A 54,524-nucleotide genomic window follows, 5' to 3' on the forward strand; every position below is an offset into this window, starting at 1 on the left:
CCTATCTCTACATTCTCTGCAAGGATCAGCTTTATAGAAGAGTGGTTGCAAATGAGGAGATTGATGGGATCCTTACACAGTGTCATGGATCATCTTATGGAGGCCACTTTGCCACCTTCAAGACAGTTGCGAAAGTATTACAAGCTGGATTCTGGTGGCCACATATGTTCAAGGATACACAAGACTTTGTCTCAAAGTGTGATTCTTGCCAAAGAAGAGGAAACATCACAAAGAGGAATGAGATGCCTCAGAATCCAATCCTTGAAGTTGAAGTGTTTGATGTGTGGGGTATTGACTTCATGGGACCATTTCCATCATCTTTTGGAAACAAATACATCCTTGTGGCTGTCGATTATGTCTCCAAATGGGTGGAAGCTATTGCAAGCCCCACCAATGATGCTAGAGTTGTAACCAAGATGTTCAAGAGCAACATCTTTCCAAGGTTTGGAGTCCCAAGAGTTGTGATCAGTGACGGAGGTTCCCACTTCATTAACAAACTGCTTGAGGGACTTCTCAAGAAGAATGGTGTGAAGCACAAGGTGGCAACCCCTTATCACCCCCAAACAAGTGGCCAAGTTGAGATTTCTAACAGGGAGATCAAGTCTATCTTGGAGAAGATTGTGGGGATCACAAGGAAGGATTGGTCCAATAAGCTCGATGATGCACTTTGGGCTTATAGGACAGCGTACAAGACACCACTGGGCACCACACCTTTCAACCTAGTGTATGGGAAAGCTTGCCATCTGCCAGTGGAGCTTGAGTACAAGGCACTATGGGCAATAAAGTTGCTGAACTTTGACATCAAGAGTGCCAAGGAGAAAAGGATTTTTCAGCTACATGAGCTTGATGAGATAAGAATGGATGCTTTTGAGAACTCAAGGATCTACAAGGAGAAGACTAAAGCTTTCCATGACAAGAATATCCTGAAGAGAGAGTTTAAAGAAGGAGATCAAGTTCTTCTCTACAACTCTAGGCTGAAGCTATTTCCAGGAAAGCTTAAGTCAAGGTGGTCAGGTCCTTTCAAAGTCAAAGAGGTTAGGCCATATGGAGCAATAGTTTTGTGGAGTACTGATGGAAGAGACTTCACAGTCAATGGGCAAAGGGTTAAGCTCTACATGGCTACTGCACCAGAGGAAGATGGGGTTTCAACTCCACTGTCTGACCCTACCCCGGCCTAATCCAAAAAGAGGCAAAGTCAAGCTAGAGACTTAAAACAAGCTCACTTGGGAGGAAGTCCCATGCGTATCCTTGTATATATTGCATTGGTATTTTCATTTTCATCTTATTGAAAAAAAAAAAAAAAAAAGAGAGAGAGAAGTCGTGTGTAGGTGCTTGATCGATGCAGGTTCGAGCAAAAATCGTGCGTGGGAGCGACCTCTCACAGCGACACTTCGAAGTCGCTCCAGCTGGGAGCGACACCTCGAGGTCGCTCGGCTTAAAGACGTTTTGTGCTCCAAAAACGCTCTCGGAGCAACCTCTCAGAGCAAGCACATGAAGTCGCTCCAGCTGGGAGCGACATTACGGGAGCGACACCTCGAAGTCGCTCGCGTTTTCGTCGTCACGGAGCTCAAAAACTGGCCCGGAGCGACGTCCTAGAGCGACACCTCGAAGTCGCTCTAGCTCCAGAGCGAGGTTTCGAGAGCGACACTCCAGAGTCGCTCGCATTTTCGTCGAATCACGACGCAAGAGAAGGACTCGGGAGCAACCTCTCGCAGCGACAACCTCACGTCGCTCCCGAAACGGTCCAGGTAAGTTTTCTGACTCTAAACCCCGGTTCACTTCAAGTAAACCGACCCTAACCACCCTAGACCGAACCGGACGACCCTAAACCTACCCCCAGCCCCCGCGAATCCATCTCTATCACTCTCCCCTCCTCTCACAAACTCTCAAACTCTCTCAAACTCACCCACACCAAAAATCCCAAAACTTTCTCAATTCTCACCCAAATCGACTAGTTCTTGTTTCTAAATCCAAGCTTTCGCCCCTGTAGCCTATTCCTCACCACCCATTCACCATTTCTTTTCATCCAAAGCAAGGTATTGAGTTTTAAAATTCAAATTCGTAGGTCCATGAACCCTAGGATTTAAAAATCGAAATTTGGTCATTTTCTTGCTAGATTGTGGTGAAATAGACTAGGGAAAGCTTATCTATCAAGTTGGGTTGTCGAATAAACGGTGAAATTGAGTTTAATTTGCACTTTGGCAAAGTTAGGGTTCATGGATTTGGGGGTTTTCGAATTTGACCTTAATTGGGTGTGTCTGTGAGTGAACTAGATGCGTTAAGGTGTTACAAGAGTGAGAATCGTTGCATTGTGTTGAACTTGAGTTTAAATTGATAATTCATTTGTTAAGTTCACTTTTGCAATTTTCACTTGCAAAGTCTTGCCCTTCTTTACTTCCATCTACTTATCCCTTTTCAAGTTTTTAATTTTTCAGGTGAAAATGGTTAAGAAGACAAAGGGAAAGTTGGAAGCTGAGAGGCAAGAAGCTGAAAGACAAGAGTTTGCACTAAGAGGAAAAGCTTTGCCCTGCGAGCCAACTGGCTCAGGGACGCAGAAGACTGTTCGACAGCAGACTTTGGCTGCAAGGAAATCGAAAGAACAGGAGAAGAGGGCAGGGAAAAGTGTAGCAGTTCCCATCCATGAGGAAAGTGAAACTGAGAGTGCTGATGAGCAGGCACCTACGAAGAAAGCCAAGATGTCCAAAGGCAAAGGGGTTGCGGTTGATCGAGATAGGGCGAAAACTCCATCTGTGGAGGAGCTGTATGATCACTTGAAGAATGAGGTCACTTGGACTCCAACCAGGTTCGCCGACCTTGATCTGCTGAAGGAGTTGGGTCTTGAATCTGACATTGAAGAGATGCTAGGACATTTGAAGATGCCAAAACTCCTCACCATGGCATATCCTTTCTACAAGGATGTCACTTGTCAGTTCTTATCTTCTCTTGCGGTCACTTACCACGACACCGCGCATGTGAGGCAAGGATGGGGCAAAATCAGTTTCAAGGTCAATGGACGAGAATACAACATGAACTTCAAGGACATTGGGAGAGTCATGGGGTTCCAAGACCTAGAAGACCACTCCCTACCCAAGTGTGAGAACCTTCCCACGGAGCTTTGGAAGTTGATCACTGGAAACAAACACACTACCGGGGCTGACAAGAATTCACACATCCGACACCCGTCCGTACGTTACCTCCACAGGATGCTAGTCCATGCATTCTACCCACGGAAGCAAGCTGGTACGGTTACTGAGGAAGACATGCGACTGCTCTGTCCGGCTATCCGTCCCTACGCCCAACCTGGAGTTTTACCCCTTCCCAGCACCGACATCTATGCTACCTTCGGGATGGTCAGTTTCTTTGTGGGTCGTCTCCAGCACTACAGAGACTGGGCGTGGTACACCACTGATTCGCGCCCAAAGATGGGGATAGGTGGAATGATCACACCACTGCTCCAATTTCTGAATGTTCCCTTGGGAAAGGACGCAGTGGGACCGAAGTTCATTGATGGCACCTACTTGAGGATTGCTACCTATTTTAGTGGGATGTATGGGAAGGACTACGTCTACCACTACTATTTGCAGGGCAAGCCAGTCGAAGTGGTTCTTCCAAACCGGAACCTGACGAGTTTAGAGATACCTGGAGCTATTAGCTTCAACATACCCCAGGAGTACTTTCTTGGAGAACACGGGCCTCTCGATCCAGTTAATGCTGCTCCATCAAGGAGAAGAAGTGTTCCTACGCGACATGACTCGCCTGTTGCAGACCCTTCTGAGCATATCTATGGACCTCCGCGCTACTACTTCAAGCCACATGACGGAGTTCTTCCCCCTGGAGCTCTTCGTGATGCTCATGACCACATTAGTCGCCTTCAGAGGTGGAACAAGGCTCAGGACAGAACGATAGAAAAGCTGAAGGATAAGTGCAAGGCGCTAAGCAAGACGGTAAAAAAGCACGCAAAGACCTCAGCCAAATTCATGAAGAAAGTAGTTGATGTCTTAACCAGGGGGGGGAATATCTGGATGTAGCTCAGCAGACTTCGCTTTCGTGAACACCTCGAACCCCCAGCCTCCACCTCCGCCTGATGCTCTTGGCTTCCCCCTCACTGCTGCGCAGCTTCAGCGTAAGTGGAGGAACCCACCCACTCAACCTTCCACTTCCGGTAACAAGTCCCCATCCCTCGCTTCTTCTGATAGTGAGGACGAGATTGACGAGGTTGAGAACCAGCCATGGTATGGAGGCTCCGGTTCAGCATCCGGTGGTTAGTATACCATCTTCCCACCTGACGACGACGATGCTGGGGCATCAGCCCCCACCTACTATCCATAGGAGGTACTTCTTTCTCTCCCTTGTATATACCATTTCCTTTTTGCATATTAGTTTTCATTTCGGTATCTCTCTCTTTACTTGACAACACAGAGACTGTGTAACTCAAGTTTGGGGGAGGTACCAAGCATTTGATCATGTTTGCTTTGATGTTGTTTCATGAGTCATGCATTGCATACCTATTTGCATATAAAAAAAAAACAAATTCATTTAGTTTGCATCATTTTGCATTTCTAGGAGAGTCTAGGGCATATAGGTTGCATTCACTTGCACTGGGAGCAATGATTTTAAATGCCTTATAAAGAACACTACGTTTCACCTGAAAAGCTATGCACCTCTCGAAAAGACTTGTATGTTTCGTGCCTTGAAAACTCTTCTTGAAACTTGTTGATTGCTGAAACCTACTCTTTGAAGCCAACTACAACCCTATTTGAACTAAACGAACTTAATGCTTCTTGCTTAGGGTCCCTTGTGTACTGAGTCATGGCTATACACACTTGAGTTGTCACATCTTTTATGCCAATCTTTTTTGACAAACTCTAGTGGTAGACCACTCCCAAAAACCTTTCCCTCCTTTTAAGCTTTCATTGTTTGATGAGTGAGGCCTTCTTAGGAAAGTCTTACATGTGCATAATGTTGAGAGTATCGGGAACGACAATGCTTGATCTTCATTCTTGCTAGATTAGGCACATCATTGTCTAGCCATAGATGGGGGTGAGTGTTGTAAAGTTTGATTTGGGAGTTTGAGAAAATGGAAGGAAAAGAGTGAACTCTTGTGCTTAATTGGCTAGTCTTTATGGGATAAGTAGAGAAACTTCTAGCTCAGTTTATGAAAAGTCTTGGCCCCCGAAAAAAAAAAAAAAAAAAAAAAAAAAAAAAAAAAAAGAAAGAAATGGGGCAAGCAAAACTGTTTAGAGCTAAGTTTTGTTTTGAAGTTGAGAAAAATCCTTATGAGATTTCAAAGAAAAGAGTTTTGTTGTGCAAGGTGTTCTTGAGATCTTTTGGTGAGAGATGTGAGTTGGGCTTGACATTTGGGAAAAATTGTGTAATTGTATGTTTGAGAAAAGGGTAGAACAATGGAGATTGAGCATTGTATGCATGAGTTGGTCCCTTTCTTAGATATATTATGTGCAATGTCAAGGCTACTTGTTTCGAGAGTAAACCACCGTAAAGATTTTATGTTTCGAACCTTTTGAATCACTTGAATAAAAGCCTTCCCTTACCCAAATGACTTGGACCGACTGACCATTTGCAAGAATTCACTAGATGTTTTGTGCTTAATGAATGTGAGAGTTGGTTGATTTGAATGTGTGGATGCTTGATGATGAGTGTAGGGACAAAAGGAGTTGAGATAGGCCTAGAGAAGCTAGAGTGTAATAAGAGAGTGTGCTAATCGTGTTTGCTAGTTGTGTTTCTTTTGGCTATGAGCTCCCACCTTCAAACCTCTCTCCCTATGAGTTCTAGAAAGTTTACTTGTGGACAAGTAAAGAACAAGTTTGGGGGAGTTGATATCTTGCATATTTCTAATGTTTTATCCATTCACCCATGTGCATTTTGATCATATAGATTAGGATTTAGCCATGTTTAGGTTGCATTTTGCATACATGAGTCCTTATCAGGTATTGGAGTACCACATGGAGTTCTTGGAGACATTTGGGTGCAATTGGAGTCCAAAAGAAGTGTTTAAAGTGATCATTGGGCGAGCACCTTACCGGAGCGACCAGTCCAGAGCGACACCGTCAAGTCGCTCTGATCTCCCTATCAGAGCGACCTTACCAGAGCGACAGGGAAGAGTCTCTCGCGTTTTGATCACTCGGAAACGCGAGAACGAGTCCGGAGCGACCTCTCGCAGCGACACAGCGAGGTCGCTCCCGAAGCATGGAGCGACTACTCGGAGCGACGAGCGGAGGTCGCTCGCGTTTTGATCACTCGGAAACGCGAGAACGAGTCCGGAGAGACCTCTCGCAGCGACACAGCGAGGTCGCTCCCGAAGCATGGAGCGACTACTCGGAGCGACGAGCGGAGGTCGCTCGGCGTCTTATTTCTGCTCGAACTTATGATTTCTCAAGGGCCTTTTGGTCATTTCATGATGCACGTTTTTATTTTCTAAACCTATGTTTTAATACTCTGTAAGCCACCAGGAGGCGGATCATCTTTGTTCTTAAGAAAAACCACCAAAAACCTTTGGAAAGTCATCTCTTGAATCAATTGATCAGTTTTGTTATTGAAATTATGTGTTCTTATATCTATTTTTTTGTGTTTCTCTACATGATTAATCTGAAATCCAACATGGATTTAAGAGGAATCATGGAGATTAGTGAGTAATCCCCCTTTGAATTCATGGGTTAGGGAGATTAAGGGTGATTAGGTTAGAGCTAGGATGTTTTAGTGTAGATCATTCATATTTCCTTGCTAGCAGAGTGAACCTAATGCATCTTCTGAGTTGGCCACTCAGTTGTTGATCCTTAGGCATTTCTCACCCGAAAGGTGTTCGAGGAAATGCCCGAGACAACTCTTCCTAGCTTTTAGCATACTTTGCCAAAGACATTTGTTGTTAGAGGTGCTAAGATAGCCATTGGACTTGCTAGTTATGATTACTTTCATATTATTCAACCAAAGACATTTGATGCTTGGATTGTGTTAGTAAATGAACATTCATCTAGACATAGAGTTTGTTTAGGATTGTGTCTAAGCTTAAGGTTGATAGTTTGATTGATCGTTTGCCATCATTAGTTCGAAACTTGATCACCCGAGGTGTAATCCCTATATCCATGAGTTCTCTTTTCCCATAGTTAAGAAAATATCATTTAGTTATTCCTTTTAGTTAGTTATAGTTTAAAAACCCTTTTAAAAACCATTGGTTGCACTTAGATTAAGTGATTACTTGCATTCTCGGTGCTTTCATATCTCTCAGAACTGGTTCGACAATCATTTATACTACAACATTTGTCTTAGGAGCCTTGAAAACTCCTAACACCAAGGAGCAAACCATTCATCAGTTTTTTCCAAACTTGACTCGAGTATAAGCAAGAATAGAACAAATGATTTCTTGTCTCCATTTCTTGTTTGCACAGCACACATACATGATCAATGGCTGGATTCCATTTCAAAATTCTGTCACACGTTGACAATCTATCTTGTATTGCTGTCCAAACATGAAACGAGTATTTTGGTGTTGCATGTTTGAACCAGACACCTTTGCTCCATTCATGTATTATGTACTCCTTTCTAATCATTTGCCAAGTGTTTTCTGATGAAAAGGAAGGCTTATAACTCTCTGCATTAATCTTCCATAAAGCAATATCTTCAACTTGCAGATTCTCAGACTTTATTTTTTTCCATTTCCTCCTCCACTCTATTCAAGATCACTATGCGATGATTTCTTCTATTATGAATCTGAATAGCTTCTGCGATTGTTAAGTTTTCTGGTATGCACATATCAACATATCCCAATAGATCCTTTAAGCGTCCTATGCTGCTCCAATGATCATACCAGAATGAAGTAGAAGCACCACTCTTAACTCCTATCCGATGATAACTTTCTTGCAGCCTCTCTTGTCCTAAGAATTTTCCTCCACATCCATGATCCTGCTGTAGAACTCTCTTTATAGACCAAAATGAACCTTTTATGATTAAGTAAACCTGGATCCATTTCACCCATAGAGAAAGGATTCTCCAAATTAAATTAAGACAAGATACTTCATTGACTTCCTTTAAAGGTCTTATTTCCAAACCTCCTTCTTCTTTTTTTGTACAAACTTCCTTCCATTCAACTTTTGACTTCTTTAAATTTAGGTTGGGACCTGACCATAAAAAGACTGCACTTAGCTTTCCTATCTTTTATTAAGCATTGTTTAGGCAAACTAAATGCTGAGAGCCAGAAGTTTGTCAAACTCATAATGACTGATTTGATTAACTGAAGTGTTTCTGCGTAAGAGATAAACATTCCATTCCAATTACACATCTTAGTCCTGACCTTCTCCATCAATGGTGTATAATCTGCTACTGTCATCTTCTTTGTGAGCAGAGGTAAGCCCAAATATCGAACTGGAAGCTGGCCTGCTGCCAGTGCCAGTCCGGACTTACCTGGTGCCTAAAGCGTACTTAAAAAATATGACTCTTCAATATATTAATTTTTGCTTTATTTTTGTTCTTTAATAAAATAGCATTAATTCATATTAAAATTTATTTATTTTTAAAAGAAAAATATGAAAAGCTTATTTTATGAAGTTTTGTTTTATTTTCTCAAAAATTATTTGTCAGCATCGAATGTTAAAATTTCACAATAATTTTTTGTTTATTAAAATTTCATTTTTAAGCAATATATAGAAACCAACAAAAAGAAAAAGAAAAATGAAAATTTACATGACATATGCAGCTATTCCGATGGATATCAATTAAAACAAACTTGGAATATGAAGAATAGATCATTTGAGTTGATTGTTATAACTTCTTCAGCTATTATAGCAAAGATCAACGCAAGAAATACACAAAAGAAGTCAAGAAAATAAATTTTTGTTAGTTGTTACTAATACATAGGTTTGTTATTTGCCAAAAAAAGATTTTGTTTAATTAAATCTATTTATCTAATGTCACTCAATTTAATATAAGATGTATAAATAAAGAAACTAGTTGTTAGATTAAGTATTTTTTTTGTCGGCAGATTAAGTAACTAACCGTCTCTATTTGTATCCATGAATAAATCATATTAAATTATTAGTATTATCAAAAAGGACAATATTATCAAAAAAGGAAGAAAAGAAAGTACGGGTGGAACTCGTATCTTGTTGCCCAAGAGGATAAGGTTAAATGCACTAAACTAAGGTGAACTTTAAGAAATTTGGTGCCCATGAAATATTTATTATATTTGGTGCCTAAAGCCCTCGCTTTATGGGCTTTAGCCCAGGGCCGGCCCTGCTGCAAATGAGAAATTTTCAAGAATAGCAGTCTGATTTTCAAGAGTAATCCCAACCATGTATAATGTTGATTTCTCCACATTGATTTTCAACCCTGAAAGCTTTGCAAATTCATCAAACACCAGAAGTATTTCTTCCACTGATCTCTTCTGTCCATCTGTAAACACCATTATGTCATCAGCAAAGCATAAGTGCGTCAATGAAGCATTCTTGCATATTGGGAGGTATCCAACCAATCTATCAGTAGCTGCCTTATCCAAAATTTTTGAGAGGACATTCATGCATATTACAAACAGCGAAGATGATAACGCACATCCTTGTCTTAACCCTCTGTTGCTGTTGAAATATCCTGCAAGTTCCCCATTTACTTGAACCAAAAATGATGATGTTGTAACACACAATCGGATCCAGTGAATATACTCATTTGGGAATCCAAGAGCTTCCAATGTTGCTAGAAGAAAAGGTCATTGTACTGAATCAAAAGCTTTGAAAATATCTATCTTCACTGTACACCTTGGTGATATCTCTGTCTTGTGATAGTCTTTGACTAATTACGTGGCTAATAAGAGGTTCTCCATTAACAACCTATCCTTGACAAAAGCCGACTGATTCCAAGTGATGAACTTAGGCATTATTCCTTTAAGCCTATTAGCTAAAATCTTAGATATCACCTTATAGATCACATTACAACACGATATTGGCCTATAATCCTTCATCTCCTTTGCTTTTTTTTTTGAATTAAAGCAAGTATTGTAGAATTGATACCTTTAGGTAAGAAAACTTTTATGAAGAACGATTGTACAGCCACAACCACATCATTCCCAATTATTGGTCAGGCTGCTTTGAAGAATTCGGTAGTCTATCCAGTGATTTATTTGATGACATCTTGAATATTACAGCTTTAACTTTCTCCGATGTAACTTTCTTTATCAAGCTCACTTTATCTTCTTCACTATATCTGAATTGAAGCAAACTTTCCAGACTTTCAACACTAGGTGCTTCATAATCTGGTGGCTTACGAGTGAGGAACTCAGTAAAGAACCTCTCTGCTTCCTTTTTTATTGCTTTACTAGATTTGGTCATGTGCGTTGCAACGGACTTTATTTGATATTTTAATTTAATAAAAAATATTAAAAAATTATTTTATTATTTTTTAAAAATTGTTTTTGCATATTTGTTAAACATTAAAAATTGTTTCAGTTAATATTTGTTAGGGTTAGAAAAAACATCCAAAAGTAAAAATTTAAGCCGGATCCAACACAAAATAATAATTATAATGAAACAAAAAGAAATTTAGAAGTTAAATAAGGTCAAGAAGAAATGACAACATTATACACTTTCTTATGTACTAATTTAATATTTTATTAAGCTTATCTAATGTTAAATAATTTTCTTGATTCATTATATATTAATGATATATTTTCATAATAAAATTTTAATTAAAATGAATTATAAACTACTACATATCAAACATGTGTTTGATTTTCGTATAACCAAACACATAAATACCAATCACGACAACATCCTAAGTTTTGATTTTTGATAATTTAATAGCTTTACCATCATACTTGTCATCAAATATTTTTTTTTAAATACTATCAAGTAGGTATGTTTACTTTTGTTAGGATTTACAATTAAAAAAAAGAAAAACTATCAAATATTTTTTTATATTTTTGTTTAGGATTATAGAAAAAGAAAAGTATTATCATATAAACTTTTACAATTATCTTCTGTTTAGAATTTCAAAAAAATCTTATTCCTATCAAATAATTATTTCTAGTTACTATTAAATAATTTTAAATTATGATTTTTACGGTTCATATCAATACTATTTTTTACACTTCATTTTTAATTAAATAATTTTTAGTATCATGTTGATCATCAAATTTTCTATACTATCAAATAACTTCTTACAATTCTTTTTATACAAATCACTTATTTTATAGTTAGTTTTTCTATTCGATTTTTATTAAATAATTTCTTGTACTTGTAGGATTTTATAATTCGTTTTTTATTTAAACCTTTTTAAAAAAAAAGATAATATGTTCTCTTATAATATCTTTCTTTAGTATCTTTAAAGATGAAAAATATACAAAATATTTTTAAAAGAAAAAAAATACTTTCAAATAGCTTTTTACAATTATTCTTTGTTTATAGAATTTTCAAAAATTAAATTTAATATCAAATATTTTAAAAATATTATAAAAAGAGCCATACAAATATAACTGTAAAAGGCTACGTAATAGTAATTTTCCTTTTCTTAACTACTAAGAAGAATAATTAACTATATTTTTCTAATAATTTTCCTTTTCTAGTGTCCAAAATAATGTAATAAATTTTTTTTTCTAAATCTTTTTAAATCCTAATAAAAGAGAATTGTAACATATTTTTGACACATGTCACAATCTTAATAAATTAACTCACACATATCGCGATCATGTTATTTAACAACTTTGAAGAACTAAACTTTATATAATAATAATGTTATTTAGCAACTTTGAAGAACTAGACTTTATATAATAATAATTTTCCTTTTTTAGTGTCCAAAATAATGTAATAAATTTTTTTTTTCTAAATCTTTTTAAATCTTAATAAAAGAGAATTGTAACATATTTTTGACACATGTCACAATCTTAATAAATTAACTGACACATATCGCGATTATGCTATTTAGCAATTTTGAAGAACTAAACTTTATATAATAAGATATGTTCCATGTGAGTGTTTTCGTATCTACACTTCACCTTAGTTTTGAACTCTTGATATCGGCTTATTGGGCCTAATCGAGACGGCCCATTATCTAGAGCCGGCTATTCGGTTTCCCCTTCCCGGCGCTGAAAATCTACATCCCCACCGTTGTAGCCAGCCGCTGCCTTCTCTCTCTCGTCGAAAGAAGCAATGGCCTCTTACGCTACGTTACTGGAGAAAACTCGAGTCCCTCAACCTTCAATACAGAGACTAGCTGTGATCTCCGTCTTCTCCAAGTTCCGATCTGCTCCAGAGTCCGAATCCGAAACCGGGAGAGAAGCTATCTCCTTCTGCTTAACCTCCGAATCTATCACCGTCGTCGATCAATCCGTTCGTGAGCTATGCCGATTAGTATCAGACTCCGTTCTGGACCTCTCCCGCGGTTTGCTCGAGCTTCAATCCGCACTCGAAGGATGCGACTCGAAACTGGTTCCTCTCTTTGTGAAAGGCTTAGGGTTCTTGATTCGAATAGGTTACGAACAGAAACATGGGAATTGGAAGTTAAATTCTACTGAGAATCATCCCTTTGTGAGGGTATGTGATATATAGTGAATAATTGAGTCGAAATTAGCAAGCCTTTGATGCTTTCTCCTTGTTGTTGGTTTGTTGCAGATACTTTCTTGCAGAGTGGAGACACAGACGGAGCTTCTTCACCAAGTATCACTCTTTGTGATGCGTAATCGGCGATTGGGGATGGTGGGAGTATGTGAATTTCTGGAGCCGTTCTTGAATTTTGTAATATTACGTGTCCCATTTACAGATTCATCCCCGTCTTTGTTTGTGAGGGAGTTAATCTCGTCAATGGCTTCCCTTTGTTGCTCATGCCGTCACGAAGCACTGCCAGTGTTCAGATTGGTTATGCGGTGTCTTAAGTATATCCCAGGGAAGAACTCGGAAGTAAGTATTTATTATTTGACAGTCATTTTGATGAATGCTTATAGGACCAAGTATTAAATTTCTGAGACTATTCAGGATAATAGAAATTTCAGCTGCATTGTCAAGACTCTAGTGGATGCTTACACTGTGGTTGCGAGAGACTTGGTTGGAACTAGATTGGTATGTGCCGATTGCGTCATAACTTCATCTTGATCTTTGCGCTCTTTTCGGACATGTTTTCATTTATTTAGTGCTAGCAGGAAGTAATAGAAGTTCATGTGCTTGGTGTTCAACTGGTAGATACCGTGCTTTTGCTTTGTGCCTCTCCTCATGTCCAGAACACTGAGCAAGAGGCTGTGATCGAATCGTTGAGGCACTTGTTAGCTGTTCAGAAAGACCTTGGATTACCATATTCACGTGATTTATCTTTGGTGGTTCTCTCGTTACTTTTCATGCTTGCCAAGTCCAGTGTCGAGCATGAGCAACTCTCTATTTTGAAGTTGCTGCTTTTCCTGCTTAAATGGAAAAGTGAAAATGGTATATCTGTGCTCAATCTTTCTTGTTATTACACTCTTAAACTTTTCATTGTCTAATATCGTAGTAGCTTATTTACTCCAATCAACTTGGTCTGTCCTGCTGTTGTTGACTCCATGTTTCCTTCTTATTTTGGCAAAATAGTTTGATGTATGCATTTTCTGTTGACTGAGAATTGCTTCTTTTCAATTCTTTTGTAGAAAACTTCTCGGTTAGAGATGCAGCTTGTTCAAGTGTGGAACCTCTATTATTGTTCCCTATCATCGCGCTGATGTCTTCTCCTTCTAAATCAGTCAAAGGAGCAGCAAGTAAGGTTCTTTCCATCGTAGAAAATGTCTTGGTAACAATGTCAAATGCACCAAAGAGTGAGGTCCACACAAGTGAGGGAGATTCACCACTCAGCAGAGTGGGCTCTGTCGTATTTAGGATCATGCAGCAACTCTGGCATCAGGTTTAATTCCTGTTGGGTAACCTGCTATTTTATTTGGAAATCTGTGTATATTGATAAGTTAGATAGATCCCTTCGAGGGTTGTTGAGAGAAAAGCATGTTTATTTTGATTTATGTCCATATCAAAGTGTTTCTCAGTTCTCAAAAGAGTCAAGTTGCTCTCTGAGTCTTTGAATGTTCTTTTTTTTCAGAATGACTATGCACCTTCCACATCCTCCTTCCTCAGAATGACTTACATCAATGGAGGTGAATCACAGGAAACTTATCCTGGATCAGTGACTTGGAATTCACTACTTAGGGAACATGCTAAACGGTTATGTGATAGAAAGAAGTTATCTGCATCGTTTTATCTTTCGCAAGAGATACCTATTTTACTTGGTGCAGTTACGGGTGTCTTAGTGATGCATCCATCCCTAGGACCTGATGCTATTGACTCTTTGACTGCCGTTGGTGGCATTGATCCTAAGATGAGTGTCCCACTGTTGCTAGTTGTTCTATATTACAGCAACTTGTTATCTCGAACTAACCTCCCGTGTCAGAGTCTATTGGTGAGTCTACTCTCATTCATTTTCTGCTAATTTCCAAGTACTTGTATCATATATTTTATATTTTTTTTAGTCTAGTCCCGATTGTATTTATTTGACTTGCAGTCGAAACTTCTGGGGTTGCTCCCATCACTTGCTGCGCAACAGGTGATGATTCCACTTGTAGTTCAGACGATTACACCAATGCTACACAAGGATGCGAAAGGGTCAGTGCATCTTTTACGGATGATTTTTCAGTGTATTTTTTCTATCCTGTTAATGATATAGTTGATTCTGGGTTGAAACCGTTACTTGGTGCTTGTAAAACTCAATTTCACATTTGCTCTTTGGTAAACGGGTAGCCTTCGTAAACAGTTATCGGTTGTTTCTTTAGTTTTTCAGATTCTAGGATTATGATAGATTATAAAAGTTAGATTTGGAAGCCAAAAGATTATGTGATCTTTAATGCATTAGCTTGCATTTACCAATCTTGTTGAGTTGGGTTACTGTACTTGACTTTTTTTTTGTTCCGATAATGCCATGCAAGGTAGTTTACATGTGTGACTCTGATGATGGTTTATTTTAGTCTGTTGTATGCTACAGCCATCAGATTACTTTGCCAAACCTGGGTAGTCAATGACCGTGCCTTTTCGAGTCTGCAAGTAAGCTATTCTATACCACCATTCACTTTTGCTTAACATTGACAAAGTCGTTTTGCGCATGCTTGTACTCTTTGTTTTTGATGTATTTGTATGGTTTTTATTATTTAAATACTTAGGAGGTATTACGTCCGAAAGGATTTAAAGACTTCATTTCCGAGAGACATATCTGCATAAGTATGGCTGCTTCCATTGAGGACGTATGCAAGAGACACCCTGATAGGGGTGTAGACTTAATCTTGTCCGTTCAGGTATATTCTCTCAAGTGATGTTTGCTAGTACTGCTTTGGCTTATATTGAAACTTTGGAGTGCATTCAAAAATCTCTACTGGAATCATACTTTGATAGGCCTGTATAGAAAGCCAAGACTTTTCAGTTCGAGCATTTGGTTTTCAGAGTCTTTCCCATCTGTGTGAAGCCGATGTCATTGGTACTCCCTTGATGCTTGCTTGCGGTAGTTAATTCCTTTGTATTTCCTTCAAAACTTCTACTTTTTCCATCCAGATTTCTATACAGCATGGGGTGTCATTGAGAAACATGCTCAAAACATCAAACTAGATCCTCTTCTGGCTTGCAGGTTAGCAGCGCTCATATCCCAAACCATATACATGCACGATTGAGTGGTGAATGGATCTTGTATAAATTGTTATTTGAGGTGTCTGAAAAAGATTTGATAATATGTTGCAGTGCATGCCTTCTCCTAAAGTGGGGTGCAATGGATGCCGAAGTATACCCTGAAGATGCAGAAAAGGTTCTCAACATTTTGTGGGAAATTGGGAGCTCTATGCAGATACCTAAGGATTCTCAATGGACAAAGGCAAGAGTCTCTGCCTTAATGGCCCTTGGTCAATACGAGGTATGTATGGAATTTATGTGCCTTTTATGTCTTCTTTTAGGTGTATTCCCGGCCATCTATGGTTTCCGTTGGTTCTAATTCCTAATGTCTACATTTTTATCCAATTCCGATCCATGTTTTTCAGGTATCATTTCTGGAAAAGCAAATTTCTGACTTCAACAAGAAATGTGCATATTTGCTCTTCTCGGAGACAGATGTAAGAATTCTGAATGCTATAGAAGACCTTTCAGTCAAGATCATGATTCACGAGCACAGGTATAGAACTTGTAACTTACTGACTTTTACTTGCTTAAATCCTCATTAGCAGCATATTAATACTGCTTCTTTTTTTGACCTTTCAGCGTCCGGCGTAGATATGTGAGAGAGAAGAAAGTTTCTGGTAGTAAGATTGAGAAGCTGCTGGATGTGATACCTCAGGTCATTTTCCCTCCAGGTATAGTTAATTATTGATATTCTGTTGGAATAGGTAATTAACATTTTGAGATGGGAGGGGTGCCTAGAAATTTTTACTGGTGCATATTTTGCATAATAACTAACTTTCTTTGTAATTATCCTTCTCGCTAAATATTTGTAATAATCAGTTTTGTAAATTACTTGGTACTCCGCTTGAACTAAGTACACATGACCATTTGACCCACAGGGAAAAGAATCAAGACTGGAGAACTACCTGGTGCGGCATTATTATGTCTATCTTTTAGTCCCAAAGATGTGAAGCTTGGGTCATCTAAAGTAAGAATATTTAATGTTCCGCAAGTAGAATTTCCAAATACTTCAGCGTACTGCCGTACTGAGTTGCATGCTTCTGATCGCAGAGCTTTCATGATATACATGGTCAATTCGAGGAGGCATTTAAAGTCGTTGCCAAATCTCTTCAGCTCTCAAGAAACATTTCCCTTGCGCTTATCTCATTGCAATCGCTGAAAGCTTTTATGTCGCGTTGGATGAGAGCTAATATATTGTCCATTGGTGCAATGGCTACAGAATCATCATCTGATAAAACTTTTAAAGCTGCAAACAACATCATGAAGGTTTGTGATGATGTCTTTCTGTAACTGCTTGGTTCAAATTTTCCGTTTTTAAGTGTTCGAACTTATATTGAGATGCTGTTGTGTTGTTTCATGTAGAGTTTGGTATACATGGCTGAAGAAACTCTTCCTAGGTCTGCAGAAAACATAGCACTGGCGCTGGGTGCACTATGTGCAGTAAGATTTTAAATAAACGTGCTTCCATATGTAGTGGCGAGTTTCAATATATAATTTTTAATCTCTTTGTTGTGTCAGGTTTTGCCAGCTGCTGCTCATAATATTAAAGCATCTGCTTCAAAATTTCTGCTGGGTTGGCTATTGGAGCATGAGCATGAACACCGTCAGTGGACTGCTGGTATATCTCTTGGATTGATTTCGTCGTCTCTACATGTGACTGACCACAAGCAGAAATTTCAAAATATATCTGGACTTCTTGAGGTACTTTCTATACCTGAGAGTTATTGCATTTAGATGAAAATTCCTATAGAGCTAAGTCTTTTATGAAGCGCATACTGAGTACTATATCTGAAGACTATGCATGCGAAATCAATCTTGGGTCTTTCCCACTCCTTACATGATAGTTTTAAATTTTGTAGTCAACATGCAGCTAGAATACTTCCTATTATGTTTCTAATTGACTTGAAAATCGCTTTCAGGTTTTGTGTAGCAGTAAAAGCACTCTTGTAAAAGGAGCCTGTGGGGTTGGATTAGGATTTTCATGCCAAGATCTGCTTACACGGACTGAAGCCTCTGTGAGCTCTGATGTAGACAGTGAGTCCTACAAGAAACAAGAAGAAGGGCTCTTAGGAAGGATAGTGAGGTTGCTCTCTTCAGTATTACATCATTTCCTACGCACTCCGTGTGATACCCTAGAAAGCTTGTCTGCACTATTCCCACTTGGAAAGGAAGACAACATTACACGCCTAACTCACCTGCTGGACGAAAATTCTGATGATTTTGATGATGATATATGGGGTATTGCTGGACTCATCATAGGTTTGGGGATGTCAGTTTGTGCAATATACAGAGCTGGGAAGAAAGATGCTGTTGTAAAAATTAAAAACCTTATCGTATCATGGATTCCATATGCAGATTCTCCTCAGCAAACTTCAGGTTCTAATAGTAACGTAACAGTGAGAATTTTTTCAGCTGGTTCCTGCCTTGCACTCCCACTGGTGATCACTTTCTGTCAAAAAGTGGAACTGTTTGAAGCACACGAGGTGGATAATCTGATCAGTTGTTACAAGGACCTTATTTCTGAGTTGCTAATTGTTAAAACGTATGGTGCTTTTCATAAGAGTTTGTTGATGGCTTCCTGTATTGGGGCTGGAGACCTCCTGGGTTCTGTTCTGAATGAAGGTATCCACCCTGTGGAGATTGAGCCTTTAAAAGGCTTATTAGAACTGTTCAAGACATGTTACTCTGGGCTTTACCCACCGGTTGTTCACTTTGGTGGCATGCTCGGAGTTGTTAACGTATTAGGAGCAGGTGCTGGTGATTTGGTGTTTTCCCATCCTGTACCCCGTGCTCCTTCAAGTTCTGAGGAAAACGTAAGTTCTCTGATCTATCTTTCTGAAGATCCTTACTCGTTTATTCGCTAAATGCGAATGGGCTCCTAACATCCGTTTATATTGCTACAGAAAATCTCTTATTTATCAGGTCCCGTGCTTTCAAATTCATATTTAACTCAGCAGTTGACACCATTTGTGCAAGAAATATTCCTTATCGCACAAGATACGAAGGATCGCCAGCAGCAACATTATGCTGCATGGGCCATCTCATTTCTTAGGAATTACTTGCGGTCCAGGGATGCGTCAAGTGTAGGCAATGAAATCCAATCTAGCGATTCTCACCGAAATCCCATTTCTCACAATGTTCCTGAGCATGCCATGGTCATGAAACTTGCGCAAGGCCTGACGAATCCAAATTTGCCTTTGGTACGTCTGCTTAAAAGACTTTTGATAGTTCTAACCTTCTATATTCCTTGAAGATGATTTAGTTCAGAATAGAGATCTCAATCTATTCTCCTACTTATTTTAATCTTTGTTGCAATTTAGACGGGTAGCTCTCTGAATATTGGCGCACTGTCAAGTGCTTTGCGGTGTTTGTCTCATGCTCCGAGATTGCCAAACTTGGATTGGGGGGCAACAATAAGGCGATTAATGAGACAAGAGAACCAGCTTGATGTACCGCAATCAGGATTTATTCCCAAGGACACAAGTCTCAGGGAAGAGTGCTTGAAATTTTCATTAGCCCACGCAAGCGAATTTGATGAACTTCTAACTTTTCTGGACGAATTGTCTGAACTATCAAGATTCAAGGCACTAGAGCAGAGTCTCCAGTCATGCCTTCTCTGTCATCTGGGGGATTTAATGAGAATGTTCTCTGGTTCAAGAGTGGATAAATTGTTTGACGACATCTCTTGCTTCGTAATCTCACTCTCTTCAGACCAAGTATATAACTGCGATCAGAAAAGCTCACTGAGGGTCTCTTGTTGGAAGGGTCTGAGTCAGTGTCTCGAAGGAACTTCATTTGAATCTTCAGAATACATCACAAAGATTGAAAAATGCATAGAGCTGCTTTTTTCAGTCTTACCAGTAGCATCACAATCTCCGAAAGTAGATCAGATGGGTTCGGTGAAAGAGTGGTCAGAGGCAGTTAGATGTTTGCAGCAGTCGCATCGGGATTGGTTACACAAGTTTCTACAGGTAATATATCAATATCTGCTTCAAACGTCGGCCTATAAAGTATGTATTATCATCGTTTAACTGAGATTTTTTCTCGCATGCAGGTTTCAAGTCTTGAGACTGACTTCCAAGGTAATCTAAAGAAGATCCAAGCAAAAGCCAAGCTAGCAAGACTTGGCGCAATTCCATTTTCCGAGTTAGGAAAATTGAAGGCTATTATATTAAATTGTGAAGAGTCAGGTTAGTTAATATCGTCAATGCTATATGCCAGCTAGATATAATCTAAGATTATGAGAATCAAACTTTTCATCTTTGTTTTAGATATCTGGGACGTACACGCTGAGATAGTAGCGGCTCTGCATCACGCCGAAGGAGGAATCAAAAGACAGTGGCTCATTGATGCTGTTGAGATCAGCTGCGTTTCTAGCTATCCTTCCAATGTAAGACCACTTCAGTGCTTAGATCTCCTCCATCGAAAAAGATGATCTTCTTATTTTATGTTGAAAATTGGTTATCATCCTTTCTACAGGCTATATTCTTTGTTGGCCTCCTCTCTAGTATCTGCTGCAAATACATGCCCTTTCTCACTTTAGACCGATCCACAGTTTTGAGAGACATGTCTGTTACAGTATCTTCACTCCTGTCTGATCCCAACTGGGAAGTTGTCGCAGAGCCTTTCATCTCGTTTCTATGGACATCATTGGAACGTGTTTACAGTTTTGCAACCGACTCCGACGCCAATGCAAAGCTAAGTTCACAGCAAATTGAGCAAATCGAAAGGGATCATGCACCAATGCTTGTGAAGGTGATGCATCACATTTGTGTAGTCTTCAGAGACCATTTGCCTCTTGAGAAACAGCTCAGACTTGCCGCTATGATGGTCGTCCCTTGATTCCTTTTAAAATATTTTGCTTTTATCTACTTAGGAGTATCATGAGTTTCATGCCGCTGTTGTATTTGTAAGATAAATATTATCTATAATCATCATAGTGAATATTTATGGGTTTTATAATACATCTTTTATTTCGGTCTAAAGCTGCATAGTTGTTTTTAATTTGGGTAATGATTGTTGTTGAGAAGATGCTTCTTAGCTCTAAGGAAAGCCTCGTTGGCGAATTCCCAATCATCAGTATCAATCTTTCGGAATCCCTGAACACATTCAAACAACTCAAAGAGAGAACATGGAAGATAAGTGCACATAACAATATGTTTGCTCTGTTTTATATATAATCACAAGATAAGTAGACAGTGTATAATAAGCAAACGACAATTATAGCTGATATTCTCAACAAGTTACAAGCTTATTATTTCACATTACCAGTAAACCTAACTTAAAACGCAAGCCAAATTCATATTTTACAGAATTACAAATATGAAGGATCATCCATCAGCTTTAGCAGACAAATAAATTATTACTAACATGATTTAGGGGGAGTTTTTGACGAAGATTCACGGATGTTCTCCGGTTGAGAAAGATAATAAATAGAAAGATTTTAGAAAAAGAATGTTGAAACGAAGAAGAATTTTTTTTGATTTTAGAAAAAGAGAGTGTTGAAACGAAAAAGATTTCTTTTTAGTTTTTATGTTGAAAAATTATGATAGGTTAAGTTTGTTGGGAATCCGTCATAATTTTTTTTTTGATTTGGCGCTTTAAGAAAATTTAGGCTTTTTTCTTGGGCAAAATTCAATTTCGTTTCTAAAAACATTATTTAAGGAGCAAGTAGACAATTCCGATATATGATTACCTATTCATCAGAAATTCGTCAAAAATTTCTAATGAATTTCCGAGGAAAATATATATTCTCTGATTTGTAATTGACTAGAAAAAAATACACTCGTAAGAAATTTATTAGAAATTTCTAAAAAATTTCCGACAAGGTGTGGATTGGGATTTCAAATATAGGAAAAATAAATCCACAATATCCACTGATAATATATTGATGATTTTAGAGGTTTATAATCTCCAAAAGGTTTGAAAACACACAAATTCAAGATTGTAAGATTAATCACCGTAAAGTATTTGCCTAAGTATATAAGTGTCAATCAGATAGGTTATGTATCCATCGATTCATCCATCACTTAATATATGTCATGGTGATATTGTAGGTATCCAATTTAACATTTATTTTGAATATTTCATATCTGAAACCCAAATTCGTAGAAAATTTCTCCCGAAACATAAACCCTACCACCTATTTCCCAAATCGTTTAACATTCCTTGGTAATCGTTGGTATTTCATCGATTATTTCCGACAAAAACTTGTTCTCGGAATTTCCTTGGATATTTCTTGGAAATTCCTTAGATATTTCTCGGAATTTCCTTGGAAATTCGTCAAAAATTCGTCAAAAATTCATGAAAATTTCCTTAGAAATTTATGATGAATATATTTATGTCGGAAATTCCGTCAGAAATTAACATGTTTTCTTGTAGTGGTTGCCTTAGCCAAATCTTCTTTGAGTTGGTGGCACTTTGATTCGGTTGCTGAAGAGTGTTATTGTTATCTACACAAATCGCTATAAGTTAATCAAAATTAATTCCTTGAAAAAATTAACAACGTTAAGCCAAATCAAGATTAGCCTAAAGCCATAAAACCTCGAATAAAGAATTACAAAATGATGAAGCTCTAAAGATACCTGATAGGTCTAGGTTTATGGCAGTGTCATAATACATGCTTCTCTTCAACTTCCTTTTATAGGAACAAACTACGATAACTGCTGTTCCGAGAATCATTCCGGCTATCAGAATAGCAAAAAAGAATTTCTGTTTGGATTGGATCCTACCAATTACCCAAGTGGCAGTCCCGATTAGTACATAAACATGTTACCTGTACGAAAACATACATCAACTAGTACAAAATTTAATTTTCATACGCGAACTTTCAAAATTTGGTTTTATCATACATTGACCTAATTTCCGTTAGTCAAACGTTGAGTTGTCGTTAACCAGTAATAGAAAATCGGCTAATTCCTACATCAACAGGGACCAATGGTCCATATCAATACATAAACACTTCACGTGTGCAAAAACATACATCAACTAATACAAAATTTAAATTCAACACATGAACTTTCAAAATCTGGTTTTAACATACACTAAAGCTTGACATGCGCGTCCGCGCGGATATTTGTTGTTAATTTTTTTATAAATTGTTTAATGACATTCCTAAATATATAAAATTTTGTTCATTATGTTCCTACACATAAAAACCAAACCCACCCGGATCTGGAAAGACCCTATTTGAATCCCACCAGAAAATTTATAATACCCGAACAAAGCATAATTTCAAAACCAAAAAAAAAACTCGATATCCGAAAGAACCAATCCATACCCAACCGTATACCTGATATCCACATTTTAATGAAGTAGTTAAGAAGTATAAAAAAATGTAAAAGATATAATAAAACACTTAAATATAGGTAAGTTCTGTTTTATATTTCTATAAGACATGTTGTCAAATTATTTGGAAAAAATGCAATTAATAAAGTAGTTAAGTTGAGTGAAAATAAGGAAAGAAAAGATGTAATAAATCTGTTGAAAATAATGTTAGATTTATTTTGTACTTAAATTTAATAAAATAGATTTACCTAATTTTTACTAGTTAAATCATACCGAAAATAAATTGTCTGTCACGTGTTGATTAATTAAAGTTTTATTCTATTATGTGATAATTAAACCATAGTACGTAGTAATTGACAGAGAAAAATGAGAATGTTTAGCTTATCGAAGACATTCTATTTTCTCTTTGTTCAATTTTGTCTTCTTTTGTTTTCTCGGTGTTAGTGTTTTCTGTTGTCGGAAAAGTTGAAGAAAAAAATTAAAGAGAAAAACTAACAAATGAATTACACGAGAACGAAATCGTTTGACCTACATGATTTATTTTCCTCATTCAATTACTACGTAATACAGTTTAATTATCACATAGTACAATAAAAATCTTACTTAATCAATACGTGACAGATAATTTATCTTCGATATTATTTGACTAGTGGAAATTAGGTAAATGTCAAGCTTTAGCGTATGTTAAAACCAGATTTTAAAAGTTCATGTATTGAATTTAAATTTTGTATTAGTTAATGTATGTTTTTCCACAAGTGAAGTGTTTATGTATTGATCCGTACCATTGGTCCCTGTTGATGTAGGAATTAGCCAATTTTCTATTACCGGTTAACGATTACTCAACGTTTGACTAACGAAAATTAGGTAAATGTATGATAAAACCAAATTTTGAAAGTTCATGTATGAAAATTAAATTTCATACTAGTTGGTATATGTTTTCGCACATGTAACATGTTTATGTACTGATCGGGACCGTTGACCCTTGTTGATGTAGGAATTGGCCGATTTCCCTCTCTATAACCACCGAATTGAAACCGAATTGGTACACAAATTTCTATAATATAATATATTTAAATATTTTGTATATAGAATTATATATATATATATATATATATTAACTATATCTAGTTTTACAAAAATCAAATAATTATACAATTAATGAACAAAAATACCCAAAAGCCCCAAATTACCAGAATAATTTATATCTGAAATAATTGAGCTATTGTTAATTCACATCATATTTATCACTTAATATATGTCATGGTGATCTTGTACGTATCCTGTTTAACATTTATTTTAAATATTTCATATCTGAAACTTAAATTCGTCGGAACAAAATATTTCATATTTGAAACCGAAATTCGTCGTAACATATCTGAAACCCAAATTTGTCAGAATTTCGTCAGACATGCCTCGAGAATCATCGGTATTTCATCGATTATTTCCGACCAAAACTTGTTTGTCAGAATGTTTTTGGATATTTATGAAGAAATACCGACAAATGGTAGAAATTCACATTCCTTGGAAATTCTTCAGAATTATGTCAAAATTTTTATTGAAATTTCCGACGAATATTGGAAATTCATTCAGTCGGAAATTAACATGTTTTCTTGTAGTGTTTTTTTCTTGTAGTGTTGTCCAATGCTTTTTGCAAGGCACACAGTTTTCTTTTTCTGGCAAGATTAACCGGAGAAGTAAAATTTTTAGTTTAAAAATCCATGACTTAGAACCACTATGGCCAGGTTGTATAAGGCGATTCAAACCCCTTGTCTAATGACATTTCTCTCTTTCTTTCCTTTGAAAATGAAGAATTAGTTGCAATCAACAACGATCAATGGAGGAACACTAAGGGACTCATATGATTCTTCAGTCGATATGTATTTAATCAATCTCAACGAAAAGTAGAATTTACAAAAAAAAAATTGAGTACGTAACTCTCAGAGATTGGGACTTAAAACCTTCATGGTTGGGTGATTGGCCAAAGATAGAAAATGTTAGCCGGATAGAAGAATATCAATTTTGGTTTTCAGTCCGTGTCGGTTGCATGGTGGAGAAGACATTAGAATCTTTTTTCTTATACTGGAAATCTAGATGGGATTTGAGATCGAAGATAGCAGCGGAGAATAATAAAAAATGAAATATATCAGTGTAGTGTAGACGATGATTATCAGTATATGTTCTCATCCATGTCAATGAGAAAAACATATTTATATTATGGATAATAAATACAACAAATGATGTTATCTTCTGGTGCGAAAGTGTTTGGCACGAATTGCTTATAAAAGATGGGTCGAATCAAATGATTTTATAGTTAAAAAGTTTTTGATCACAATAGATGAAATAAAAAAAGCATATAAAACCGAGAACGAAAATGGATAAAGTTAGCGAATCAGTTTGATTTAATTGGCTCTCATACACATAATTGGACTCTTAATTAGCTTTCTATACACGATTTGATAATATTTTCGTTCCGAATTTAACCCTGCTGCCAGCCCAACTTGAATATAATTGTGTCAGTGTTGGCAGTATAGGTTCTAGGTTCTAGATCTCTCTTCATATCATAGATTCTATCTCTCTCCCTTTTATCTTCTTCTCTCTTCTCTTATTCATTTTATGGCTTTTTTATTTTCTCTTCTTCTCTCTTTTCTCTTATCTTATTAATTTTTAAACTGGTTTGTGAGAGGAAGATTCGAAGAAGACAAGTGATTGTTTCAGTCATAAGAAAAAATCTCATGATTATCGGGTGAAAACTAATCAATTTTCAATTTTTTTTTATTTTGTTTGTTTGGTTGCTTTGAATGAGTCTATACAAGATTCAATTTTTTCCTTTGGGTTTCTAGTTTTTTTGGCTTGACATGAGTGTTAATGTCTCTGAAAATTCCAAATATGTTTGTGATTTAGTAGTCTCGATTCTAAGTATTAAGCCAAAGAAAAAAAAATATTTTGTTGTTATGGTTTTCATGAAGGATAAATTAGGAGTTCACCATTTCAGACAATTAAGAGTTACCTCTTACACAAATTTATCCAGACGGCAAAAAGATGAGATAGGTAAAATGTGTAAAAATATTTATTATTAATTGATACATAATTTATTACCTGATAATATTTTTATAAAAGTTTTTCAATTTATACATTTGTTTCACATATGGCTTGTTTGGTGATAAATTAAGTGATACATGGTTTTGACTTAATACATTTTTCTCGATAAATGATTTTTTACATGATAAATGATTTGATACATAGTTTGTGAGGTAATATGTTAATTGATAAATAGTTTATTATCCGCTAAATGATTTGTTACATGATAAATGATTTGATACATATTTTGTGAATTAATATGTTAATTGATAAATAGTTTATTGTCTGCTAAATAATTTATTACATGGTACAAGTGTTGTTAGTTGATAGAGAGTTTAGTATTAAAGAATAGATAAATTGTTGTGCGATATTATAAAAGACATGTTGTTAATTGATACATTGTTTATAAAACTCATTAATGATTTCATAAATTGTTTGTCAGCTTATTTAATGATTAAATGGTTTGGCTTGATACGTTTTTCTCGAGAAATGATTTGTTATATGATAAATGATTTGATACAAGGTTTGTGAGTTAATATGTTAATTGATAAATAGTTTGTTATCTGCTAAATGATTTGTTACCTGACACATGGATTTTTAGCTGATAGAGACTTTCATATCAAAGTGTTGATAAATTGTTGTATGTTGTTACAAAATATTCGTTGTTAATTGTTTATAAAACTCATTAATGAATTAATACAAAATAACTTTTGTAAAATAAAAGTTTCTGGGAATTATTTACTCAAAAATACTTTTTTATTGTCCATCTTTTTCTCTCAAAAACTGGAGTAAAAATCATACAGCTGGCAACTTACATTCTGACACGCTTTTTGCTCTCTGCAGCGAGAGAGTACCGACAGAGTACGTATATGGAGGTTTCATCATGACGCGAGGGTAAAATCATCAATTCATGGCATAATGGGTATGGCTCGTCCTCTTAACATCACACCATGTGTAGGTTACTAATATGGACTTCATTTATGTATATTTAGCTAATTGTTTCAAATTAGCATTGTGTAATTACTTTTTCAATTCAAATTCTTCTTAAAAATTATTTGTTGCTAGTAATGTTTCATGTAATATATTAAACTGTGTTTGATATTAATAAAAATTTTAATTATTTGCCGAAAAAGTAATTTTGTATTAATCAAAATATTAACGTTGTTCTTATCATCGCAATCGCAAGCATTGGGAATGAGAGAAATCGCTGTGTTGGAGCACTATCCACTCTTGGCATAAGATTTTCCACTGCTACGTGGCATAACCATAGCCTCTAGCAATCTCCTTCACAATGTGAATCTTACTCTGTGGAAATCTAAAACCAACCAATCAGAACTCGCTGACGTAGTGACGTGTCCATTAGCCAAGCTCCCTCAAGCTGAACACCTTCTCGGATCTCTATTATAAAATCAACAAGAACACCAACAACAGCGTCTCATCTCATCTCATCTTTGCTTCATTTGTGTTTCTGTTTGGAGTTAAGATAAGAATGGCTACGTCAGCAATCCAGCACTCCTCTTTCGCCGGCCAAACGGCCCTGAAGCCCTCCAACGATCTCCTCCGCAAAGTAGGAGCTTCCAACGGCGGTGGCCGCGTCGTCATGCGTCGTACCGTCAAGTCTACTCCTCAGAGCATCTGGTTCTTACTCCAATCTTTTTGCTTCCTCAGTTTTGAGTTTATTAATCATACCAAAAACATATAATATTTCAACACTGCAAACTTAATGTGACAGGTATGGACCAGACCGTCCCAAGTACTTAGGACCATTCTCGGAGAACACACCATCATACCTAACTGGTGAATACCCCGGAGACTACGGTTGGGACACAGCTGGTCTCTCCGCTGACCCAGAAACATTCGCAAAGAACCGTGAGCTCGAAGTAATCCACAGCAGATGGGCAATGCTAGGAGCATTAGGCTGCACCTTCCCAGAGATTCTCTCCAAAAACGGAGTCAAGTTCGGTGAAGCCGTGTGGTTCAAGGCAGGTTCTCAGATCTTCTCAGAAGGAGGGCTTGATTACCTCGGAAACCCTAACTTGATCCACGCGCAAAGCATTTTAGCTATCTGGGCTTCTCAAGTTGTGTTGATGGGTTTGATTGAAGGGTACAGAATCGGAGGTGGACCTCTTGGTGAAGGTCTTGACCCGCTTTACCCGGGTGGGGCGTTTGACCCGTTGAACTTAGCCGAGGACCCGGAAGCGTTTTCTGAATTGAAGGTGAAGGAGCTCAAGAACGGTCGTCTTGCAATGTTCTCCATGTTTGGATTCTTTGTCCAAGCTATTGTAACTGGTAAAGGTCCGATCGAGAATCTGTTCGATCATGTTGCGGACCCTGTGGCTAACAATGCCTGGGCTTACGCCACCAACTTCGCTCCCGTAAAATAGAACTGTATCAGACAAATTTGTGTTTTTATCTTTAAAATTTAGTGCATGGGCATATTTGGTCTGTTGGTTTACTGTTCTTGGATTGGTGAAAGAAATTCTCAAGCCTTCTTTTGTGTCATTAATCTAGAAATGTGTTAACTGCTCAGACATCAGAGTCGTGTTACTATCCAAATTCATCGAGTTTCAGTCTCATTGTTCTACAAATTGGTCTTTGATAAACGCTAAAACTAGAACAAATAATATAGCTCCAAGATTCCGATCCTAGCAAACAATAATGATATAAATCTAGTTAACAAAACATCGCTTAAATTTCCAAGATGCTTGCCGTTTGTAGATTCCACACTATTTTTCGTCTCAACTAAAGCAGTCTCCAAGTACACAAAATATGTGTATATACAACAGAAGTCGAACTTGTTATAGAAACTAAGAACTGAAAACCAAAGACCAAACCACTGCTCTTGGAAGGCCAAATGTAACAATACACTTGTTTCTTGTCTTCTCTTTTTCTTTTTTTCTTTTTCACATTCTACTATAAAAAAAAGGCGAAAATCTTAGATATAATTTTGCTACCAACAAATATTAACGTCTCACGAATTGGCTAAAAAGCCTAAAACGGAGAAAAGATCACTAATGCCAGATTCAACAAATAAAGATTATGTTTCTCACAAAAGATTACCTCACTGACTTGAATCTTCTTCCCCAACTTAACCATTTATCTGTTCTTCATCAGTTTCAGACACTGCAACCGCTTCAGAAGCTCCTTCGATGGACTCGCTGTTACTTTTACTGTTGCCATTATCGCTTTCCTTGGTCTCTCGTTCATCCAACGTCTTGTCGTCTCCAGAGACATTTGTGTTCTCTGGTTCTTCTGTAGACGAGGCTCTGACTTCATCTTTTGGTTTTGGGTCATTAGAGACAGAAGCAGTGCACTTGTTTTTCTTGCTAAGGTGGTCACCAGTAACAGAGAGATTATTGTTGTTGTTGCTATCATTATTCTCTCTGTTGCTTTGACGTGTTACCCACTTGAACTGCAAGGTGTGTTCTTTCCAGCATTTTGCGTTAGCAAACGCTTTCTCGGCTGCGCTGCGCTTCACAAATGTGACACAAGCTGCACGGTTTTCTTTATCTGTTTCATCCTGATCCTTGCCACTATCAATCGATGCATTGTCTTCGAGTTCCACTTTTGAGATTTCGCCATAAAATGAAAAATGTTCCTTTAAGACAGCAACCTGGAAGTAAAACAATAGTTCAAATAATCGGTAAGTGAGTCCGCGACCTAATAATCACCGTAAAATCTAATTTGGAAAATGAGAAAGTTTTGCACATTCATAAAGTAGAACAGAGAAAGGGAACATACATCGGCTAACCCGGTTGGCAAAGGAGGAACAACTTTGATGGTAGTCGGGCGGTTGTCCAACTTATACCTATTTACCATAGGAGAGTTCAAATTTGTATTGAACTGATACGGTCTTTGCTTGAAATGTTTTGGATCCGGAGATGGCGTTTCTGTGCTTAATTTAGCAGAAGAAAGCGGCTTCTGGATAGGCACTTTCTTCTTATCTGTGGATGACTCTGTTTTTGGTGATGAGATTGCTTCACCGGAGTTAGAGGCTGTATCTACTTTGAGGCGCTTAGCATCTGGCTCATCTGCTTCTTCACCCTTCACAACCGTACCCTGAGTAGATTAAGAGCATGATGATATGAATGTTGTCCAGGTAAATAATTTCAACTCCATTCTACGTGGTGTTAAGTAAGACAGGGTCAAAAAATATGTTTAGTGTATCAATTCATTAGCTGAAACATCCTAGAGCAGAAATAATATATATATGACACAACGCGTATGTCCACATATCTCTGTGTGAAACAAACTCAATTTTAGGCTATAATGAGAACTCAGGTCCGCATTTGTCTAGCAATTTACACTTCTTCAAATTCCCAAAGACGCCCTTAGGATTCAAATCCTCTACTTACGCTTAACTTCCTAGTGACTGCTAAATTGTAATTTCTTTCAAAAGGTATTAAGGGGATTAAAAACAAAACGGAAAGGGATTTAGTTACTTGTACGTACTTGTTTTTCAAGCATCGCCAACTTTTTGCGGAACTCTTCACGCTTCTGCTCCAGCATTTCCTGCTTTTTTCGAAGTGTCTCCTTCAACCGCTCAAGATCGTCTGCTTTTTTCTGCTGAACCGGCGTAACCTTGGGGACACTTGCGAAACCCACAGGCTTAGGCTGTTCAGCTGATGATGGAGCGCCACAGCCGTGGAAGGCAGGACCCTTTGCGGTGGAAGTTACATGGTTGCTTTTCGATGCTGCAACAATAGGAAGTTGGTTCTGCCCTCCGGAAGCAGTCATAACACGACCCTTCACAGAAGCACCATTGCCAGTGGAGAGGACATTATCAGGTATACTATCTCTATTTGCCCACCAAAGCTTGATAAAGCGGTTACCCATCACAGCATCAGGTGCCTTCAGAGCAGATTCAGCCTCTTCGCGTTTAGAGAATTGAACAAATGCTCGTTCACTACTTATTGGGATGTGAATGTCAATAACTTTCCCAAATTTCTGAAAATGGGCAAGAATGAGGTCCTTTCTGTTGATTTCGTGGGGAACACCGTTGACAAATAGAGTCCGCATTGCCTTTTGCATTGCTTTTCTTGTATTGTTCATCGCATCACTTGAAGTATTTGATGAACCAACAACTTTTGAGACACTTTCACCAACGTGGTTTTGTTTGCCGTGGCGAGATGAATTGATTGGAACCTCCTTCAGTTGATCTTCAAAACCAGCTGATGAATTTAATCTTGCATCAGCTTTTGCATGACGCGTTCTTCCCCAAACTGGTTGACTTTTGCTTCTGGAGTCTCCAATACCACCCGCATTTTCAGGGCCATCTTGGTTATTTTCATCCAGTGGAGCTACATTCTCATCAATCCCATGAGAACTTAGTGCAAGCAATGCCCCTGACGTTTCACCAGCACTGTTATTCCACAAAGGTTGATCAGGATCGTAAAAATCAGTTCCACCTCCACTAGGATATGCATCACCATAACCCATACCATCAACAGCCATTCCACCCTCATTAGTCTTCCCATGAGCTCCTTTAGTATTCATGAAATTAGCACTCCCAAACTGTGCAGGCACTGGTTTAGAAGAAGCTGCCATATGAGGTGCACCCGGGCCAGAAACGGGAAGGTTGAACTGTGATAGACTCTGCACAAATGGGAAATGAAGGAAAATCACTCAGATAAGTATACACAAGAGTTTCCCAGATAAATCCAATGACCAGAAAGTTGTAATTCAAGAAAACAAACCTGAACATCGTCGACAACAATGCGATTCATTCCATGCTCCATGGGACACATATCCCCTCTGAGGCAGAACCCACGCTCCTCAAAGTCTCTGCATCGCTGCCGAGGAATACCCATGTTGAGTGACGCATTCAAGGGCGGTCTTAGAGAGCCTTGCATGTGATGGAAAGCATCCAAACCACCATTTGGAACTCCATTAAGCATTCCAAAAGGAGGCCACGGCGCGCTCTGAGCAGCTGAAACACCAGCTAGTCCCCTCGCTCCAAACATGCCGGGAACCATATGAGACGAGAGATCAACAGGATTAAACCTGGAATCACGCTGAGCCCAAGAACCGTAGTTGCCTCTACCTCTACCATGACCAGCGTCCCTTGAAAACATTGGATTCGATCTTGCTCTTTGACTATCAAACTGCACACGCTGAGGCCGCTTTTCGTGTTCACCAAAGGTATTCCCATTCTCAAAATGTCTGTAGTTTTTCCTGTGCGGCCTTGAGAAAGCCTGATCTGAAGAGCCTTGTTCCAAAGACTGAGACCTCGTCTCTTCTTCTTTCCTGCGGTGCTTATGGTTGCGATCGTCATCCTCCTCCTCGCTGATCTCATGCTCCTCCTCAGGGTCGCTCATACAATCAGACGAAGATAGCACGCGTTCCTTCGGAGAAGAAAGCTCCATCGATCCGCTTAGATAACGCAGAGCTTCTCGTCTCTCATACAACACTCTGATACATACAGTTTGATGTTCAAAATCGAAACCCTAACGATCAGTGCTCAATAACAAGTGAAACTCCTAAGCAATTGAGCTAGCTACCAGTTTAGTAACAGCAAGCAGCGTAAACTTAGGGTTTAAACGAACCTAGAGAGAGCTAATTCTGAGATTAAGATTGAAAAAAAAAGAAATCTTCGAAAGGGAAAACAAATCTTACAGATTCTCTCGGGATGACTATGCGAATGACTCTATCGCTCTTCTTCACAGACGGAGCTGGATTCAGGTCCGATGAGCTAAATCAAAAACAATGGATGGACATACTGCGAAGAAATTGGAGGAGGGATTGTCAACGAAGACTAAATCCGCCGCGGAGAGATTATGTTCCGACGAAGGATTACAAGGAGAAACCTCGGAATCGCGTCTCAGATAGCGACTGCTCTCGTCGTTAGGGTTTGAAGAGCTGCTGAGAGAGAGAGAGAGAGAGAGAGAGGGTTTTTTTTTTTGGTTATCAAAATAAAAATTGCAAAGTAAACAACATACAAGGCAAGGCGAGGAAGACAGAAGCTAGGCCGGGAATTTGGATTTGCTACCCATCAAAGAGTTCCTCAAATTTACAGAACGGCCCAATATTCCTGTTTATTTCTGTTTGCCTACCCTAATTTTCTAAAATGAAAAACAAAACACATCATATTATTTGTTAATTACAATAAAAATAGTAGCAGTTTTATTTTTTTAATCAATATAGTAGCAGTTATATTTTTGTTTTCTTAAGCCCCAAAATATTACATCAAATTTTGGAAGCTGTAAAAAAAGACACTAGGTGTTCTTTATAGCATTAAAAATATATTTTTTTTATCTTTTCTGTTTTGTTCATGTTTCTAGTTATGTCTTTGGCTTCGTAAACAGTTGATGCAAGTGCATAATAGAACGCTTGTTTTGGTTTTTTTATCTCTTCTTATGTTTACTAATGGTTCATAAACATTCCTTTATAATTGTACCATGATTATATATCAAACATGGATCCAACAGTATATGGAGTCTGAATAAGAAATGAAAAAGAAATAGATCAATAAATAAAGATGTATCCATGGACGTTGTTCAAAAAAAAAAAAAGATGTATCCATGGACAAAACGATTTTATAATAACTATGGTGATTATATATTTGATCTGTTATGAGGTTTTTAGACATTATGTTCACATTCTGATATTTTTCATTGTTGAAACCCTTTTAAATGAAATTGAGAGTCGAGAGGAAAAACTGTTGAATATGAAATCACTTCAGGATGTGAATTGGTGTTTGATTCTGACGAATAATGCATAGAGGGCATAAGAAGGAAGATGCAGGAGTGCTACCAACAGATACCTGTAGATCATCCACAAATGTCAGTCTAGCGAATGAAGCATTTTGAGATATACCATAATGTTTTTTTTTTTATTTTCTCTTCTATATAGAACCAACAGATGCAGACTGATCTAGTATATAATGTTGTTGAAGGCTTACCACACTGGAGCCATGGGAATTGAAAGGTCGAGAAATGGATATGGCCACCTAAATCAATCGAGGAATAGAAACGTATATTAAGAATGTAATCATGTATATAAGATGATATGACATGAAAAAAAGGCAAAGAAGAGTTTTTACCCTACGGAGATAAACACATGGAGAAGCCATTGGAAAATAACAAAACTTCCTGTCCACAAGATGAAGTAAGAGAACCTGAACAAGGGAAATCACTGCAGAGTAACACCCAAACAAACAAAATTTAGGTTGATGGTTAACGCTTGGTAACATCTTAAATGCAAAAAGAAAAAGAAGACTTATTACCAGACGGTTAAGAATTGTGGAGGTTGCTCGTATGCAAATTCACAGTCATCTGAAAACATAGTTAGCAGTAGGAAAGTTAAACTTGAGTGTCCAAGAGAGTCAAATATATTTAAAGTTAGAGCAAGTATAAAAGTAAACAGCTTATGCAACATAGCAAGTGATGTATGTGCACACCAAGCTTTATTTATTACTATATGGTAAGGAAAATTCTTGATGAAAATGGCTAGAAACTTACGAAACTCATCTCATAGTCCTGTAAAGACAGAAATGGGAAAATGACGGTCCAATATATACTGTCGGTAAGCACAGCTGCTCCGGCACTCGTCTGTTTTTTCAACAAAGCCAACATCATAGATAATCTAACACAAAGGTACACTCAGAAATCTAAATAATACAAAATGATTCATATACCTGAAATATAATATGGAAGAGCTTGACACAGGACGCTAGTGTCTTTGAATCAGAAGGTCTTATATATCTTCTCAATGAAAAGCATGTTCTCCCCATTTAAAAGAGGCAAAAGCAATCGAATCTCTGCATCATTTGCTACTTGATCAATAGGTATTCTCCTGCTCAACTGCTTCTTATGTTGAAAACACCCATAAACTGAAAACAATGATCCCATCTACAGAACGCATTCATCGATCATCACTTATTAGACCCTCCCACGTCGGAAGTTGGAATGGATATTAACTAGTACTCTTTCCGTTTCAATATACTTTCTCTTTATCAAAATTTGTATAACCAATTGCATTTTTACTAATTTCATTTAGCATTAAAAGAATTATATTTAAATTAACTTTTAATATTATTTTATGAAAGAAAACACATTTTAATATATGTAACCTCATCTAATATGAAACATAGGAGTATATAAAATGGATGGATCAATTCACTTATAGCCGATTGATTTTAGATTAGAATCTCATCTAAGTTAACATCACTATCTGATTATAAAACATAAGATAGAAGATCCAACACATACCCGAAAGTAGATTGTTATCAACGTGAACGTCCACCTGTCAAAAACAACCAAAGCATCAAAAGAGAGTAACTTTCACACGGTCTTTGCAGGAGCTTACTTACTGAGTGTAATAGTAGTAAATGCGGAAACCACGAAAAGCGAGCCTGACAATGTTGCTCGTTAGAAGAAAGCAGAAGGCTAGGACCCGGAAACCCAGTAACCAACCCGGGTGGATTTGTTTCAGACTAGGCCTCCAAATATCTTCACTGTGTTCACTATAACTACCCTTAGGTCGCTGAGTTTCAACTGAACTGTCTTTTTCGAACTTCCATATGACGAACAAAGCAATGATCATCGGAGTCAACACCCAAACCGCGCATAGAAACACTCTCCAGTTCAACCAGTAATCCAAGCTGGATGTGTCCGGGACATTCTGGATCATCATTCTTCAGTTGATCCGTCTGAATATTCGGATCCGAAAAACCCAAATGGATCCAAATCAGAGGGATTCAAGTAGCTTAAAGCTCCGAATTGATCGATATGACCTGAAGAGAATTACAATTTGAATAGTTTAAAGATCCGATTCCGAAGAACACGAGAGTTGTGATGATGTATGCTTAATAGTTACGTAATGTAAGGAAGAAATGTACAAGTTTCGTAGTCTTTTTCTTCTTCAACAGTATTCGTGAGTTGTGTGATGGGGAAGTCAAACTTTGAAGCTAAGGCATGTCGATGTCGGTCGGCCACGAGAAGTTTGATAACTGAACAGAGTGGACCGAGAGAGGGACAGGTGGTGGGGACTTCCTCTATTTTGTTCATCACTTGATTTCGAAACGTCGTCGTTTCGCCTCGTGTGTTCCTTAAGCATACCTTAATCGTAAACCTTTCAAACTGGAAAAATGTACGTAGCAAATCTACAAGGCCCGCATGTATTTGTTTTCTATTTATAGTTAAAGCCTATAAAAAGTTTAGTGGGGGCATGGCAACCCAAAAGGAATAGTTCACGGGAGCCGGATGCAGTGGCAAGCTAGCCACATTTTTCAATGTGGTCGATTTAGTTTCGACCAACTATATATCATAGGGATCACACAAACTAATTTTGTGATATATTATCAGATTAGTTTATAAATTTCAACACAATTTTTTTTCGTTAAAAATTTTAGGGGTCAAATGACCCTCTTTCAATTTGCCATTTGTTTGGCCCAAGATTTACTTTAAACTAAATAATTATATCTAAATGAGTATTTCAAATATCATCGAAATATCTCTTTTATAGAAATAAAATCATATAAATTTTCATTTGTAATTTTTAAGTTGGGTCATCTTATACATGCAATATTTTATACATTTATTAAATGGTTATGTTAACAATACTGCAAAATCAATTTTTATTTAAAAAAAGAACAGTCGAAGCCTATGGCCAGAGAATCGAACACCGAACTTAAAACAAATAGAAACTTTAACTAACTAATAATATCTAGAGAAATTCACTATGATAATCCTTGACCAAAATGTTTCATTTGAAAGGTAGAATTTTGGATTTTTTAAAATAAATAAATACTAAAAATTTAAATAAAATATTTTAAAATATTTTCAAAAATAAATTTTGAATTTCAATTTTTTTTTTTTAAATATGAAAACTTTTGAATTCAAAAAAGTAATCTTCAAAAATAATAATAAAATTTATAAAACTGATTAAATTAATAAAACAGATCAAATAGTTTCACCTCGCTAAAATTTATAAAAACGATTAAATCTATAAAACAGATCAAAAAATTTCATGTACGCCAAAATGGAAAACATCTTTAATTTTAATTGTCATAAATATATTTTAATTTTCTAACAAAATAGAAAAACACATAAAATAAATTAAAAGTGTATTTCATCTTTAAAAGGTGTTAAAATTTAGTAAACTATATATATACATATATATATATACACACTTCTTTAGTTAAATAAAATTATCAACATATTTTAAATCATTCCAAAAAACAATAATAATTTTTTTTGGGTCAAAAAATAATAAATTTTTTAAAAATATATATATATATATATATGTTTTACTGAATTATAATTTTATATAAAAATAATAACGCACTTTAGAAGCACAGTCCAAAGCTAGTACTTTTAAATTATTTTGATATAATCTATATGAGTATTTTAACGTTTTAAATACTCATTTATTTTGTGACAAAAAAGAAATACTCATTTATTTAATACAATTGTTATTTTTTATTTTAAAGAGATTTGAAATTGGAAATCAATAAATGAGATTCTCTAATAATTCAGCGTCGTATTGTTTGGAAATTTTATTCCTCTATAAAATATGTATAATCTTTTTTTTTTTTGAATAAAAAAATATGTATAATCTTTGTTGAACAAAAGATTAAGAATCTACGAAACTGAACATAAAAACATTCATTAGACCACAATATATATTACATGTTCAGTTCTTCCATTAAAATGCACAAACTTAATTTCATATAGCATATTATACATATAGATATAATAAAGTTTGGATACGTTATATTGTAGTCTAATTAGTCGACCATGAGAAATCAACTCTAGCAAAGCAATGTCGTTCATCATAACTTCATCGCATCCATGCATTACCATCCAACTATCTGTCATCGATTCATCAAACTCGGCGGTTAAACCACTTCCCGGCCTACACGTCGAACCAGAGGTAGATGTAACAGCTGATGCCGATAGCATAGTCTTCTCGCAAGCAGACTGGAGTCGCGCGTTCCTCCATAGAAGCGGAGTATCGATCGGTGGCAAACACAGCAGCTGAGCTGCGTTGGGTTTGTTCTCTCCTTACTGAGCTTGGAGTTACTCTCACCAACACTCCGACTATATATTGTGATAATGTGGGCGCGACGTATCTTAGCGCCAACCCTGTGTTCCACTCTAGGATGAAGCATCTAGCACTTGATTTCCATTTTGTTCGTGGCAATGTTCAGTCTGGCACTCTCCGCGTTTCGCATGTCTCCACTAAAGATCAACTTGCCGATGCCCTTACGAAGCCGTTACCACGAGCAAGATTCAAAGAACTTATGGACAAGATTGGTGTGAGCAAACTCCCTCCATTTTGAGGGAGAGTGTAGAGTGTATGCCTAATAAAGTTATATTTGTCAATATGTAATAGCTAGGTTAGCTATGTATCACTATAAATACTGTACGTAAGTTATCTAATGAATCATTCAGCCTACAATACTATAATCTAAACCCAAGTTCATCACACCATCAATGATATACTTACAGTCATTGCTCTTGTCATAGTCCGAAGCGGCAATAATCACAACTTTACCTTTACCTCTCATATTTTTTGGACTAACTTTTATGTTTGCATTTGCGTCAAAGGTTGCATTGGTCCTTAGAGTATCATCATTGTAGGTAACAAACGTAATGTAGTTTTAAAGAGTGCTGCTACATATTGCAAGGGAAGTTTCGTCTTTTCCCTTAGACCTCCTTGATTGTTGTCGGCGTTTAGTCGCATTCCAATGGTTCTTGATTGTATTTTCAGTACGTCCAGGGAGTTTCCGAGCTATCTCAGCCCATTTGTTCCCAATCTCTTTGTGGGCAGCAATAAGTATCATATCCTCTTCTTCACTCCAACCGTCTTTCTGTAATATATAAAGTCTTATGCTTTGATATATATTTTGAAAATTTTGTCTAGGTTTGTGAGTTTTAATGAGAGAATATAAGTGAAAATCAATTTAGATTGAAGGCTTACCAATTAAGAAATATTTGTCTACAACAAGAAGATAAAATGCTTTAAATAAATTTCATAGACGTATATGTATATACAAAAAAAAAAAAAAATTCAAAGTATTAATGCATGATATACCATCATAAAATAGTCAAATATTAAACAAATTCAATTGGATATATTTTGCACTAGCCAATTATATAAGATAAATTTATGTTAATATATGGGCATATGTGTGTATTGCCGCTGTGATGTATATACATAACAAGATATCACTTTATATGTAAACCATAAAATACTTTCTTAAGACATGGTAATATATGTACTATGATACGTTGTCAATTTGAGTAATCTGAATGGCATAATGAAAATATAAATGTGTGTCATGGATAAGAGATATAGTGACATGTAAATATATGGTTAACCACACATTAAACATCATATACACAATGATACCACATGATTTGTAGATTGATGTATATTATTAAAAATCTAAGAAGAAGGTAACCTTGATATCAGGACGTAGATGATTATGCCACCTTTCCCTACACTGCTTTCCAACTCGTCCTGGTAGCATTTTGGCAATATGAGACCATTTTTTAGTTCCATGGTGCTCCACTAATTGTACCAGTAACCAAAATTGGGTAGAATCATCAAAAATCTTATATATTAAATCAACATAATTATAATAATAAGATAATATATATATATATATATATATATATATATATATATATATATATATATATATATATATATCTATATCTTACAAGCTAGAATTACATAAACAAAGGTTTAATATTTACCTATCTTCACCAGAAGTCCATTGCCCTTTGATGATGCTAGCTTTTTTCACGGGTTTGCATCATCTTCTCATTTGGAATCTCTTATTCTTCTTGATTTGATCGGTCTTGATCAATATTTGATTATTTTGACTTTGATTCATGACATCATCTTCGTTTGGGTTCAAGATACATATTGGTTTTGACGCATTGTATAGATTTGAGTCAGCCATGGCTAGATTGAATATTGGCTCGTACCCAAAGATGATTCCTTGGGGGTTATCATTTCCCCACATCGTAATTTCACGTTGGGCATGTAAAATGTTGGGTAAATCCTTGGGTGGTGACGATGTGTTATAGGCCATATGAAAGAGATATGGGTTAATGGATATGCCATGAAGGTATACCTCAAAAGCTTCAATGCATGGAGAAGGAGTGATGCCTTTAAATATATCAAAGTGATATGGGGGAACATTTAGATTTGGAATATGATCAGAAGTAGTGTTTGAGATTTTTGATGTTAGACTCTTATGATAAAGATCAGGACTGAGGTTTATAATGGATGTGAGATGTGACCTATCGAGATTAACCTGAAAAGGTTTTTTTTTTTTTTTGAAACACAACTAACTTTCATTCATCAACTTTCTTGAATACAAATACTAGAGGGAATTATCCATCCTCTTTGATAAAAAACATAAGATACAATAACATACCAAATTAAGAAAGATAGATCTTCAAAGCAAGATGACAGCGAATTCAAGACAAAGCTTGGATGCGTCGATGGAGCATACCCGACAGAGTCGGACAGCTGAGACTTAGTCACATAATGTGACGTGGAGGGACAACCCTCACCTGCGAGACAACACATGGTAATCTCGGTTGCATCTTCTGGCCCTGTACAGACCGCTACGCAAGATAACAAACCGGTGATAAAGCTGAAGCCGAAGCTCGGCAGCGAAGCCGAGAAATCATCTTCATCCATGGGAAGAAGGTATGGTGGAAAAGTCCTCTCTTCAAAAGACGAGGAAGATTGAAATGGAAACTGTCTCGGTGAATCCACCGATAAACTCTTCTTAACAAGATAATATGCCATTATACGCAAAAGTAAGGCCCCGGTGAACCCACCGGAAATCCTTATCAAACAAGTCAATACCAAAACCACAGTTTTCAATAAAATCAGTACAGTCGGTACCTTCAAAAGCAGTACCGTATTTCTTGGTTTTGTGTAACTGGTTTGTGGGCTATAACAATAAGGGAGATTAGCAATCCAGGCCCAATTAGTGATCACCCTTGGCCCAACCCAGGACGATTGATTGAGTGACGGGAAGGAGTGGATACAGACGTCAGGGATGGAAACTCCGGCGGCGATGGATACTCGGCCATCTAGCCAGGGATGGTGCGCTTCAGCAAGCGGCGAGCTTGGAACACCGGAGAAGATGGGCCTTACAAACAGACAGAGAGAAAGAGCGGCACAGTGGATCTCCTCGGAATCCCGGAGAGGACCGTCAACTTCTGCGTTTGTCAAGCTGGATCTGGTGGGAGAGGTTCGGAAGTGGCTCGTCCTTATCAGGTAGCAAGATATCGGTACTGAATCCTTGGAAAACAGTGGAACCCCACATACACAAGGGTATAGATTACCGCAACCGGGCACTAGATGTGGTAGAGAAGGTGGGAATGGCTGAGGACACTGTCGAAGAGGCGTAGATCTAAAGGTTTGGGGGTGATTTAAGCTGACCGGCATGATGGAGAAGCGGGGAGACCCCCAGAAGGTCACGGATCCGGCGTCCCAGACTCCGAAACGAAGAAACGAGCGGCGGAAACGATTAGAACATGGTGGTGAGCGATCTGAAGACGATGAGTAGCAGGAGACAGAGCATAGGGCCCGACGCCGGCGGCCAGAGGCCTCCCCGGCGTCGAGAGAGATGATGTTTGTCGGCTTCTCGATTTTCGGGTCCGAGAGAGAATTTTGTGAGCTTACTCTTTTAACCTGAAAAGGTTTATGATGCATGTTTTGTACACATGAAACATCACCGGTAAGAGATTGATATTCTAAGGGGAGATTGTCATCGTAGAGAACAGCTGCGAGGAACGGGTAATGCATTTTGATCATTGACTCAATTTCCATACGATGACTAAGAAGAAGTTAAGAAAACAAACAACAAACAGAATATGAAGTAACTAATTGCACTTAAACTTAAAGAAGAAATGAGGTTGTAAAAGCCATGACTTTGAAGAGCATTGCATATAAAAGATACATGTCAAAGAAACTAATGGTTAATTGAATTGAAATTCAAGATTGATGATGTAATCAAGGAAGATGAATAGATGGGAGAAACAAAGCTACTAGTAGAGTTTATAAATAAGAGTAGCTGTAAAGAGTGGTGAGGTAAAGATCTAGCTTTTAATAACTTGTTTTTAAGAAAATTAATTATTTTTAAATGAAATTTGGTAGTTTAAGGGTAGAATAGTCATTACAATTTATCATGTAGTAGATATAAGGTAGTTTTGTAACTTAGTAATGTTGCATAATACTTTCAAGCATGTTTAGACACGTGTTGAACATGTAAAGCATCATCTTTTCTCCTAGTTGTGTGATCATACTTTTGGTATTGTTGCAATGTGTCTAAAATAAGGTGTGTGATCATTGATTGTTCTATGTAAATAAGGTAGGTCCCACAATATTTAACTCTAAAACATTGACTACTAAGTCAAAAATAATTTTTAAAAAAACTAAAATTTATATGAAATCATTATTCAAATATATTTTTGGCTGATAATATTTATTTATTATCATATTGATTTTTTTTTAAAATCTATTATTTTGATGGATAAGTTTATGTCTTATAAAACCATATATTGGAATTCTATATATGATATAATAATATATAGTAACTTTTTATTACCATAAATATTTTGGCGGGAATATATTCAAAAATTGTTCAACTGATGTAAACAAATATTTTTTTTTTTAAAAAAGCCATAATTTTAATATTAAAGTAAATATATTTAATATAAAGAGATATATTTTAGAGAAATTATAAAATATATATTAAATGGAAATTCTGTTTATGTTACAAATTAAAAACTATTGTACAGTTTGAAAATCACAGCTTGGAATCACACTAGAAGCCAAATGACAATGTTGAATAACAATTTTGTAACCGACTAGGATAGTTTTACCCAAAAAAAAAAACCGACTAGGATAGGCTTCGAACCAATGACATTCATACCAAAACAAACACGCCCCCGAATCTCATTACTTTAATCTTTTTACATAAGTTTTATTCCCGTTGAACTATTTTGTCATTTTATTACTTTAGTTTTACATTTTTTTATTTCTGAATAAATTATAAGTTTTAAAAAATTCACAATACATACAAATAAAACTAAGTAAAGTAAGTGCATATAATATTGATCTCAACAAAGAATCAGACTGGAAAGTTACTTTTAGCGTGTGGCATAACCTGGGATTAGAAATCTGTATGCCTTTGCATGATTTCCACGTGTATCTAAATAAGTCTTAGATCCAGCTTAAAATTTGGCTGAAAAACGAGAATTCGGCCAAAAAAAACTTTGCACGAATTGCCAGAAGACACATGAACTTTTGGATTGACCAAAAAAACACCAAACTTTCATTGATTTTAGAATTAATTAACAATGTTTTTGCTGACTTGCCAATTTAGCACACCGTCAACAAATTTAACAGAAATATTTGACGTCGTTTATTGTTTGCGTTTAGTGAAACGACGTCGTTTTCAAATGAGATGAAACGATGTCGTTTTACATGATTTGAAATTAAAATTATGTAGACCCCTGGATTCAAACCCAGGTTGGTTGGTCAAATGACAAGGTATTTTACCACAGGGCTACTGGCACTTTCAATGTACTTACTAACATGTTTACTTTTATTTGGTACATATTAAATATAAAAAATTCTCTAAAAACTTAATAAGATCTTTAAAATTCCAAAAAAATTAAAAAAATAAAGAAGATTTTTATAAAATTAATTTAGAAATTAAAATTAAAAATAAAATTTTATTTTACTTTTTAAAAAATAAAAACTCTTCCAAAAATTTCTAAAAACTTAAAAAGATCTTTAAAATTCCAAAAAAATGAAAAAATAAAGAAATTTTTTATAAAATTAATTTTGAAATTAAAATAGAATTTTTTTAAAAATTAATTTTGAAATTAAAATAGAAAATAAAATTTTATTTTTTCTTTTCAAAAAAACACGAACTTTTCACGAATTGAAAAGAAAAAATAAAATTTTATTTTCTATTTTAATTTCAAAATTAATTTTATAAAAAAATTCTTTATTTTTTCAATTTTTTGGAATTTTAAAGATCTTTTTAAGTTTTTAGAAAATTTTGGAAGAGTTTTTATTTTTTAAAAAGAAAAATAAAATTTTATTTTTAATTTTAATTTTAAATTAATTTTATAAAAATCTTCTTTATTTTTTTAATTTTTTTGGAATTTTAAAGATCTTATTAAGTTTTTAGAGAATTTTTTATATTTAATATGTACCAAATAAAAGTAAACATGTTAGTAAGTACTTTGAAAGTTCCAGTAGTCCAGTGGTAAAATACCTTGCCATTTGACCAACCAACCTGGGTTCGAATACATGTCTACCTATTTTTAATTTCAAATCATGTAAAATGACGTCGTTTTATCTCATTTTAAAACGACGTCGTTTCACTTAACGCCAACTATAAACGACGTCAAATATTTCGGTTAAATTTGTTAACGGCGTGCTAAATTAGCAAGTCAGCGAAAACATTGTTAATTAATTCTAAAATAAATGAAAGTATGGTGTTTTTTTGGTCAGCCCAAAAATTTATGTTTCTTTTGGCAATTCGTGCAAAGTTGAGGTTTTTTTTTGGCCGAATTCTCGCTGAAAAACGGCATGTTTGATACTTTCCTTCTACCACCCAAGAAAACAATACGCAATCCAGAAAGTTCCAAACCTTCTACATGAAAGGAAGGTTTAAAATAGATTAGCTATTTTGAATAAACTTCATTTTACCTGGTACATCCATAATTTTATTAATTTAACATGATAGAACTGTTAGAATGATGTTTGCATGATATTATTGTAAAAGGTTTTGGTCTATAAGATCTGTAACTATGTTAATCTATATTATTAAAAGAAAAGTATCCATTTGAAAATATTATTAATTCATTAATTAAACTCCATATTTTTTTGCTTGTCTTTTTCAGTTGCATTTATGATATATCATAAAACGAATAAAACAACCTAATTTATTACTTATCTTTTCAGTTAAATTAATGAAATATGCTTAAATGAATTTAAACTTCTTATTTTATTGTTTGTCTTTTTCAGTTAACTTAATGAAATATCCTTAAATAAATTTGGACATAATATCATTTAATCAACCAAGAAAACTCATGAGTTATCCTTATGTGCATAATTTTAATAATAGAGATTTAAAAAAACGTGCATCATTAAAATGTTACCTAAAACATGCAGCACTAATATATAACATGCATCAATAAAAGTAGAATTTGACTTATACAATTGTACGGATATTATTTCAGTTGATTAAATTTAAAAATAATTATTTATTCAAAAATATTTAAGAATGGCTATGCTTTTAAAAATTATATGGTATTATTTGCTCATAACTCATTTGTCATTTGCTAAATTGTTAGAAAGAAAATTTTAGCATAATATAACTCAGTTGTCATTTGCTAAATTTATGTTTTTATTTATATTTTTTATTAATTAACTATGATATTTTCATTTTATATTTGAAAGATAAATGAATTTTCTTTCAAACAAATTTTTGTAAATGTATTTTCTTAAAAATAATCAATTTAAATTGTTATTATCATTGAATATAATTATTTTTGACATAATTTGAGTTTTCGTTTATATCAAAACTTATCATATTTTAGGATAATTTTAATTTAAAATATAATTTTCGTATTTTTCAAACAAATTCTAAAAATATTTTTTAAATATTTTGTTATAATTGTTTAAAAAATATTGAGTTGTATTTCAAATAAAAAGGTAAAGATATTAAAAATATTCTAATTAAAATGTGTAAAATTTAATATAGTTTTAAGAAAATGGTCAAAATAAAAAAATTACACATATAAAAATCATGATTTTTGTTAACTGGGCGGATCATTATTTATATGATATCGCACACGAAATTTTTTTTCTGTTTTTACAATTATCTAATTAAGTCTATATACTCATTTTTTATATTTTTATATAATATCACACATTCGTAAAAAAAAAAATAGTTTAAGATGCAAAAAAAATATTTACTTAATGAATATAATATGAACGAATATTACAAATACATCATTTAATAAAATAAATAATTAAAAATTGAAAATCCATATCCGCGCTGGCGCACGAATCAGGGTCAAGTTAAAGTTATTTTAAGGGTTAATATGCAAGTTTTTCTACACGTAGACATACTTTTAACATATTAATTGACAATGATATATGTTCGGCTTGAACCATACTTTCACTTTATAAATTGACTTTTGTGCTCTTTAACTAAACTATTCAGTTTTTATTTTTTTGTTATTTGTTTCTCTATTCTGAATAAAAAACATCATTATTATTCTTTCTCTTTTTCTTCGCTTTAATCTATTCTTTTTCTTTCTTTCTTTTTCACTCCACCATACAACTGTCGATCATTTCATTATCCATTATTTTTGGAAATGATTATTTTCTTCGTTTTAAACTCATTTTTCTATTCATTGATTTCTCTTCTTTTTTTCTTCTTCTTAATATTTTAATTAAAAGGGAACACAGCCCAAACTGAAACAAGATACAATAAAACCCAAACTGAAACAAGATACAATAAAGCCCAAACAGACCGGGCCAACTAAAAACCAGACAAACTGGCCTTCAGCCCAAACAAACTGGGCCTTAACCCCACACCCACCACCCTAGGGCAGGGAAACCTAATTTCCGCGGCACACCGAACGCCAACGGCGCTGCCCAATCCCCAACTCACCTCTGCGCTAGCTTCATGTCGCATGGGATCTTTCATCGGAGAGCATCAGTCCCATCGCGATCTCGTCCGTATCCCATGCCGACAGGTCCAAACACACATCAAACACGATCTGCGCAGTCACATGAGAACCGTCTACCATTGACCCAACACCACCGACATTCACGAGTTGTTTCAGGTGAGAGATCAAGAGGCGGAAGAGCTTTGAAGCTTTGAGTATCAGACTACACAAAGAAAGAAGAACGGAAAAAACTACAAAGACTAAAGAGAAAAAAAAAACCAAAGCCGAAAAGAACGATACTAACTGAGTTACCGCCTTCCGGGAGCAGGAGCCGGCGATGACGGTGCTAACAGAGCCACCGTCTCCCAGAAAACAAAGGCCGGCGGTCGTAGAGTTGAGAGAGCCTCTACTCCCCGAAAGCTACAACTGAACTCACGGCAGACTACAACTGAACTCACGAGCCGTCTGCCGCTTCGATTAACCGTTCTTCACCCCTCACCACGGATCCAGAGAAAGCAGCTTCGCCGCCGTATGGAGCACCGTACGAGCCGAGCCCTTCCTGGCGCAATAGCCTAGCCCAGAGCCGTTAGCATATTGGGGGAATCGGTAGATCGAAGCCCACAGCGGAGATCCTTGACTTAACCGGAAAAAGATGAGCCACCGACGCCAGCACGCGCGCGGACGCGCCACCGGACGTCGGGGACACCGACAATTCTCTCTCTCGCTTCTCTCTTCTTTCTCCTAGATTAAAGTTATTTTGCACAGTGATTCATTGATTTCTCTTCGACAAATCATTTTCTCAAAATTCATTTTTCTTTGACTAATTCTATTGTTCACCACCATCATCACATCTTCTTCCATCATAATTGTATTATTAGAAGTGGCACGTGCTATCACCAAAGTTTCCACCTCATTCACTCTCTCACACTCTTTTTTTTTTCATCTGAGTATTATTATTATAGGGATAAAGTTCAAAATACAGGTCCATACAAAAATCCACAGATCAAGTCCAAAGGCCAACCGAAAAACAAAGGTAAACCGATAAGGCCAAAGCCCAAAAACCAACGAAAGCCCACCCTGGCTGCACCGGTTCACCAGACACGTCGAAAGACACGTGTTTGAACCTCAACAACGAGGAAAACACGTGTCGCCATCACCTTCCTCTTCTCCACATCTGGAGAAACACGAGTCGTTTCACCGGAAACTAGCCGGAAAACACATGCAACTTTCCATCATTTTCACCGACTAAACATCTCCACCGGCCTAAACATCTCATCGGAACCACCAGAATAACCTGGGACCACCACGACGAAAGAAACTTCCGACGACTATGTTGGAATGTAGGGGAAATCCATCGTCTTCAACACATACCCTTGTGCTCGTTTTTCAAAGAGCTTCAATCGATCTAAATCGAGATCTCTTCCAGGAGCCGAACCACCGAACACAAGGCATAATCTTCTACCGCTTCAGATTTGAACCATAAACCATCGGACCCACCACCCATGCTAAGACCACACCAACGCTCTCTGCTTAAATTAAGGCTTCAATTGAAAGCCACCGATTTTAATTCGAAACAATCAAATCTCAGATCGAGGCTCAATAAAAAAAAGAGCACATAAGCAGAGAGAGTAGATCACCGGAAATAACTCCATGAGAGAAGCCGCCGTCAACACGAAGGAACAGTGCGACGCGGAGCCATAAGCCGACCGTTCACCTTCAACGAATAGGTGCAGCGTCGGAGCCAAAAGCCGGTCGACCACTGAAAAGAAAGTGCGTCGTCGGAAGAGCCCAACCAAAGGCGGAGTTTTACATGTTTCATTTCATCACTTCCCTCTGTAAAAGATATTGTGAGAAAAAACATAAAGGAAGGAGAGAGAGAAACTCTTTTTTTCTCTTTTCATTCTCTCACACTCAATCTCTCTAATGTTTTAGACTATTGATGAATCAAAATCATAATGAACCAATAAAAAAGAAAACGAAATATCAATAGAACACATATTCTCTTACGTTTTTTTTTTCCATCAAGTTTTGTTTTATTAATAGAACGGGCCAAGCCCGAAGACTGAAGCCCAAGTACATCATGTACCATACAAAAAACCCACAACACAAACGGGCTACAAACGACAAAGACTGAAACCCAATTAAGCTAAACGGGCTCAAAGCCCAAAACCCAAACTCAGCAAACCGACCGGCTCGGCTACGCATGCATCGAGGAGGCTAGAGAAAGACACGTGTGGAGATCTTCACCTTCAGTACGCCACGCGTCACTCCGCCTCGACCCGACCGTCTCCGTCTCACCAAGTCGCCGTTCCAGACCACCGAAACCCTCGTTTCGCCGGAGCTCATAATACCTTCGAGCCTCCGCCGAAACCAACTTTCTTCTTCACCTTCATGAACCGTTGTCGGAGAGCTTCATCGCTCTATTGAGATCTCATCTGACGGCGAAGCTTCAAACCCTTTGAGATCTATGGCCGAGAACCTCTCTCGAACCAAGCACATAACCCACATTCTAACTAACATAAAACACCGAGAACCTGAAGCCGGCGACGTAAGGCTGAAGGAGCCTTCACCTCCTGAAAGCTTGAACCGACGACGGCGAAGTTAAAGGAACTTCCGCCTCTCAGCGACTAAGACCGGCGGCGGCGGAGCTGTCGTAGCCTCCACCTCTCGGAAACAAGACTAACCACTGCGATCTACTTCACCGTACCCTCAACTCCGACGATCGCGTTTTCCCTCCAGGAAACAGAGACTCCACTGTTGGAGGCTGACCAGAGCTCGGACAAGGCGGATACCCGAAGAAAAAGTGAAGAGATCCAATACCGATAGCTTACACGAAGAAACAAAGGGCTCCGGCGACGACACGCACGCTCACCCGCCGGACCCGTGATCTACTTTCTCTCTCAAACAATTGGTTAGTTAAGGAATATTTTCAAGTGCAAACGATTCTCTTACGTTTACTTCGAACACATATTATTACGTTTATCTATTTTCGTCGTCATCTCCATTTACACAAACTTCAGCATCTTACAAAACTTAGAGGGTATCCACGTAACACATATCCGCTCTGAAGTTATCCATTGCAATCTTTTCCTTAAAATTCACATACACCCAACACTTATCCACCAAAACCATGTCCAAACATTTTTATAATCACATGTAATATGTACATATGTTTGGTACTTATTTTCTTCTAAATTCTTCATTTGTCCATTTTAATGGTACTGCATAATGGAAAATAGAAAAACATATTAATTTATCAAGTTGATACAAACTATATCAAAAGCATGTTAATCAATGTCCGTATCTACAACAATTTTGCTATGCCTAATTAACCATTCATAACTTTTTTATACAAAAGCATTTTAATTATATATTTAGTATGTTTATTTTAATATATAAATATTATAATCTATTACACAAATATAAGTAGCTCGATAATTATAAAATAATTTTAAATTATTCATTGTTTTTTTTCTTATGCAAATCCAAATTTTGTATTCAATTTTTTATTGGAAATTATATATAAAATGATGAGTAGAATGAAAAAAATTAATTAAATTTTAGTTATGGTGTTTAATTGGCTGAATTATAGACATGTTTCATTTCTAACTTTTTTTTTTTCAATTTGTCTCTGAGTAATTTAATGGACCCTCTTCTTAAATCTACAATATATATTTTGTGATTTTTTTCTTAAATCATATGTTTAAAATTTTTAATATTATCTTGATCAAAAAACTTACAACTACTTAAAAATTATAGACTAAATTCTTACAATAAAATTTTTCCATTTACAACGCACTTAATTAGACTCGTTATCTAAATACTATTTATCTTACTTATATAAGTTTTGTTGTAAAATATTGTTAAATGTACAACTAATTAAATATTATTTTTCTCAGTTACTGCCTTGTGCTTTTCAGTTGTTCCATTTGTTTAAAAGTCAAAAAGCAAATCATATTTCTAGACAAAAATATGTCTGGTGGGTACCAAACACAGCTTGGCTCAAGACTTGTCTCGAGGTTAGACTCACTGCCGAGACAGTAACGGAGAAGTATTATGATATAGAAAGAAACAAATGAAAAGTTCCTAACTCATGCCTGGACTTAGGTTCTAGTGAAAACGCATGATATCAAATGTGTATAGCTCATTCACAAACAAATCCTAGGTGAGATATATACTTTTACTTTGCTACTACTGAAGCAAAAAGTTCTTGTATGAAATTTGGTTGAAGATGTAAATAGAGCGCATAAGGTACTTGTCTTTACTGCATAGTGTTAGAGGAATGTGTATAATATTTATTCTGAAGGCTATTTTAATTATCAACTTAGTAGTTCAGTTAAATTTTATATAATAGAATCATAGGGGAAGCTTTACGTATTTGGATTGGTAGTAAAAGTAAAACAAAGATGGTGGCAATCCCTTTATTATTTTGAATTATCAAGTTAACGCATTCTGAAATACCAAGTCAAAAATTAAAACTGCACTTGGGGGGTGTCCATACCATGTCATCATCAAGATCCTCTTCGTCATCAGAAACTTGAGGTGGGCTTAAAAAGGTGAAGAAACTCTCACAGTCCTCAGTCTTAGTGATCGGCTTTGTGTTTTTGGATCCCTTATTTGGCTTCTTTTTAAGGATCCTCCGAGTCAAGCACTTTCCAGGAAACCACTCAATCTCCGTCCTGGATAATACTTAAAAGATCAATAAGACTTCTAGAGAACCATAAAACAGTAAATGCATGATAAAATCAAAAGATCATATCCAATGGCCTTCTCGAGGATAGGCTCATCTTCATATCATGTGATATGTCTTGGTCAAGACTGTGTTCTTGAAGTAAGGGTTCTCATCAAAGAAAAACTCGAGCTTAAAAACCCTTTTGGTTCTTCAACGCTGCTCCACTTGATATCCTTAAGATACTTAAGAGCGCCTTCATCTCAGGTATCTAGAATCATTGGGGAAAAAGTACATCAAGATAAAGAGAATCAAATTTTAATAAACAAAAACAATATAAGAGTATCCTAATAATGGATCTCTTCAGCAGTAATTTCATTGTTTTTTAATGCAATAAGCCATAAATCAGGTACTTCTTTCGCTGCAGGAAACAAAAAAGAAAAACAGATGCTCGTATCAATTTAAACAATATTTCACGATCATCAGAAACTAAAAACATAATCAGGTTTTAGTGTGCGCAATAGATAGCATACCTTCAGCAGTTTTGTCTTCTCATTTTTCTGTTTTCACTTCTTCTGGTGCACCTTCAACTTCAACCACACCAGTGACAATCTCATATCGCTGTTTTATGTGAACAATGCGATAGGAAAGCAGAAAACCATTAGTGTCAGTTACTTATAATCATACGACAGAGAGAAGTCTTGTTAAACTTGTATTAGTCATCTTAGGAAAGCAGAAAAACATCAATATATCAGTTATAAGCATGTGGGAATACAAAAAGAAGTAAAGAACACTCAACACTATTAACATATAAGTAAGTAACTACGCATAGAAGTATTTTTAATCAAACTTTTATTAGTTGAGGTTTCATGTGATGATAGAATCAAAGACCATTTGCATTACCTTGGTATAGAAAGGCTGATACAATTTCTGATATTTAGCTTCTAGTGCTGCTCTCTGACTCTCCTCGAAGAACTTTGCTTCGATTTCATCATGTTGGTTCTACAGTGCAAAACTGAATTAAGGAATCAGATATAACTCTGGACTCCCCCAAAATGTAATCAGAGCCAACGATTTCAAACCAAATGCAAAATGAGATTGTGTTAGAAAACAGAGAAAACAAAAAAACTTTAATGTTTTACTGCCCAAAAGAGATGAAGTAATGCACGTCAAAACAACTCCAATCTCTGGGATTATTCCACACTTCGTCTCCTCCAACAGTTTTCTCTTCCTTCCATCCAATCAAATTTTAACAGAAGAGATCGATCTACCGGTGGAGTTTGAGGAGATGGTGTCACCCGAAAACGCTAATTGGATATCCGACCTGATCGATACCGACTATGGAAGCTTCACCATCCAAGGTCCTGGTTTCTCTTGGCCCGTTCACCAACCTCTTGGCGTTTCTTCTAACTCCAGGACTGCGTGTTTGACTGCATGTGTACGCCGGAGATTACCGGGAAGGATGTCTCCGGTTTTAAGTCGGCGGTTTTGGCGAAGTATTACGGCGAGAAGAAAAGACGACAGAAAGAGAAGAAAAAAAGAGAGAACACAGACGAAGTGCAGCGTTTTGGAAGAGGGGCAGGTGTCGCGACGTCAGGCTTCAAATTAGTGATGTGGACGCTGAGGTGGCTTCACCAGGAGAGAGTAAACCCTCTTTTATTAGTATAGATTTTTCCGTCCATAATTCTTCTATCCACAGCCACTGTCCACTTCCACCAAAAAACTTATAACAAAACATTATATACAAAAAATATTATAATTTATTATACTAAATATATTTTTATGTATCTTAAAAAGGATATAATATATAATAATAATATAAAAGTACAATTAACAGTATAACTAAATTTATTTACCATTTAAAATACAGCTCATTCTCATTGGCAGCAAAAAGGGTTATTATGTCATAAAATAGTAAACATCATATTTAAAGTAGGGAGAATTTCATGTTTACCATTTTTATGGTACCATTATTCATCTTTATCACCACTAAAAGAATATTTTCGAAAATATCATCCTCATTAAGTGACAAAAGACTTTTATATACCATTGTTCTCTATATATATATATAATAAATAATTATTTAAATAAAAAAAATATGTTTTGGAATTATACGTTTTCAAATTCGAACTTTTTATAAAAAAATTTGTATATTTTTTTCAAAATTTCTTTTTGAAAATCGAAAATAATGTTTGAAACCTTTTTTATATTTTTTTAAGTATTTATTTATACATATTTATTAGAATCCTAAATTTCAAATTCTAAAAACCATACCCCGCCCTTCAACTCTAAACCCTAAGTCTATAATAGTTAACTTGAGGGTTATAAATGTCATTTCTCCTTCATTAAAAGTAAGAGTAAAATTGGTTAATGTAAACATGAAAAGTGGTACTATGAATGTGGTATTTTTGAAAATTTCCATTTAAAGTACATATCCAGTCAAAAATATTTTAAGATGTTAAAAATCTCCACAAAATAACTTTTTAAGTAATGCACTATTTGAAAATAAATCTTTATTTTACTTAAACCATTACACTAATTAACTTTTGAAATGGAAAATCTTAAAACTAAATTATTTTTATGTATTTGATATAAATATAGGGAGTTTACCGAATTATGAGATGTGTATGGTCTTTTTACTTCATAGTAAGCATAGATGTGCTTCCTATAATTATAATCAATTAGATATTTAAATTTAAATTCTGATGTAACTATGTTATCACAAATTAATCGATATTTATAATATAATTAATTATTATTTTTATAACCGTGGGATTTCAAAGGCTTTCCAGACCCAAATACTTATACCATGAGACCTTGTATCCGGGTACAAAACTAATTCATCAGTATGGAACGATTAGGTGGCCAAAGAGAATCGAACCTTGAGTGAAAGCTCCAGCTAGAATCTCTTTACCACTAGACCAAAACCACTTAGTTATTAAAATTAAATATCTAATTTGTTCCAACATGGCCAATTGTTCTTATAAACAGATTTAAATATCTAATTACATAAACAATTGGCCAAGTTGGAACATGTTGGAACATGTGGTTGTACTTGATTTACATGCAACAATCTTATTGGATTCTTGGCTAACCTTGTCCCATAAACGCACTTTTTATCCCGAAAATTTTGTAATTGTATACGCCACATTATCATATATG

The 54,524-nt window shown here is 36.1% G+C and overlaps 3 protein-coding genes and 2 pseudogenes across 5 annotated transcripts; 2 read left to right on the forward strand and 3 right to left on the reverse strand.

Moving 5' to 3' along the window:
• The first annotated feature begins 12,072 nt into the window (after positions 1–12,072).
• On the forward strand, positions 12,073–20,635 carry LOC111213031 (protein RST1). The gene is made up of 24 exons (XM_022714693.2): positions 12,073–12,524; positions 12,603–12,887; positions 12,963–13,046; positions 13,127–13,403; positions 13,601–13,851; positions 14,041–14,397; positions 14,500–14,600; positions 14,960–15,035; positions 15,152–15,283; positions 15,381–15,462; positions 15,537–15,609; positions 15,720–15,888; positions 16,013–16,143; positions 16,230–16,321; positions 16,529–16,617; positions 16,701–16,916; positions 17,013–17,090; positions 17,169–17,351; positions 17,570–18,463; positions 18,554–18,850; positions 18,971–19,621; positions 19,705–19,840; positions 19,922–20,040; positions 20,130–20,635. Exons 1-24 carry the CDS (start codon positions 12,141–12,143, stop codon positions 20,490–20,492), a joined length of 5,520 nt encoding a protein of 1,839 aa, XP_022570414.1. The 5' UTR covers positions 12,073–12,140; the 3' UTR covers positions 20,493–20,635.
• Positions 20,636–27,206: 6,571 nt separating this feature from the next.
• On the forward strand, positions 27,207–28,544 carry LOC111213033 (chlorophyll a-b binding protein 2.4, chloroplastic). Its single transcript, XM_022714694.2, has 2 exons — positions 27,207–27,653; positions 27,748–28,544. Exons 1-2 carry the CDS (start codon positions 27,505–27,507, stop codon positions 28,397–28,399), a joined length of 801 nt encoding a protein of 266 aa, XP_022570415.1. The 5' UTR covers positions 27,207–27,504; the 3' UTR covers positions 28,400–28,544.
• On the reverse strand, positions 28,261–32,961 carry LOC111213034 (zinc finger CCCH domain-containing protein 41-like). 3 transcript variants are annotated; one of them, XM_048762121.1, is made up of 6 exons: positions 32,631–32,958; positions 31,712–32,426; positions 30,468–31,610; positions 29,757–30,074; positions 29,076–29,628; positions 28,261–28,925 (listed from the first exon to the last, which is right to left on the reverse strand). In XM_048762121.1, the coding sequence occupies exons 2-5, from the start codon at positions 32,378–32,380 to the stop codon at positions 29,104–29,106; spliced, it is 2,655 nt and encodes an 884-aa protein (XP_048618078.1). In that variant the 5' UTR covers positions 32,381–32,426; positions 32,631–32,958; the 3' UTR covers positions 28,261–28,925; positions 29,076–29,103. The 3 variants fall into 3 exon arrangements, with proteins under 3 accessions (XP_048618078.1, XP_048618079.1, XP_048618077.1); XM_048762122.1 differs by having other exon boundaries at positions 28,261–28,928; XM_048762120.1 differs by having other exon boundaries at positions 28,261–29,628; positions 32,631–32,961.
• Positions 32,962–33,487: 526 nt separating this feature from the next.
• Positions 33,488–35,847, reverse strand: LOC111213032 (annotated as a pseudogene).
• A 3,870-nt stretch (positions 35,848–39,717) lies between these two features.
• Positions 39,718–40,790, reverse strand: LOC111213035 (annotated as a pseudogene).
• Positions 40,791–54,524: the final 13,734 nt, after the last annotated feature.

Source organism: Brassica napus, chromosome C7 (genome assembly GCF_020379485.1).
Source record: "Brassica napus cultivar Da-Ae chromosome C7, Da-Ae, whole genome shotgun sequence".
Lineage (NCBI taxonomy): Eukaryota > Viridiplantae > Streptophyta > Magnoliopsida > Brassicales > Brassicaceae > Brassica > Brassica napus.

Excerpts from the sequence above, each read along its gene's own strand:
- LOC111213033 (XM_022714694.2), top strand. The coding sequence starts at position 27,505 with ATGGCTACGTCAGCAATCCAGCACTCCTCTTTCGCCGGCCAAACGGCC. Across the intron at positions 27,654-27,747 it reads TCTACTCCTCAGAGCATCTG|GTATGGACCAGACCGTCCCA; the intron begins GTTCTTACTCCA and ends TTAATGTGACAG.
- LOC111213031 (XM_022714693.2), top strand. The coding sequence starts at position 12,141 with ATGGCCTCTTACGCTACGTTACTGGAGAAAACTCGAGTCCCTCAACCT. Across the intron at positions 14,601-14,959 it reads CTACACAAGGATGCGAAAGG|TCTGTTGTATGCTACAGCCA; the intron begins GTCAGTGCATCT and ends GGTTTATTTTAG. Across the intron at positions 16,917-17,012 it reads CTGCAAACAACATCATGAAG|AGTTTGGTATACATGGCTGA; the intron begins GTTTGTGATGAT and ends TGTTTCATGTAG.
- LOC111213034 (XM_048762120.1), bottom strand. The coding sequence starts at position 32,380 with ATGGAGCTTTCTTCTCCGAAGGAACGCGTGCTATCTTCGTCTGATTGT. Across the intron at positions 31,611-31,711 it reads TTGTTGTCGACGATGTTCAG|AGTCTATCACAGTTCAACCT; the intron begins GTTTGTTTTCTT and ends CCATTTGTGCAG. Across the intron at positions 29,629-29,756 it reads TGCCAACCGGGTTAGCCGAT|GTTGCTGTCTTAAAGGAACA; the intron begins GTATGTTCCCTT and ends TTTTACTTCCAG.